The 66,729-nt window shown below is 34.9% G+C and overlaps 2 pseudogenes; both read right to left on the reverse strand.

The window, feature by feature from the left end:
- Nucleotides 1-19,515: 19,515 nt before the first annotated feature.
- On the reverse strand, nucleotides 19,516-20,445 carry LOC138149823 (peroxiredoxin-2 pseudogene; annotated as a pseudogene).
- Nucleotides 20,446-38,158: 17,713 nt separating this feature from the next.
- LOC138149825 (translationally-controlled tumor protein-like) lies at nucleotides 38,159-38,820 on the reverse strand (annotated as a pseudogene).
- Between the last annotated feature and the right edge of the window lie 27,909 nt (nucleotides 38,821-66,729).

Here is a 66,729-nt window from a genome sequence, read left to right on the forward strand (position 1 = left end):
GGGGGGGGGGGAAGGGAATGAATCTGGAATTGAAAGTTTTAAAATCAAATATTCAAATATATGTGTGTATATATATGTGTGTGTGTGTGTGTACATATATATATATGTATATACTATTATTAATACCATCTTACATGTTATTAAAAATTCGGTTCAAAACTTCAAAAAAAAAAGAATCTATTGGTGAGCGTAAGCATGTTGTGGTATATCAGCAATGAAGTATTGAGAATTGACACCTAAAATGCACCAGAAAATATAATGATCACATGACATGATCATCTGTGGGTCATCCATATGTTCCACTGGTATCCATGCAATGTCAAGAATTACAGAGAAAGATACATAACAGTTTTAAAGACCCTCTTAGAGAGTATTTTAGAAAGATCTGAGCAAAAATACACACAGAATTCAAAAGGGTTAATGGATCATGATAAATGTCATTGGAGGGAGTACCTTTTTCAAACAATCCATTGATCTTGCCATGAAAGTATCATCATATTTCTACAACTAAAAATGATCAGAAAGCACACTTGGTTAATCTTGCCAAGATCGGTTACTTTTTAAATTTCTTTCTTTAAGTCCTTATTTGACTGTGTGAAATTATTGCAGAGAGGATATTTTTGATGGCTTTTAATTCTAGAGTCAGAGTTAGGAAACAACTCTTTCACTGTATATCCTCTTTCTGTTGCAATTCACTGCATGCTATGCAATTTCATAGTGAGCTAAGCTTATGAGCAAACAAACAAACAAACCCTTTCATTATCTTCTCTTCATGCTGTCATGACCTATCTTCCTCAGCTACTTAGGTCCCAATTTGATAATTATGTTTAATGCATTTCTCTAATTTGAATGTGCCATTGTGGCAAACTTTATTTGCTTATTTGTGTATTTGCATCCCTAGCACCTCAGCCTGTGCTTTGTACATGTAGACATTAACAAATATTTGTTAAAATTTTGAATACACCATACTGAGAAAATATTAGGAGAAAATAATAATCCTCCAATTTTAATGGAATCTTAAATTATTCTATTAGTCAGTTCCATTAGTCTATAGCACATATTAAGCTTTTAGCTGTAATACTCATCCATGTGACAATATGACTAGATGTGGTAACCAGTCTTCCTGAATCTGACTCTACCAACACCATCAAATATTCTTTCCAAATGAACAACAACAACAACAAAAAAACAACAATCCTCTTGATGATGAGACCAGAATTCATGTATCTGAATGATTTGTTTTACTGCAAAGATGGGAGCTGTGTGAATATGTCTTTCCAAAGACTCATTGCTTTTTTAATATGAATAGTAATAATACACATAAAAAGGAGAAAAAAATAATGAGTGCTTGAGGGAAATTATTGTCTGATCTTACTCCCTTACATTACTAGCACATACCCATGAGAATTAGGAGAGTCTCTGAATAAAGTCATATGCACATTTAATGGGTTATTTGCATGCAGCGCAATATTGTTGTACAGAACAGTGCATCATTGCATTGAACACCTCAAGAGGGGCAATAAATGACAGTGTAGGAATTTCATATCATTCCAAGGTTTGGCACCAGGTACCAAGCAAGGGTCTATAAATAGTTTTTCATAACCCCCAATAGTAAATGACATACTGCAGCCTCAACACATATTCATAAATTTAATCATTTTACCAAGAAATGAGATAACAAATCCTTGACCTAATCAACATCTGTGCCCACTGTCGTTAGTCAGTATCCATCAGATTATCTCATGGGGATTATTTCAACCAGTACTGATATTTGTAAACATAAAGAAGCATATTACTAAACTTCAGTAATGAAACTGCAAATCAAAATAAATTTGAAAGAAAAGTATAGTGTCACATAGTATAGAGTATACAGTACTAAAGAATAAAATCTATATTAAGTGTTAGCATTTTAAATTAAAGTACTCTGTTACTTGCCCATCTGATGGGATAGTAACAGCTTAGCCTTGTGTTGAAGGTAGTTTAGTGCAGTGAAAAGAGAATTAAAATTAAAGTAAAAAACAAAACAAAACCAGGAGTTCAAATTAGAGTTTTGCCATTCTCTATCTGTATGGCCTTGAACAATCACTTAAACTCTTCAAACCTTAGCTTTCCAGATTGCAAAATTAGAAGTCTGAGCTAGCAAAACACTAAAGTTATTTTCTAGTTCTGGATCTTTGAAACTAAGGCTGGCCATAAACTGGTGCCTTTCCATATTTCTGTGTTCATTTCATGTTATTAATTTTAATTTCATGCTATTAATATTCACAACATTAACTTTATGTCAAACTTCATTTTATATTTCAGCTAAATTTGACTATTCACTGTAGATTATACAAATAAATTCATTAGTTGAAGGACATAAAAGAACAAATGGGAAGCAGTTGAGGCTGTGTCTTATTTTCATTAAAGACTTGTGAATGCTCATTATTTGTAAATATTTCCAGTGAATCACAGTGGGCTTGATGAGAGAAGAATTTGAGATTCTCCCAAAACTTCTTCTTTGATCTCAAATGACAATTCCACATGTGATGTTCTATGATCTATGAACAGGTCTCAGAGTTTATGTAGTCAGGGTTTTCACCAACAGGAAGCTCCCCTTTCCCCCACCAACTATGGACATTAACAGAATAGCTTCACCATCTGCTGTGAGAAAAAAATGTGAAGCTAAGGGGTTCACAATATTACAAAGGTGGCCTATCCATTGCTTACATTTTTATTTCTTCATTCACTTGTGAGACAGGTACAGTTGGAGTGACAATTATTCTCGAACTAGAGGGAAGAAAGTTTTCAGTATCACATTTAATCCTTAATTCCCCACCTCAGGACTGGTAAAAACATTTTAAGGGGAATAAATTGACAAGAATAAAGATTAAATACTATATAGCTAAGGAAAGTGGTAGGCAGAAGGAAGGATAAGGTGCTAACTGATAGTAAAGATTAAAGAGAGACAAAGGCAACTTTTTTTTCACTAAGACAACTTTTAATAGAGTCAAATTTTCTTAAGAAAGATCCTAGTCCTGCCACTCAAAGTAAATTTAAATAGTTACTCTTAATTTACATGTATTCCACACATTACCAAACCTTGGTCCAATTATTTCAAATCACCTTATAGTTATTATTTTATTCTCCCCCTTCCTTCTTTCTCAGTATATTTTTATATCTGCCTTTCTGTCTGTCTTGCATGTCTTTCTGTCTGTCTCTATCTCTCTTTGTCTCTGTCTCTCCTTCTGTCTCTCTCTGTGTCTGTCTATCTCTGTCTCTGTTTCTCTCTCTCTTTGTGTCTCTCTCTCCGGTTGCTCAAGATTAGACAGTCAGAACTCAAACAAAGCACTTCTGATTCCAAGCTCCAAATTATATCTTCTTCTGTATAACATGTTAGCTCACTGTCTTTCATTACCATCAAAGACTTTGAATAGATAACCAGTTATTTGACTACCTGAAAATAACATACAGTGCGTTTTACATCCCTTCACTATACGATTTCCGCCAAACAATTATTTCATAGCATACCTCTGAGGGTTGTAAAAATATCCAAAGTAAAACTCACAGCTAATTTTCTTAGGATATAGAAGCGTAACTCCGCAAAGAATGCCTTAGTTATTTGGAAGGACAAAAAAACCAAACCAAAACACAACAATATGATGCTGTTTTCTCCAGTTCTTTTGTCACTCTCTTGTGACTTTATTTTCTGTGTTCTTTTATTGAATGGGGGGAAATGACATGCTTATCTATCATCCCTAATTGGTTGAACTAAGAAGTAGATGTTAGAAAATTAGTTGATATAATAAATCTTCATTCCAGCAAAACCTTGGTGAGTCATTACAGAGAAGTTTATGAACCAAATTAGAATGTTAGTTATAAATACTTAATTAAATATCACTTTGAATGAGAACGGAGAATCAGATAAAATTCAAAATGAACCCCATGTCCTAGAACTAAAGTTTTTGGGTTTATATAGATGAAGTTCAGTTTGGGAGTTTCATTTTAAAAATTTCTTTTATGGCCTTGCTCCTAGACATGTTCCATCTTGGAAATAATAATTCAACCTGAATCTACTTAATCATAATAAAAAGAAAAGACCCTCATATTCTAAAGCTTAGGCTTATGAAAGCATTGAATGTAGGGTAAGTTTTAAACCTATCCTCTTCTCCCAAAAGGGAGGAATTCCCATCAACCTAAATAAAAGAGTAAGGAAAACAGTCTCTTTCTCTAATGGGCTCATACCTCCCTCAAAAAGTTGGATGTTACTCTAGAAGTTTGCCACCGTGGATAGGGAATACTCTGATAAGGGTTGAAAGAAAATTGTTCCACATTCCCAAACTTGTGCAATTTATATAACTCAAATTACCGATGTAGGATAATGTCACAAATTTGATATATCATCCACCACTACTTTTCTGTTCTAGCTCCCATTTGGTCTAGTAAAAAAAAGAAACAACTCTCTGATTGTTCCAGGAGACTTGGTTCATGGATTCTTGTATTACTCCTCAACTGCATTCATTCAGTTGCATTCACATCTTCCCACAGCTCCTGAATTAGCACAGAAATTCCTTGCCATTTGATTGCTCTTTCAATCTATTGCTACATAATTCTATCACTCAAGTTGGGGGAGGGGGATGGTAAATTAGTCATATATTTACATATTTAACTGTCCTTTTTTATTCATTAATCTGAAAATCACTGAATGGTAATATACTTATTACTCCAAATGTTTCCTTTAGATTATTGGTTACAGAAATAGGGAAGACATTTATTTTTCAATTTATTTATTTCCACCACATTCATTTCCACAAGATTTTGAGTTATAAATTTTCTCCCTGTCTTTCCCTTACCTCCCACCCCACCATCCCAAGCCTCCTGAATACTCATTCCTCCAATGTGCTCTCTGTTATATCCTCCCTTATACCCCCCCCCAACTTTCTAGTTGGGCAAGATGGATTTCTATACCCCTGTGGCTGTATATCTTATTTCCTAGTTGCATGTAAAGAACAAATTGTTTTTTTAACCTTTGTTTTCCAGATTCTTTCCCTTCTTCCCTCCTCACTCACCCCCACTGGGAAAACAAGCAATTCAATATAGGTTGTACAAGTGTAATTATGCAAAATGTTTCCATAGTGGTTATATTGTGAAAGACTAACTCTAATTCTCTCCATACTATCCTGCCCCCCCACTTATTCTATTTTCTCCTTTGACCCTGTCCATTTTCAAAAGTATTTGCTTCTAACTACCATCTCCCCCTATCTGCCCTCCCTTCTATCATCTCCCCCTTATCTCCTTCTCCCCTACTTTCCTCTAGAATAAGATACCAAGTAAGTGTTTATGTTATTCCCTCATTAAGCCAAATTCAATTAGAGTAAGGTTGACCCACTCCCTTTTCCCTTCCTGCTCTGCCCCTCCATTGTAAAAATTTTCCCTTGCCTCTTTTATATGAGATAATTTACAATATTCTTTTTCTCCCTTTCTCCTCCCAATATATTCCTCTCTCACCTCTTAAATATATTTTTTAGATATTATCCTTTCATTTTCACCTGATCCTGTGCCCTCTGTGTAAGCATGTACACACATATGCACATACTCACATATGTATTTATATACACATATACCCTCCTATACACACATATGTATGTGTATATATATATGTGTGTGTATACATATATATAAATATATATGTACACACACATTTTCCTTCAGCTGTCCTCATACTAAGAAAAGTCTCATGAGTTACAATGATCATTTTTCCATGTAGGAATGTAAATAATTTAACTTTATTAAGGTCCTTATGATTTCTTTTTCCTGTTTACCTTCTCATGCTTCTCTTGCTTCTTGTATTTTGAAATTAAAATGTTTTTGTTCATCTCTTGTTTTTTCATCAAGAATGCTTGAAATTCTTCAACTTTGTTGAATGACTATATTTTCCCCTGATGCATTATACTCAGTTTTACTGGGTAGATGATTCTTCATTTTAATCCTAGCTCTTTTGACCTCTAGAATAGCATATTCCTTCCATCCCTCGTTATAGAAGGTGCAAGATCTTGTGTTATCCTGATTGTACTTCCACAATAATCAAGTTGCTTTTTTCTGATAGCTTGTAATATTTTCTCCTTGAGCTAGAAATTCTGGAATGTGGCTATAATATTCCTAGGGATTTTTTTCAAGAGGAAATTGGTGAATGTTTTCAATTTTTATTTTACCCTCTGGTTCTAGAATATCAAGGCAATTTTCCTTCAGTATTTCTTGAAGGATGATTTCTAGGCTCTTTTTTTTGATTGTGGCTGTCAGGTAGTCAAATAATTTTTAAATTATCTCCCCTGGATCTATTTTCAAGGTCAGTGGTTTTCCAGTGAGATATTTAAAATTGCTTCTGTTTTCATTTGTTTGGATCTGTTTTATAGTATCTTGATTTCTCATAAAGTCATTGATTTCCATTTGCTCCAATCCAATTTTGAAAGAATTATTCTCTTCAGTGAGCTTTTGAAATTCCTTTTCCATCTGGGCAATTCAGCTGTTTAATGCATTCTTCTCCTCATTGGCTTTTTGAGACTCTTTTGCCATTTGAGTTAGTCTATTTTTGAAGCTGTTATTTTCTTCAATCAGGCTGTTGACTCACTTTTCATGATTTTCTTGCATCATTCTTGTTTCTCTTCCCAATTTTTCCTCCTTTCTCTTACTTGATTTTCAAAATCCTTCTTGAGCTCCTCTATGGCCTGTGACCAGTAATTTTTAAATTATCTCTCCTGGATCTACTTTCCTGGTCAGTGCTTTTTCCAATTAGATATTTCACTTTGCCTCCTATTTTTCATTTGTTTGCATCTGTTTAATAGTATCTTGATTTCTCATAAAGTCACTAGCTTCCATTTGCTCCATTCTAATTCTATAGGAATCATTCTCTTCAGTGATCTTTTGAGATTTTTTTTCCATGTGCCAAATTCTGGTTTTTAAGGCATTCTTCTCCTCATTGCCTTTTTGAGTCTCTTTTGCCATTTGAGTGAGTCTATTTTTTAAGGTGTTATTTTCTTCAGTCAGTATTTTCTTCTCATTTCATAATTTTCTTGCATCATTCTCGTTTCTCTTCCCAATTTTTCTTCCACTTCTCTTATTTGGTTTTCAAAATCCTTTTAATCTCCTATATGGTCTGTAACCAGCTCATTTTCTTCTTGGAAGCTTTTAATGCAGGAGTTCTTGATTTTTGTGCCTTTTGCCACAGTAGAGCTCTGCTACCAGAAAGGGGAGTTTTATCTTGAATGCTGGTGTTTTCACAGCTGCTGGAGCTATTAGTTGGGTCTCCCCTCTGAAGTCTCCATGTACTCTCTGGCAAACTGCATCACACACCCCAGGACCTCAACTCTAGACAGCAATCCAGATCCAAGCAGGTTAAAGGAAGAGCAATTACCCCTCAGACTGGTCTCTTGATCCCCCTACAATCTGTAGACCCAGAGCTCTGAAGCAGCCATGTAGTGGCAGATGTTGCACAGCTCTGAAGCCTCAGCTGCTTCTTGACCTGGGGGGCAAAGGCCGGATCTCACTCCCAAATCCACATGTCCCAAAGTCCACACTACACTGATCTCTCACTTTGGCCTTAGCATCTGTGGGTTGATAATTCTGTAAACTGCCAGAACTGCTGGTGGTCTTAAGTCCCTCCAGCCAGCAGCTGGTCAGGCCACCCTGAGGATAAAACCTCAGACTCACTTGGGAATGGGCTCTGCTCCCAGAGCATTGTGCTGGCTAATTCCTGCTGGCATGCCAGGTTGTCCTCAGCAGGAAGTTAGCTTCTCTGTGTCATTTTGTGGGTTCTGTAGCTCCAAAGTTTTTCTAGAGTCATTTCTTTCTTTCTTTCTTTCTTTCTTTCTTTCTTTCTTTCTTTCTTTCTTTCTTTCTTTCTTTCTTTCTTTCTTTCTTTCTTTCTTTTTAAAGCAATTGGGGTTAAGTAACTTGCTCAAGATTACATGGTCAGTTATTTCTGGGTATGGTGCTAAATGTCAGAGCCAGATTTGATCCCAGGTCATCCTGACTCTGGGGCCAGTGCTCTTACTCACTGTGCTACCTGACTGCCCCTAAAGTCATTTTTTACATTAATTCACTGGGTTTTTTTTTTTCAGATGTTGTCAGAGTTGTTGTCTGTGCTATGAGGAGGGTGCCCTGTCTACAGCCACCACAAGGTCTGGCACAGTGGCATTCCTCACCACAGTACCACTCTCCATGACCGTGGCCCTGATCCAAGCAGGTCAAAAAAAGAGCAATTACCCTCTGAATCATTGTTTGGCCCCCCTACCATCTGCAGGCCAGAAGTTTCAAAGGAAGCTAAGTGACAGCAACTGTAGCCACCACAGCTCCACCTTTGCTGCCCTGGGGGCAAGGGCTGGACCAGGTTCTTCTCTCACCCTTAATCTACAGGATTCCCCATTGACATTCTCTTTGGTGTTTATGAGTTAAGAATTCTGGAAAACACCACAGATGTCAATAATTCACTCACCTGAAGTCTGCTCCAGCCAGTCTGTGCCACTGGTCAGGGTGCCCTGGGTCTGGACCTACTGTAGCTCACTTGGGACTCTACTCACCTTCCAGCCTGGTGTGGTAGATCCTCCCTGTTGGCCTGCCAGGCTGCCTTCAATGGGAGATTTGTTTCTCTCTGTCACTTTGTGGTTTCTTCTACATGTGATTTGTTTAGAGTCATATTTTACAAGTATTGGAGGTGGTTGGTGCAGGAGCTTAAGCAAGTTTCTGCTTTTACTCTGCCTTTTTCGATCCACATCAATATTTTATTTTCTTTTTCTTTCCTTTTTACCCTTTTATGCTTCTCTTGATTCTTGTGTTTGAAGATGAAGTTTTCTGTTAGGTTTGTTTCTATTTCTGTTTCTTCATCAAGAAAGTTAGGAAGTCTCCTATTTCATTGAATTTCCATCTTTCCTCCTGAATGATTATGCAAATTTGGATGGGTAATTGATTCTTGGATTGTAATCTAAGCCCCTTTGCCTCCTGGAATGTGATATTTCAAGTTCTCTGATCCTTTAATATAGAAACTGCTAAGTCATTTAATCATGACTGTGGATCCTTGATATTTTTTTTTTCTTACTGAATACTTGGAGTATTTTATCCTTTAAAAAATTGTGGAATTTGGCTACAAAATTCCTTAAAATTTTTCATTTTGGGATCTTTTTCAGGAGGTGATGGGTGGATTCTCTCAATGACTATTTTACCTTCTTGTTCTAGGAACTCAGGGTAGTTTTCTTAAGGTTTTCTTAAAAGTTTCTGTCCAGGCTCTTTTTTTTTAATTAAAATATTCAGATATTCCAATAATTCTTATATTTTCTCTCCTGGGTCTATTTTGAAGGTCAGTTGATTTTTGCACTGAGACATTATGCATTTTCTTCTTTTTTTTCATACTTTTCATTTTGTTTGACCGCTTCTTAATGTCTCAGAGAGTCATTAGCTTTCATTTGGCCAGTTCAAATTTTTAAGGAATTATTTTCTTCAGTTAGCTTTTGAACCTCATTTTCTGTTTGGCCAATTCTACATTTTAATAAGTTGTTGTTTTCTTCAGTCAATTTTTGTCCTTCCGTTTCCAAGTGGTTGACTGTCTTGTACACCACTCCTCCTCCCATCCAATTTTTGGGGGGCTTTAGACCAATTTATATTCTCCTTTGAGGTTCCTCATGTAGGCATTTTGACATTGTTGCCCTCTTCTGAGTTTATTTGAATTGTTGCCTTAGTAGCTTTTTATGTTCAGGCCTCTTTTCGTTTTGCTCATTTTTAAAATTTGAGCTCTTCTCTTGAGTAACAGAGGTCATTGTCCCAAGCTTCTTGCCTTGGGGCCAGGGCCCTAGTCACTAACTTTCTGCTCTGTGGAGTGAGCTTATGGCAGCTTCTCCACAGCACTGGATTTGCCTGGTCAACTCACCCCTGTTATCCTCTGCATTCTAGGACTGTTAATTTTCCTGCTGCACTGGAGTCATAAACTTTACAACGCGTCTGATGTGTCACTGCTCTGCTGAGCCAGGAGCACAGGGTCTTGGTTACTACTCTATGCTATGACTAAGAACATCTTCCTGGCTTGCTTGAAAACTACCTCTGCTGAGCTCTCCTCCTCTTTTACCCAAGTGAGACAGATCTTTCCTAACTTCTTTCTAAGTTCTATTGGGCAGGAAAATTGTTAGATTGTCTTTTTGTGGATTCTGTCACTCTAGAATTTTTTTTAGAGTCTTGATTGAATGTTCTTTCTAACAGAAACTGGGGAGAGCTCTGGTGAGTTCCTTGATTCTCTCTACTATCTTGGCTTTGCCCCCCTCATAATCTCTTTGAACTTCAGTTTTCTCATTTGTAAAGTGAGATTAATTATAGTTTCTTCCTCACATGGCTACTGTGAAGATTATAGGATATTTTAAAGTGTTTTGTAATCTTTAAAGTTCTACATAAATGTGTTAACTATTACACACACACACACCTACACACACCATGTAGTAAAATTATGGCTAAAATTTATATATCAGATTAACATTTATAAAGCATTTTGCATATATACTAACAATAACACTGTGAACTGGGTGACACTGAATTTGAGCACCTCTTCCTGATTCCAGGTTCAGTACTCTATTTGCCTTGTCATATAGATGTATACTTGAAAATGCAAAACATTTATTAAAACTGGATAAATTAATATATTATAATTGACATTAAATATATGTAATAAAGTTTATTAGTTATTATAATATAAAGTCCTACCATTATGTATTAATTCAGTTTAAAACTAAATTGTGTTTCGTAGCTTTGTTTTAGTATTACCTCACTGACTACACAGTCAACTAAAGCCATCACACCTTTTTCACATAAACTATAGTAATATTTTCCAGTCCCATATTTTTAAAGATTTCAGTAGATAGACATTTGTCTTGTTAATTTCACCTTGTTAGATTTGATTTATTCTTCTAGACTGTTGAGATATTTTTATATTCTGAATTTTGATATCCACCATATTATCTACCTCCTCTTAGGTACATATCCATTATAAATTTTAAGAGAATGATGTCAACATAATCCATTTTGAAAAATTTTTTAATGAATTTTGGAAATTGACAAGATAAGAAACATATTGAAAAGAATGTCTTAAAATGGCAGTCTGATATACAAATAATTTGGAAAGTTTGTGAGAATAAACCAGCATAATTTTGTTCACATACATGATATTCAACTGTAATAGAGAGGAGAAAGAGTAAATTTAGCTTAATTAGAAATAAAATTTAATTTCAAAGTGAGAGAAAGAGCATTGAGTTAAATATTTGCTCCTACTCTATCAGCTTTTGGTCTTATGGGGGATCTTTTCGTGGGAATAATGTACAGGCATGAGAGGATTTACTCTGAATATTAAGGAAGTTATTCTGCAAATCAAATTGAAGTTTATGGTTGATGGAAAAGATGCATAGAGGTTCAGATCATCATATTGTACTTATACCTATGTAACTATTAGTGTAAGGCTTGCTGAACAGGACTCCATTAGGAGGAAAAGTAATTTTTATGAAATATCATGCTTTAAGCTGACATTTATGTAACACTGCATGTTAAGCTAGGGTTATATTCTGTTGTATGTTAAGCCTGTGTTCATAGCTGCATTACATTAAGTCAAGATTTTATGTTCTATTACATTAAAGTAATATGCATGTTTAGTGCTAAATAACTGTGGAAATGTTGAAACACTAGCTTACAAGTGTTCTTATGAAAAAGATCAGTGAAGTATGAAAGGGAATATGAACCTCAATTACATGTTTAATTCTAATTGTTCAGAAAAATCTCTCTTATTTTCTTCCCAAATCTTCATTGCATGAACTTCCAAACATTTGTCCCAATTCTTCATTTTGGAACTGTTAGGAAGAGGTCTAAACCCACTTTTTTATGGCGGTGATATCTATTTGAAAACCACTATCCTTTCTTTCATACATTTATTTTGTATTAGCTAGCAAATCATATGTATTTAAGGATTCCATGTATGATACCATATTAAGGCATTTACTATCTTGGTCACTATCATGGTTCTTGGTGGAGAGTATTTGCAGCTTCATAATAGCTAAATAGGCCATCTCTGAACAAATTGTAACATGATCCCCAACTATCATGGTTTATGGGTTTGAAGATATGGGAGAAGATTAATATTGTGAGAAGAAAAATATGGAATAATGGTGTTTCAATGGGAAGGATAAAGATGTTATAGAAAATGGTAGTTTATAACCTAAGATATTTTTTACTCTCTTTCAGTACTAACCCTCTCTCTGAACTATTAAAAATTTGAAGGAGGGAGAGCCTCAAGGTCTGAGCAAGGCCATCAAAAGGCTCTGTTGTCTGCAAAAATTTTGTCAGGTTTCATTGTTTCTGATTCAGCTGTTACCCTGACCTATTATGTTTGCCCGCTCTGAGTGTTAAAATCTGACCTATGACGCTGGAGTTCTTTCTTTGGATGTGTTCCCATATCTAATCAAATCAGGATACTTTTTTTTTCTTTTGCCTTTCCCTCTTACTATCCCAATTTTTCTAATATTTTCCCCTGGATTCTTGTTTGCTCCTCTATTTCATCCAATGTTTTCACTAAAGTTGGTAAAATGGATTGACCATCATGCAGACTTTTGACTTTCATAGCTCACTCATACCCTTCATTGATTCTGGCAAAATTCATTGACCTTAGCCTATTCTCCTAGTCATAACATTAAATCAGAATTTGAAAGCATATCAGAAATCATTTCCTTTTATTTTTAACCCCTTTATTTTGCTTTTTTTTTTTGGAGGGCAATTGGGTTTAAGTGACTTGCCCAAGTCACATAGATAGATTTTGTGTTGTCTGAGGCTGTATTTGAACTCAGGTCCTCCTGACTCCAGGGCTGGTGCTCTGTTCACTGTGCCACCTAGCCACTCCTAACCTTTTTATTTTCAAGATATGAACTTATTTCCAAAGAGGTAGAGCAACTTTATTTATTTATCTTTGGTTTACAACATTCAGTTCCACAAACCTTTGATTTTCAAATGTTCTCACCTTTCCTCAACTCCCCCCACCCAAAGATGGCATTCAATCTGATATGGGCTCTACATATATGCTCACATTAAACATATTTTTGTATTAGTCATATTGCAAAGAAGAATTATAACCAGTGAGATGAACCATGAGAAAGAAGAAACCAAACAAAAGAGGGAGCAAATAGCATGCTTTGATCTGCATGTGGATAATAACATTTTCCATCATGAGCCTTTTGGAGTTTTCTAAGAATCCTGTCTTACTGAGAAGAGCCAGGTCTATCAAAGTTAGTCAAGCCACAATGTGACTGTAATTGTGTACAATGTTCTCCTGGGTCTGCTTCCCTCACTCAGCATAAGTTCATGTAGGCCTTTCCAGGTTTTTCTGAAGTCAAGGCAGAGCTGTTAGATTTCATGGTGAGCAGATGACAGAGCTGGAATTGAACCTTGCTTTTTAAATTCCAAACATAGAGGGTTCACATTTATTTACATATAACATCTCATCAGTGTTATTGTCCGTTACCTTTCCTAGCTCTGGTGGATCATGCAGGAACTTTTGGGCTTGCTTCCAAGGCATATAGTACCCCCATGCTTTTAGAACTTGAATTTTTTATATCACATGTATGATAATCCCCTGAAAGGGAAAGAATTTGGAATTTCTAGATATTCAAGCAACCCAGACACCCACTCTGGTATCTCCAAAGTTCATGCAATCTCCCATATGTATAGCACATGGGCATCTCTATCTTCAAGACTCCAAAGCAGCTGAGATGACTAGAAACTTCTCAGTCTGACCCATACAAATCATTTAGAATACAAATGTCAGGATGGGTAAAATCTCTCACTGTTTCACCTCACTTCAGAGCTCTGATCCTTGCTCTCCTAAATTCTAATTCTCACTTAGTCTAAGATTATTTCTGCTTGGTTCAGAAACTCCTATGCTGATCTAGAAACTCGGTTGTATAGGAACTCTGCAACTTTTCCACTTTTTTTGGCTTGCACTCCTTTAACTCTTAGTATTTTTCAGGAACTCATCTATTTCAATGTTGGAGGGTCAGTGAAGTCCCCTGATGCACCTGATGTCCTAACATAATCACATGACTCCACTGTCTTATTTAAAAAGCAATGTTTTATAGAAGGCATTCTTTGAAGATCATTATTTTGACTCATGCCTCAACCCAGAGCACCTGACAATATTAATATTCGGCCTTCTAAGTGTTCCTCAACAAATAGAAAAGACCTTTCACCCGTTCCAAGCAAGTGATATGTAAAAATTTTACCAAAGGATATTCCTGACCCACAAACTTTTAGCAAAAAAAAAATATTCTATAGAGATAAAAAAGGAGATAGCTCAATTAATAAACATTTAGCAAGTATTTACTATTTGCCCAGGTACTGTTCTAAAAGGTAAATACATAGATGCAAAAGTGAAAAGTCCCTGTTCCAGGGAGCTTATATTTTACCATGACCATTTAACCACCTTTTGTTAATCATTTTCAAAGTTTAGATCATTTACTTTTGAAATTCCTTGAAAATTATCCCAATTAGTACCTTTAAAATTGTGTTTTTTCCATCAGAGATTCTACCTGTAAGATTCAGTGACTGCCAACAACCATTTCTTACATGCTATTACCACTTCCTTACATAATAAACTGGGTGTTAAAGTCATGACCTTCAATTTGGGGATTTCCTTGTTGGTTCTAAAGAGTAGAGATTATCACAGAAAGAACGGCTGATCCATTACTTTCTTTTCTCCTTTTTTTCTCCTTCCAAATTCATCTACCAATACACTCAGTGTTGTCTAAATCAAGTTTACTTCCTGCAAAATTCACTTCAGGATAACTTTCCCAGTTTTTTTTTTACTGCTTTGTCATTATAGTTTTACAAACAATCTACTAATCTATCTTTCTTATTTAGTCTTTACTGTTATATGTCCCTGGATCACAAAGGAATTGGATGTTTCCCGGATGAGTTAGTCCTAAAACCCTTTTGACTTTAAATAGTAATAACTACTTTGAATTTGTAAAAATTTTCTAAGAAATAGTTAGCCATTGTCTTTACTTTTGTTGTTTTCAATTTTTCATTATTCATAGCTTTTTTTAAAGACATAAGGCTAAACCTTTTCAAATTTCCTAACAAGCCTTCTCAGCTCAGCCTTTAAAAATATTTTTGTCTTTTCCTCTGAATAATACATGATATGAATGTACAGAGAAAGAGGGATTCTGAAATCACTAATGAGTCAGTAAACAATACATTTTGGGGGTGTAAGATACAATCAGGCTTATTATTTTGCAATGTTATTTTTTTCTTGGTATGGCCAATACTTCCTTAGTTTATTCTTTTTTACATTTAATTTTTATTTTTCTCAATTCTTCTCAATGTAAACAAATTTTTAACACTCATTAAAAAAATGAATTCCAAAATCTCTTGCTCTCACCTCTCCTTGCAAGCAATTTGATATGGATCATAATTCTGTAGTCTTATAAAATATTTCAATATTAGCCATGTTACAAAAAATGGAGACCAAAACAAAAGCAAGAAAAATAATAAACTAAAACAAAAATATATTTTGATCTTCATTAAGATTCATTAATTCTTCCTGTAGAGGTGTATAGCATTTTCCATCATAAATCTCTCAGAATTACCTTGGATTATTATATTACTGAGAATTGATGTCATTCAGAGTTGATCATCTTAGAATATTACAGTTACTGAATACAATGCAGTTTATACAGTATTGGGATTAGTTGTTCTTTAAATGTTCTGTATAGTTCACTTATGAATCCATTTGATCCAGGGCAATTTTGGGGGGGGAGACTTTTAGATGACTTGTTCAATTTCTTCTTTTTCTAAATTAGGGCTTCTGTTAATATGCTCAATTTTTATTTTTCACATATTCATCCATTATGCTTAGACTGTCAGATGTATTGGTCTAAAACTGGGTAAATTAGTTCGTAATAATTGCCAAAATTTTCTCTTCATTGTGTGTGAATTTACCTTTACAACTTTTGATCACCATAATTTTGTATTTTTCTAAATTGAAAAAATACTAAATATTTATCCATTTAATTGGTTTTAATAGAATCAGTTTCAAATTTTATTTACCACTGGTTGTTTTCTTACTTTAAATTTTATTTATCACACCTTTGATTTTCAGGATTCTTGTTTCAGTGTCTAAATGGTGATTTTGAATTTGGACTTTCAAAGTTTTTTTTTTCCTTAATTTCATGCTCAATTCATTGATCTGCTCTTTCTCTATTTTATTGAAGTAGGAATGTACAAATATAAAATTTCCCCTAAGTACTGCTTTGCTTGGTTCCCAAAAATTTTGGTATGTTTTCTCATTATTGTCATTCTCTGTAATGAAATTATTGATTGTTTCTATAATTTGTTCTTTGACCTACTCATTCTTTAAGATTAGATTACTTAGTTTCTATTTTATTGTGGATATATCTTTCCATGGCCTTATATTGAATATATTTTTTTGCTGCCTTACAATATGAAAAGAATGATTTAATTTGTCAGCTTTTCTGAATTTGTAGTAAAGTTCAAATGTCATAATGTACATTCACTTTTTGTGTAGGTGCCATGAATCATTGAGAAGAAGGTTTGTTTCATTCTATTCACATGCAGTTTTTTTCCAGAGGTCAGTCATATTTAATTTTTTAAAAAATCTATTCATCTCCTTTACTTTTCATTTTGTTTAAATTTCTCTGGTTCTGAGAGGAGTAACTTGAGGTGCTAATTACTATATTTTTTCTCTCTATTGATTTCTGTAACTCATCTAACTTTTCCTTTAAGAATTTAGATGATATACTGGCAGGTTCATATAAACATTGTATTGCTATTAATTCATTAATTATGGTACCTTTTAGCAAAATATAGTTTCCCTCTTTCTTTCTTGTTTTTTTTTCCTCAAAATTTTATTTTAGACTCAAATGCCAGAATACAAATAGAGAATAGAGAAAAGAAAAAAAAACGAATTGTAAATTAAGTATTGGAACTTAAATATAAAGTTAGAAAGAAAAAAGCATATTGTATGCATGACACAGCATAAGATAAGATTGAAAATATATAACAATAAATTTTCATTGCAAGAAAGCCTTTATGATAAATAATGCTCATTGTGTTGAGAATTGTCCATCTTTGCTCCCTTGTGAGTTTTCTTTTGTTCTCTGCTGTGCACTTTTTGACTTTCTTCTTTTTTCCCTCCCCCTCCCCAACTCCCCCCCCTGAAGGCCACAATAAAGTTTTGATATTTCTCCATAACTACAAATATATTCATGAACATATATATATATATCTCTATATATATATACACACACATACATACATAGACATATACTTTCCCAAATCTATTCTACTCCTGATTTTTGTTCTTACATATGTGCATATCTCTTGTTTCCTATCCCTCCTATCTATTCTACTTTACTTTTACCCAATACCTTGTTCTCCTATGATCTATCCCCCTCCAAGGATCCCTCCCCTATCCTCCCATTTCCATAAATCAAAACACCCTCCTTTTACCCTATTTACCTATTCTCTCATGCTTCCCGCTAAAAATCCCTCCTTTTCCTCTCCCCACTACCTTTTCCAATACCATTATATTTCTTCTGAATCTAGAATACTTTTATTCTCTTTTAAATATATGTGTGTGTATATATGTATGTATGTATGTATGTATGTATTGTTCCCTCTTAAACCCATTCCTGATGAAAGTATCCTACCAAAACTACCAGCCTTCCCCACCCCATCTAAATCCCGTGTATCATTTCTTTCTCTTGCACCTCATTTGTATAAAATAATTATTCTTTTAAGCTATTCCTATATAGTTTTACGTTTTAAATTCATATACCCAGGTTTACCCCCAATCTTTCTTATGAACTACCCATTTAGCAATAAGAATCTCAGACACACATTTTACATACATAAAATGTAAACAGTCTGTCCTTATGGATCTCTTATAACCAGTCTTTCTTATATACCTTACATTTACATTGGTTCTTATATGTCAAATCATCTATTAAGTTCGGGTTTTTTTAAACAAAGTCATAAAAGTCTGAAAGTTTATCAAATGTTCATTGTTAAAAATTCAAGATGCTATTTAATTTTGCAGGGTATGATATTTTTGGTCATACCCAGTGATGTTGGTCTTAGATACCTTCTGTTCCAAGACGTGAAGTTGTTTGATATCTCTGTTGCTTGGTCTTGTGTAATTCTGATTGTGGTACCATCATATTTAAATTGTTTTAATCTCGATGCTTTTAACATTTTTTTCCTTGAGCTGGAGGCTTCAGAATTTGACTATGATTTTCCTATGAATTTTCCTTATATGATCTCTTTAAATAGGCTTTCAATGGATTTCTTCTATTTCTACTCCCCCTCACCCCCTTGTTCTAATGCTTCAAGACAATTTTCCTTAAGTATTTTTTCCATTATTGTATCAAGATTCTTTTTTGATCATAGCTCTCAGTTAGTTCAATTATTTTTAAATTTTCCCTTCTTGTTCTATTTTCCAAATCTGTTCATTTTCTTCTAAGATGTTTTTCTCTCTCTTCTATTTTTTCATTATTCATATTTTGTTTAATAATTTTAATCTCTTATAATTTCACTGAGTTCTCTTTGTCCAATTCTCATTTTCAAGGTGTCATTTTTTTTCCTTAAGTTTCTGGATCTCCTTTTCAATTTGGTTGACTTTTCTTTCATAACCTTCTTGTTTTTCTTGGATTATTCTTATTTTATTTTTTTAGTTGTTTCTCCTTTTCTGCCATTTCATTTTTAAAGACTTTTTAAGATCTCCTTTGATTTTTTTTGAGCATGTGACCATTTGACATTACTTTTGGGGGGTTTATTTATTTCATTATACTCCTCTGAAGATGAATCCTGGTCATCCCTATTCCCATAATATGTTTCTATGGTGTATTCTTTCTCCTTTGCCTGTGCATTTTTTTGTGGAGATAGCTTAATTATCTGTAGTCACCTCTAGCCCTGGTGTATGGGAAATGCTGTTTCTTGCCCCAGATATTCCATTCTTCCCTCTACTCTGAAATCAAAGCCAAACCTCCAACCCACTGTAAGTGCCCAGAGTGAGGAGATTTCTGCCCCACTGTTTCTGTACTCACCAGGCATGTGCTGGTTCCTTCTTGCACCTGTAGCTCTTAGCAGCACAGTTGGGTCTGGCATTCCTGGTCAGCAGAGGTTCCCTAGATCTTCCTGATCTCAAACACCCAACTGCCCTTATTATACCAGGGGTAAAAGTTCTGGTGACTGGCATAGAGGCAGCTTCTCAAACCAGCTAACCCCAGGACTTGCCACTTGTTTAAGAGACTTGTAACTTGTAGTTAAAATGGAACTTCATTTGGAGGTGTTTATTCTTCACAGGGACCAAACCTCACCCTGGGATTCTTTTTCAGATGTTCTCAAATTGTTCAGGGAAGACTGGGGTTATGTCCCTGTTCTTATTTATCTCCACCCACATTAACCCTTTTGTGTGGGGAAATCTTTTTTTTTTTTTTTTGGATTTTCCCATAGGTTTATTAGACATAGGCCCCTTCCTCCTCTCCCATACCTGCCACCACCCCCCCTCCAAGGGGGAAAAGAGATTAAGAGGAAATTTGGGGCAAGGGCCACTACCCAAGAGGGGCAGAAGCCTCCTTCACCATATGGAGGTTTGCCACCGGAGCAAAGAAAGCAGCAACATTGTTTGCCTAGTTGTTCTTCGAGAAATACTCCTAGCTGTCTTCCACATTGGGCTTGATAGCGTCTCCTCCAGGCTTCCAGCCTGCCGGGCATACTTCTCCATGCACATCTGTGTATTGGAATGCTTGCACTAGTCGCAAAGCTTCATCCACTGAGCGCCCTACAGGCAGCTCATTGACAGTGACAAGGCCCTTAGCATCAATGATAAAGAGGCCCCTGTAGGCAATGCCTTCATCCTCCTTCAGCACCCCATAATCTCGAGCTAGGTTTCTGGTTACATCTGCCAGCAGGGGGATCTTCAAAGGTCCCAGGCCACCCTCTTTTCGAGGGGTGTTGATCCAGGCCAGGTGAATGAACTGGGAATCCACAGACACACCGAGGACTTCGCAGCCCAGCTGATGGAAATCAGAGACCCGATCACTGAAGGCGATGATCTCGGTAGGACATACAAAGGTGAAGTCCAGCGGATAGAAAAATAGGACCAGATACTTCCCTTTATAGTCTGACAGCTTCATCTCCTTGAAAGCCCCATCGACCACGGCAGTGGTATGGAAGTCAGGGGCCGGTTTTCCAATGTGAGCATTTCCAGAGGACATGACTGCAAGGAGGGCGGGCTCCAAGCCCACAAAGACAGGCAGCGTGCGCTCCCAGACCGCAACAGTAGCAGTCAGGAAACCAAAAGTATGACCCGATCCCAGAGGCCTCCGCCGGCGCCTTTTATCCGTGGCCTTTACCACCCAGAGCCAGACCGTGGGGGGTGTGGGGAAATCTTGAGAGCTTGGAATTTTCTGACCTTCACTGCCATCTTCCTAGAACCCTCCCTATTTCTTTTAATTATGTTATTTTTGATTTTGCTTTTTTTGAAGTCATGACTGCTACCCCTGTTTTTTTTAATTTACTTCACTTGAACAATAATAGATTCAATTCAAGCACTCTATATGTGTCTCTGTTTCAAGTGTGTTTCTTACAAACAACCTATTTTTGGATCCTGTTTTTTAATGTATCATGCTATCTATTTACATTTTATGGGTGAGTTTATCCTATTCACAATTCACAGTTGTCATAATTACCTGCCTAGTTCCACCTATAATTTGTTTCTGTTTATCTTTTATTCTCTATCTCTATTTCTCTCTGTCTCTATCTTTGTCTCTCCCTTCTTCCTCATCAAATGTCTGTTTTGCTTCTAATTACTATCTCCCTTAATCCATCTCCATTCTCCTTTTTTATTCCCTTCCCCTCCTAGTTCTTTGTGGGATAAAGACAAATTTATATACCCACCTTAATGTGTAGATCACTCCCTCTTTGAGCCAATTTAAATGAAAGTAAGATTCAAGTATTACCCATTACTTCTCCTCATCTTCCCCTTCTTTGTAAAAGCCTCCCTCTTTTACCCCTTCTTTTTCATGCTGTCCACTCATGCTTTCTATCAATACTCATTCTATCTACCCTAATAATGATAAAGCTCTTAAGTGTTTAATTATCATCTTCCCATACAGAATGTAATCATTTTACCCTTATTTATTCCCTTATGATTTCTATTTCTTTTCATCTTTTTCTTTTTCTCTTGCATATTTCATTTGAAAATCAAATTTTCTATTCAGCTCTTATCTTTTCATCAGGAATGTTGGAAAGTTCTTTATTTAATTAAATATCCATTTGCCTGCTAAAGGATTATACTCAGTTTTGCTGCATGGGTGATAATAACTCCTTTGTCTTCTGGGATATTATATTTTAAATGCCCAGATCTTTTAATGTGGAAACTGCTAAATATTGTGTTTTCCTGACTTTGGCTCCATAATATTTGAATTGTTTATTCCTGAATGTTTGCAATATTTTCTCCTTGACCTGAGAGTAGAGGGATTTGTCTATATTCCTGAGAATTTTCATTTTGGGAAAATTTTCAGGTGATTGTTGGATTTCTTTCAATTTGTATTTTATCCTCTGGTCCTCAATCATCAATTTTCCCTCTAAAGATTATATATAGTCTCCTTACTTGATTATGACATTCAGGTCATCCAATAACACTTAAATTATCTCTCCTCAGTCTATTTTCCAAGTCAATTGTTTTTTGTTTTTGTTTTTGTTTTTGGGTTTTTTTTTTTTTAAGCAATTGGGGTTAAGTAACTTGCTCAAGGTTACACAGCCAGTTATTTCTGGGTGTTGTGCTGACTATCTGAGCCCGGGATTCGACCTCCATGTCGTCCCGACACTGGAGCCGGTGCTCTTACTCGCTGAGCCACCTGGCTGCCCCAAGTCAATTGGTTTTTCAATGAGATACTTCACATTTTCTTCATTTTTTAAATTTGCTTGATGTATTTTCATGGATTCTTGGTGTCTCATAGAGTCACTAGCTTCTACTTGCATTTTTCTGACTTTGTTTCTACTTTTTTTAATTTTTGCTTTTTGGAGGGGAATTGAGGTTAAGTGACTTTCCCAAAGTCACATGGCTAGTTTTGGTTAAGTTTCTGAGGCCAGATTTGAATTCAGGTTGTTCTGACTCCAGGGCTGGTTCTCTATTCACTGCACTAGTTAGCTGCCCCAATATTTCTGACTTTTAAAGAGTTATTTTCTTCAGTGAGTTTTTGTACCTCTTTTTCCATTTGGGGAATTTTACTTCTTCAGAAGTTCTTTTCTTCAATGAATTTTTTGTCTTTTTTCATTTTTCTAATTCTGCTTTTCAAGGAATTCTTCACATGAATGGCTTTTTGTGCTTTTTTTTTTGCCATTTGGCAAATTTCATTTTTAAAAGTTATTTTCTTGAGTATTTTTGTACCTTTTAAAAAACAAACTGTTGACTCTTTTTTATAATTGTCATTTATCATTCTCATTTCTTTTCCCAATTTTCTCCTACCTTTCTTGTTTGAGTTTTAGCATTCTTTTGGAACTTTTTTTGGAGGAGGAGGATTCTTTTTGGGACCTTGACCAATTCACAGTTGTCTTCAAAGCTGTGCATGTAGCTATTTGATTTTGCTGTCTTCTTAGTTTGTTGCTTGATGTTCCTTGTCACCATAGTAACTTTATATATGGTCAGGTTCTTCTTTTTGGTTCATTTTCCAGCCTATTTCTTGATGTCATATCCATTGCTCCCACCTTCACATCAATGTCATGTAGTATCAAGGTGCCCTTTGACTTACAATTGGACACTCTTTAATGAGCATTGATTTTTTCATTTCCCATAACAGAAGTTGCCATAAGATCTTCAATTACCTTCATGATGGTGTATTTGCTTACCCTCATTATGAGCATTTCAAGGTTAGAAGGCTAAAGAGTCCATTAAATAATATTTCATATATAGCCTTTGGATACAGACTGATTTCAACTGTTTATTCACCACTTTAAAGAAGACCTCTTCATTGTCTTTCCATTTAGCTGCAACTTAACAGTTTTGTTTGATATATAGCCAGAATATTGATATAAATGTGATTTATTTCTTCCCATCCAATATTATGTGCTGGTCCTTGGACATAGGTTGCACATAAAACATGGAATCAATATTTTTAAGTAGTCTGAGAGCTATGTGATCAGTAGGACCTTTTGCCCTCTTTTCTGGCAATTTATTATTGTCACTGCAAAAGAGAAAGAGGTCTATCTGACTTTGAATTTTCTACATACAACTGTATAAGGGATTACCATTGCCAAAAATAACAACTACGAAAACAATGGCAACAATAACAATCAAATGGTATCCCTTCTCCTTTTAATGAGTTTATATATATTTAGGTAGGATATTAATCAAGTAGCAGATGCAGTACAATGCCACGTGAGTATATGAGGTCTTATAGAGTTAGTAGACACAACTTAATAGTACTAATATTGTTCTGGCATGACCTTTTAAAACCCATGGTTATTGTCATCTCACAAAAACCTAATAAAGCAGGACACACATCACATATTATAAATATAAATACATTTTTTTCCTTTTAATCATTCTTACTTTACTTTTTTTCAGATTTGACAATTAAAAAGATAAGGTCCTCCACTAAAATAATTTCTTAGTTACATTAAGCATTTTTCTTAAATCACCTGTATTGATATAAAAATAGTTTGATTAAATATGATAAATACTTAATTCTACTGTTATGGTGTAATTCTACATGTGTCAATTTTGTGAATAAGGGTTTGTCTAGCAATCTATCTACCCATCCATCCATCCACTCATCAAATTATCTATCTTCCTACCCACATAATACATAACTGCATACATATTTATCTATACAAATAAGGTGAAAAAATACTATGAATATCATATATTTTAATTTTTTCTTCAATATCTAAATCTTAACATAACTTCAGAAATTTATCATCTAAAACATTTTAATTTTTCCTTTAAGAAATCCCTCTAAATAGAAAAAAATAATGATAGAAAGCTGTTGGAAGAGAGTTTTATATCTCTTCATAAGATATTTATCTTCTTCATAAGATATAGAATTGATTTTGTAGGAAAGAAGGGCAAGTTATTTTTAAGAACCCCAAAGAAAGCACTGAACATGCGAAATTCTTAAGTTTGTCAGATTTATAAAACTACACATTGGTCTTAAATGACAATCTGGGCAGCCTTTTCCCTAATTATAACTATGGTTATTACAGTTGTTATTCTTACTATGTCTACTACCATGGTAACAAAAAAAAGTACACACGAAATAAATTAATAAACATTATTTACTATCCTTTTAGGAATACTTTTTTTTCCCCACTAGTATTAACTTTTTGGCAAGAAATACTGGCTGTACTCTTCAAAGGGTTAGTTTATATAACAATATTGTTGACTTGGCTATCTTCCTCCCATTGTCATATGTTGTGTCTATTTGAGCCTCATCAGAGACTCAGACTCTAAGAGCCATTGAATAGAGGGGGTGTCACCAGGAGACAAAACTAAATCCTCTTGGGGGGTGCTTAGTTTTATGCTTTTTCTTATGACAGTTGCTTTTTTTGTCAGTTTTTGTTTTTCCCTAGACACTCAAAAAACATTTTATAATATAACAAATTAATAATAAAAAGTAAATTTAATGATTATGAAAGAAGGCTCGTATATGTTTGAGATGAAACAAATGTTTAATGCTGATTTTAATTACTATCAAATTCTGTAGTTTCATAATATTTTCCATCTGATTCTGGAAATGATATATTAAATTTTCCTGTTTAAACTTTTTTTACTTATATCTATGCTCTTAAAGTAAAGAAGAAAATAAAAATAAAATAATTGCCTGAATGTTAGACATTTTTCTTTCTACCATACACCTCCCTCCTAATTAATAATTTTGTCTGAAATATCCATACAATTTAATAAAATTTAAATATGGAATTATCATAAAACTTGTTTCCTTTCTTCACTGTAAAAGCTAATTTTACAAGTTCCCTTCAATTCAACAACCTTTGATTGAGTGCCTACTATGTGCATGGCATGGCACACAAATCAAATTGTCGATATCAGACTTGGAGATACTAATCATCACATGTCAGATAGTGTGCAAATTGGAAAGCAGTTGGTTTGAAGCAATTACATGCTTTCCTCATTGCTGATATAAGCAAATCACCATAGAATAACTCCTGCTCTATGGGTGAGTTCTCAACAAATTGTTTCTGTTTCTTTGTAGAGTATTAATGAATTGCGATAGGCAGAATGATTCCTTAAAATAAAGTGACATTCAATTAATAAAAGAAAAATTGCTTTAAATTTTCAATTTTGAAATGGAACACCTATCCAAATTCTGCAGCTAGCAATCTCATAAATCTTAGGTGCTTCTGAGGAATAGCCTTGTTAATATATGGTTCCATGATACATTAATTCAGTCTTCATTAGTTAAGGTGAAACTTTCAGAGCCACTAATGATTTTTTCCCCAATGCTCCTATGAACATTTAATGTTAAGTATTCATAAAATATAGTAAAGAAACTCCTTTATACATGATAAGGCCTTATGTAAGACAGTATAAGTCTTTAATTATGAAGATTTGAAATGTTTTTCTTTCTGAAATTCTATCTTTCCCCCAATAATTCTCTCCTTAAGAATATACCTTAAAAGGGGTGGGTAGGTGGCGCAGTGAATAGAGCACTGGCCCTGGAGTCAGGAGGACATGAGTTCAAATTCGGTCTCAGACACTTAACACAAAACGTAGCTGTGTGACTTTGGGCAAGTCATTTAACCCCAATTGCCCCCCCCCCAAAAAAAGGCAAAAAAAAGAATATACCTTAAAAGTATTATCAGAAATAAATAAATAAGAATTATTATTATCATGTTGTTCATAACATTATTTGTGATTGTGAGATCTAAAAATAACCTGAATGTTCAATAGTAGGAGCATGTTTAAATAAATGATTTGCATAGTTAAAACTAATATCATAACAATATCAAGGGAAAGCAGGGGAACAAACACATTTCTATGGCATCTACTACGTGCCAGGCATTGAGTTGAGTTTTTCTTGCTTTATGTATGTTTTCTCATTTCCCTCCCTCTATAACTGTGGGAGTTAAAGACTACTACTATCTCCATTGTACAGTTGGAAAAATAAATGAGGTAAAAAGAGTATAAGTGTTTTGCCCAGGCCCACATAGGCAGTGATTGACTGAGGCCAGATTTGAATTCAAATTTTTCATTTTTTTAATATTTTTAAATTTTTTTTCTCCAATTGCCTGGAAAACCCAATTTCAACATTCTTTTATAAAGTTGTGAATTCCAAATTCTATCATTCCCTCCCTCTTCTCTGCATCTGTAGGATGGTAAGCAAGTAGATATAGGTTATACATGTGTAATCATGTAAAATATATTTCCATATTAGTCATTGTGTGGAAGAAAATTTAAACAACCAATGAAAGAAAGTAAATGAAAAATAGTATGTTTCAGTGTGTATTTAAATACCACCAATTCTTAATCTGGAGGCAGATACCATTTTTCATCATGAGTCCTTTGGGGTTGTCTAGAATCATTGTTTTGCTGAGAATAGCTAAGTTATTTACAGCTTGAACTTAAGTTTTCTGACTCTTGGCCTAGCAATTCTAAGTGCACCACCTCTAAATTATAAGAGAGAGATATGAGGTAAATAGAGAGAATCAGGCATGATCTTAACTAAATAATCAAAAGAAGAAATAAACAGAAACAGAACAATAGAAAACTTGTTGAACAGATTATGTTGAAATGACCATATTAGTTGAAATAAAAATGGGAATGGAAGGACAAAGAATCCTCATTGAGAAAAGCGAAATGCTCAACAGTTATGATATTTTATGTGTTGAACTATTTTAAATATAGTTAATGAGTAAATTAAATAGTTGCGATGATATTAAACATTCAGTTTAAAAAATAACTAGGCTATTTTTTTTTTAAGCAATTGGGGTTAAGTAACTTGCTCAAGGTTACACAGCCAGTGATTTCTGGGTGTGGTGCTGAGTATCTGAGCCCGGGATTCGATCCAGGTCATCCCAACACTGGAGCTGGTGCTCTTACTCGCTGAGCCACCTGGCCGCCCCTTATAACTAGGCTATTTAAAAGCAATATTTACATACTTAACATATAGAAGTTTCAAAATATAAACATTAAAAATGAAAATCTTCCTCCAACTGTGGGAATAAATGTGAGGAAGATATCAGGATAAAACAATAAAAACAAATAAGACTGTGGGTAGATTTTTTGACACAATATATGCTGAAGAAGTAAAAATTTTTAGAGAAGAGGCTTATAATCTTTTCAGGTCAATTGTTTTGATGTATTACTTTTTCAGATAAATTTTTCTTCTATATTTGAAAAATGATACAGAATGATAGTGAGGCTTTCTGTTCTCTGAGAATTCGTAGATCAAGAGGCCAATGGATGAATACTATTTCTTTTTATAACAGTCCCTGCTGTTTTGGGGGAAACCTACAACTTACTTTGTAAATCTATCTTTTGGGTTCCATGAGGGTCCAAAAGGAGGCACTGCATATCTGATATCATTTAGTCAATCAAGTAATTAATCAACAATACATTATGCATTTACTTTTTGCCAAATTGTGTGTTAAGTCTTGTTGAGAAAAGGGGTAACAATAAAGTATCTGCCTTCAAGATGCTTATATTCTACTGGGGGAAATGTCACACAAAGAAGTGATTGCAAGCTACAAAGTCAGATTGATCTCAGTGGATGATATTCCATACCTATATTGTAGGATTTATGCTCAGATTGATCTTGGGGGTGTCCCATAAGTATGAAATATGTATACTCTAGTTCCAGCCATGGAACATTCACTATTCATACCTCATAAAGCAAAACTCCCTGTTTGAGCAAAATCATTATTTCTCTGAACTAGATGTAGTAATTTAATCAAGAAGTTTAACGAATTTAGTTTAATTATCACAAGGAAAGATGAAGAGTACAGAAAGTGCTTTACTCAACAAAGTGACAAGTAAGTCAGTAAATCTCTGACTTACTACAGAGACATGATTGCAAAGTTATCACTTGGTGGTAATATAAACCCATGTGTAAAATCTGAGGAGGAATTATGGAAATTTTGAACAATACTATCTAATAAAGAAGAGAAAAATAATAATGAATAAAATCATTTAAGTTTGGCCAGATGTCCAACTAAGCAAAGTCATCACAAGGACATTCAAGTATGAAAATAGGAGTATAGAGAAAATATATGGAAAATTGCAGAATTAATTTTAACAAACTATTTTCTACAATAAGGAATAGGTTAGGTACACAAGACACAGTAGTCAACGACTATAATAATTTACTGTTTCATAAACCCAAACACTTCAGGATCCGGAATAGGAATTCTCTATTTGACAAAATGTGCTGGGGAAACTGGAATATAGCATGGCAAAAACTAGGCATAGACTAGCAACTTACACCATATCCCAAGATAAGGTCAAAATGGGTACACAATTTAAACATAAAGGGTGATAGTATAAGCAAATTAGAAGAATAAGAAGTAGTTTGCCTGACAGATATATGGAGAAGGGAAAAATTTATGAACAAACAAGAGAAAGAGTGCATTATGAAATGCAAAATGGATAATTTTGATTATATTAAATTTTAAAGGTTTTGCACAAAGTCAATGCAACCTATAATAGAAAGAAAGTATTTTTTTACAGCCAGTATCTCTGATAAAGGCATCATTTCTAAACTATGTAGAGAACGGAGTCAAATTTATAAGAATGCAAGTCATTCCCCAATTGATAAATGGTCAAAGCATATGAACAGATTTTCAGTTGAAATTAACTTTCAGTTAATTTCAATTTCAACTTTCAGATGAAATTAAAACTATCTATAGTCATATAAAAATGCTCTAGATCATTATTGATTAGAGAACCACAAATTAAAACAACTCTGAGGTACCATATCACAACTATCAGATTGGCTAATATGAAAAACAGGAAAATGACAAATGTTGGAGAATATGTGGAAAAATTGTAAAACTAATACATTGTTGGTGGAGGTGTGAACTGATCCAACCATTCTAAAAGCAATTTGGAACTATGCTGAAAGGGCAAACAAACAGTGCATACCCTTTGATCTGATTCAGTAATGCCACTAAGAAATCTGCATCCCAAAGAGAACATATAAAAGGGAAAATGACCCACATATTAATAGCAGATTTTTTTTTGGTGCCAAAGAATTGGAAATTGAGGTGACATCCATCAATTGGGGAATGGCTGAACAAGTTGTGGTATATGAATGTAATGGAATACTATTGTTCCTTAAGAAATGATGAACTGTTGTATTTCAGAAAAGTTTGGAAATATTTATGTGAACTGATGCTGAGTGAAGTTAGAACCAGAATATGTTACACAGTAATAGCCACATTGTGTGATTAATGACTTTAATAGACTTACCTTTTCTAAGCAATACAAGGATCTCAGACAACTTCAAAAGACTCATGATGGAAAATACTATACATATCCAGAAAAAAAAAAAATGGAATCTGCATTCAGATCAAAGTATACTGTTTACTTTTTTTTGTTTTTTTTTTCTTTCTCAAGATTTTTCCACTTTATTTAGATCCTTTTTTTCACAACATGACTAAAGTGGAAATATGTTCCATATGAATATGCATATATAGCCTGTATTAGATTGCATGCTGTCTTGGGGAGGGGGGGAATTTAGAACACAAAATCTTTTAAATGAATGTTGAAAACTAAAAAAGAAAAAAATACTTTTTTAGGGGCAAAGAGGAACTTAACTTTCAAACATGTAAAATCCATATAGTGTCCATTAAAGGTGACCTATTTATACTATTTATTTATAGTCAGTATAAACTTTAAAATTTAAGCATCAGAAATTTTCTAGGCTAGAATATCTTCACCAGAAAAATGTTGTTTTTCTTGTAAAATCTTTCTTAGATGTTGAAGATGGAAGATTGCATGGGCTGGTTGTTAATTACATATGGACTCTTAGAATATATATTATTCACCCAATGTCCCTGAGGTCCCTGTAGCATTTGATCTTCATTGCTCTTCTTGAAACAATACCTACCTTTCAGACTTAAAGAAACTTTCTTCTTGATATAAAAAGGCCTCATTAAATACATAAACACATATACATGTATCCACACACATATACTTACATGTATTTATATGTATATATGTGTGAATGCATGCATGCATGTATATAGATAGTCAATTGCACCCACTATCCCTGTGACTCCCAAGAATAAAACACTGTTCCGTGGACACTGATTTTTGCATATTTTACCTCCCAGTATTGTAATGTAAGTTAGTAAAGGGTAAAGATTGCCACACTATGATGTTTTTATTCTAAGCATTTTGAACAATGCTTGGCACATATGAGGTGTTTAATAAATACTTCTTCACTTATTATATATGTATACACACACATATAATCTTTACTCCAGCTGTCATGATAGCAAAACCCTGTTTTATTTGTTACCAAAATGTCATAAAAATTCTAAAATGTAAAAGAATAATTACCACCAAGTGAGCAAATATAAGAGTACATTTTAAAAAACCAAAATGCATGTATCACAAGGAACTGAGAACCCTACAAAGGTATAGAATCACACATATGCTCCCAGAAGTCAAATTCAATTACTCAGCAGAACATGAATATACTAACTTTTACTATTCCCAAACTCTGATGAATCTGTGATTTCACTACTGGGGGTATTTGCTCCAGTAATAAAGACTGAAACCATCCATTCCTGTCCATCCTATATGATTCATGTCAATGACTTTCTTTAAGTTTGCCACTGAATATATCATAGGAGCTTCCTAATATTTTCTACATATTACTAGGAAATATTGGAGAACTTGGGCTTACTTATATGAGTCTTAGTTGTGTTTGAAGCATACATATAAGTGAAATAAAAAAGAATCAAGATGAGAAAATCGGTTTGATTAGAAGAAATATGTAAAGAGGAGCTTCATGTTGGAGAAAAAAGAATTATGAGGGTCTTCATGAACTTAATAAACATTCATCATTTTATCATTGCAATAGTATTTCCATGTGTAGCAGTGGACCTCCTATTTTTCTATAGAAGGAGAGCCTAACTTATGTATCTTTTATAGAATTTTGACCACAAAGTATCCATATACCTTCTCAATAGAAGGAGCTTTGCTCATTACAATGGCAAGAAAAGAAGGAGGGGCTGGAATAGTATTTGAGTACATCAATCTTTCTTTATTCCTTAGTGTTACATTATATGAACACATCCTCTGCTTCTGTATTGTATCCTGCTTAAGATTGTAAGCTGAATTTACAAGCCACTGAGCTCTGCATAATACTTAACAAAACACTTTCACCATAAATCCTCATTTTGAAATGGGAAATTGTAACTGCAAGCACACTAGCATACCCACGATTGGCTGTTAGTACAGGTTCTTTGACTTGCTTTTCAAAAGGAAAACACCTAAAGAAGGGTTAATAATCTTAGTTTAATCAAACATATATCATTTACCTAGTTCAGGGGGAAAGAATATGAACAGAATTTGCAAGTTTACAAAAAATACAGACAGAGAAAATAACAAAATTCAACAAACTAACACACAGGGTTTCTTGCTGTCTGACTATTACATACATTTAATTAATTACCAGAGAGATAAACACCAACATCTGGGTTTTCAAACCTAGGGAGCTCAACAGCTACCCAGAATCTCAGCTGGCTAAATCACATGACTCTTCCCATAAGTGAGCCCCAAAGCAAAACCTCAACTCAGAGTTATATGTAGCCTTCTCCAGGGTCAGAGTACATCACAATGCTTGTGACCCACTGACTAATTGTAAAGTAACAAAAGAAGTGTATTCCTGCAAAACAAGCCTCCCCTAAGCAAAGGTCTCCTATTGGGCTCTGCTCCACCCTTCAGCAAACTCCTCCCATCATAGGCTCCATGTGACCACATTCAGCCTATTAGGGGAGAGAATATATTTTCAAATCAGTAAATGTCTTCAAATTCCCTTACCATTACAAAAATATTGTCATATCCCTTACTGGACAGAGCTTATAGGCTATCTAAAAATAAAATTAGAAAGTAAGTTTATTTCACAGTAAAGAAATTCCCAATAGCAATAATGTAATCTATGAAAAAAATAATTTATATCCTCATAAACTTTTAAAAAAAATATCTATCTATCTACCTACCTATGTACCTTTCTATTTATCTATCTATCTGTCTGTCTGTCTATCTATCTATCTATCACTACACCTAGCATGAGGAGAAACTGGCTCACTCCCTGCATAGCCCTAATCTTCTTAACCACACGCTAGAAACTTCATTGATTGTAAATTGGCCAGGTCATTAGGTGTGTTTACAAAGAGAATAAATAGGAAGTCTTGTGGAAAAAGCCTAGGGCCAGGAGGATTCATCTCAGAATTTTATTTCCCCCTTCCAGGTAAAATACTTGAACTACTTTTCCAAATGTTAAATAGAGATTATCTTCCAGAGAGATTGTGAATAACTTTTTAAGATTCTTAAAGGTTAGAGGTGGTTATAATTCCATTGGCTTTATAACAATTTTGCTAATAATTTTATAAAATTTAACAATGAGAATTTTCTCTACTTTGCTATATTTTGATTATGTAGCTTTTACTCTATGAAAGCTCTTAAAAAATGTAGTCAAAGATGTTTGATATAACTTATACCAATTCAAGAAAATATGCTATGATTATAATTTCTTTTGCTACTATTTGTCTGGACTGTGTAACACAATTTTTGTTAAAACCCACAATGCTGCTGGCTAACCTAATGAAGAGAATTCAAATGAAGCTTAATAAGGTAATGAGTTTCTTCTTAATATTCACCTCCAATATTTGAGGAGAGTGGAAAACTTGAATGTAGAGCTCTCACTCTATTAGGGGTACTTAGGTATTTTATTGTGTTGAGGGTACCTGACATCTATGAGGTGGTCATAGTTATTATTCAGTCGTCCAATCAATCACCTTTTGTGCCTTGAAATTCTTTGCCCGGCCTATGTGTTTGAGATCACTTCTTCTTTTGTCTGTCCCAAGGTGAGTAATTCTGCAGTTGTATCCCTATCAAGGCCAGCCTTCCATCTCATCATAAACATATGTGCTGCCTACTCCTCACTCCCATGTCTTTTATAAGAGATTAGAGGGTCAGAGTTTAGAGTTAGTTAGCTTCATCAATGCAATGTAATTCAACAAGCACTCTTTAAATGCTTGCACTGTGTCACTATGACAGGTTCTGGGGATAGAAAGCCAAACCAAAACAATTTCTGACTTCAAGCAGCTTGTGTTCTCTTGGAAGGGAATATCATATTTAACACAAAGAAATGCACGAAAGTATTTGGAGTAAATTTAGGGGAGCATCACACATATAAGAATGACAGTTGGTTCACAATAAAAAAAAAATAGTTCCAGAGGGCATAATGGAAAATATGAAAGATTAGGGTAAAGATATTAGAAAGATAAAGCTGATACGAATGGAAATAAGGGAACAGAGGTTGATGGACAAGGTACCTCTCAAGTTTGAATCAAATTCTGTACATATTCAGAGATCTATGTATTAACATAACTCTTAAGAGAATAAGGTGATATTGTCTCACAGGGTCTTGGGCTGTATTCTTGGGAGCATTCTTACCTCACACAAGATGGTGTGACTTGAAAGGGCAAAAAGTTGTATACGGCATCACACACACAGACGTGTGTATCTGTATGTGTGTATATGGATAGAGAGATAAATATAGATATATTCACATATATGTATATACATGTACATATGTACATACATACATATGCATACATCATACACATGTGTGGAGAGAGATAAAGAGAGAGATAAAATAAATACTTTTGAAAATTAGTCAATACTAGACATGGTAAAGATTGATGAATATGTTCCTCCGTTTGTAAGATGATATTGGCAAGATTCTGGAAAGTGAAGAGGAGAGGGCGGGGCTAGAAACAACTTGATTGGTCAATCTGAATAGGGAGCATTGTGTTCAGCTGGGGTGTAATGCTTTCAGACAAATTTAGAAAAGCAGAAACACATCCAGGGAATAAGAACTAGGGCGACGAAAGGAATGGAAACCAACCATGTAAGAATGAATAGTCAGAATCGTCAATGTTTAACCAAGATCAGAGAAGAATTATGGGGACCACGACAATTGCCTTCTACATAAGCAGATTTTAAACTTTTTTGCTTGACAGAAATGGGCAAAACTCTGAGCAATGTATTGGAGTATTGGTACAATAGCTTTATATAGAAAAAATTCTGAATAATTAACGTTGTCTAAAACCATGATGTATTCTATTGGGAGAACATGACTTAACTTGAAGATCTTTGTGTAGACAATAATCACGGATGCTCTAGGGACTGTTTGTGCTTGTGTTGGACTGGATTAATTCTGTGGTACCTTTTAAGTTTAGATTCTCCTATTCTTCTGATCCTAGGAGAGTAAGGAATTTGCAATCCTTGGAAAGGATGCTGGATTTAGATGCAAAGTCCTTGAGTTTGAATCTTATCTCTGGTACTTAGTACTTAGGACATATGGAATTTTGTGCAAGTTACAACCTCTTCGGACCTCATCATATTATGTGAAAGATGAAGAAATCATAATAGATGTCCTTCAAGGTCCATTTAAGGTCTAAATCTAATGTTTTGTGATCCAATGTTTTAATTCAATTTGAATCATTGTTATGTAATTCAACAAGCATCATATAAAAATCTTCTTTGAACATGACATTGAGCTAGGTGTTGGGTGGGAAGTTGGAAAGGAAAAAAAATGAAGTCATGGTTCTTAGGGAACATTTAGGTTAAAGGAGATGAGAGAAGTAAAAATGATGCATTGGCACATATAACAAGGAATAAGAAAGTGACAAGAAAGCCTCTAGACAATATTTTACAAGTAATATGAAGATTTTTTTATTGTTGTTTGGAATTTGTGAGGAGTGAATGGAAAAAAGTAGACCCTGAACTGGCCCCGAAAAAAAAGTAGAATGTAGTTTTGGTTTGTGCAACAGTTTGTTTGAGTTGTGGAATTGAGAAAAGACCAGATGAGATCAAATAAGAGTTAATATTGTAGTTTGTTTTGAGTGTTGGGTGTATGAAAAGGGATATAATGAAGAAGAGGAAGAAAGATGGGTTGAAGCCTTATTTATGAATTTCAAAAATTATTTATAATGCTACAGGGCAGGCAGTTATGAGCCATTTAATAATTTAAAGTTTATGAATCCCATGATTAGATCTGTGACTTAGGAAAATTATTTTGACTACTTTATAGTCAATGCATTGAAGATGTATTGAGTCATGGATATTAGTTAGTTGTTGTAATGGGAATGGGAATTTGAAGATCTTCCCTGCTTTGAAAGTAAACTCTGCCCCTTAATATGCTGAATGTAGTCACATGGAACCTGTGGGGGAGGAATGTGCTGAAGGGAAGCAGAGCCCACAGGAAGCTAGGAGCAATAGCCAGAGAGACAGTGGGAGAGAGAGGTGCTCAGGCAAGGAGATAATGGGGTTTGTGAGTAAATATTGATCTTGTTTTGTTTGTGGAAAGGCTAAAAGGTGCTGTGGCTCTCAGTGTTTTTATGGCTTCTTAACATCTTTTGTACTATAATGGAGTTGGCTTAGTGGTTTGGGTGGTTTTTCTGGTGTCTAAATAAATAAGGCAGTTCTGTCCTCTACCTGTAGAGTTTGGTATATTTTGTGATCCAACATCATGCGACATGTATGGTCATGGTCTAAATCGTGATCATGGATACTGTAAATATTGCATTTCTGCTATAGTTGGTCTTTGTAATAGTTTAGTTAAGAGGTAATGAAAACTTGAAATATGTAATAACTGGGAGTACATTTTGGAGGAAGAATCTAGATAATTTGACAACAGAATTTACATGGCAGATGGATGTAAATCAAAACCTAGTCTTCTAGACCAGGTGAATAAGAAGATACTATGTTAGCTAACAAAAAAAATATAAATGGGAGAGTCAGGGTTTATGAGACTAATGGATTAATTTTTTCATGTATTGAGTGTGAGACATGAATTTGGAAATGTCTAACAAGTCAAATGGGATTGTGGAATTCACAAGGGAAAGATTGAGGCTGGACTTACAGATCTGGAATTCATCTCCATGAATATTTAAAGTGAAACCATGGGAGCAGATATACTTGTAATAGGTAGAAATGGATATAAGACAAAGTATTGGGAATTATAGGAATTTTGAGATCAGGAGGCAGAAGATGAACCAGCAAAGAGAATGAGAAGAAGGAATGTTCAGTCAGGCATCAGGAGATACAAGAGGAAGCATTATCACAGAAATTAAGAGAGAAGGTTGAGAAGGAGGGAGGGTAAAAAAAAAAAAGTGAAAAACTCCCAAAAGGTCATGGAGAATGAATGTTAAAGGGGGGGGGTTGTGAAAAAGAGAAGAGGAAACAAAAAATAAATTTCATCTCATTTCAAACTTTCTGACATATTTTAGTTCTTGAATTTACTAATAGATTAATACTTCAAAACTGCTTTTATGTATGTATATGTGTGTATACACATTTCATTACAAATGCTTAGAACTATGAATAGCTTGTATCTCACACAGATAATTGCTTTCTATTTTTTATTTTTTCACTAAGCTTGTTAACTTCCTCTGCTTTATTTCCTAAAATTTATTTCTCTTTAAAAGTATCCAGTAATCCCATTCCTTATTAGTGGCTGTCTGTTTCCTCTGTAATGGCCATACCATTTTATTAGAATTAATGCACTTAAAAATACAACCAAATAACCCAGTTATTTTTTGAGAAGGAAGGATGGAAATATTCAATTTTCAGAGAATACAAAATCTTAATCTATAAGCAATGATTTCTCTAATTACTTCTATCATAGTGGCAATTTGCACACACACACACACAGTGTGTATGAGAGATTTCTGACAGTTACACACTATACAGTGTGTATCCATTCTGTGTGTTTAACTAATGACAAATATCCAGATGGCTTAAAATTCTCTCTCTTTACCAGATATCTCACCTGCACACCTTGGGGAAAATTAATGATCCATGAAATGATCAGAAATGTGCACCAGAAGGCAGAAGAAGAAGCAATCAATATGGTTAATTCAAAAACTGCTTTCAGATAATAGGATAATGGAAAGGTGGTGCTTGCCATATGGTTAGGCTAATCTAGCATGTATTTTTATTTCAATACTTTTTTAAATTCACAGATATTTTATTTGCCCAGAATTGTAATGAAAAAAAATTATTTTTATGCCTAGTGGAGAATATAGAGATCAGGAATTTGGCAGTATATTAGAAAAATAAAATGAATTTACTTATTTTTAAATTATACTACTTGAAAATATAGAGAAATGATCTATTTTTCTCTTTATTCAAATAAATGAGCAAATAGGAACAAAGATTAAGTTTTTTTCTTTTAATTTTGGTTACAGGCCTTTATGTAATTTTGGTGACACCATGGATCTTTTCTCAAAATAATAATTAAAAACATAAAGGAAATGCTAAATTTCAGTTAGAGATTAGTGAAAATAAAAATATAAATTTATTCCTATAAAAATTCATGATCTCCCTGAAATATGTCAATGGGTCCCTCAGATTGAATCCTAGATTCAGATTGAGAATCCCTGCCAGAAAAGATATTTATAAGCATAGAACATGTTCTTTTGTTGTCTCTGTCTCTTGCTCTGTCTTTGTCTGTCTGTCTTTATCCCTTTATCTCTTTCTTTATCCCTCTACTTGTCACTTTTCTGGGCTGTCTATAAAACATAAACCTAATATTCTATTTCAGTTTGGACAGATATATAATTTCTTTTTTTGGGGGGGGGTTAAATGCGTTTTATTTTATTTTATTTTTAAGCAATTGGGGTTAAGTAACTTGCTCAAGGTTACACGGTCAGTTATTATTTCTGGGTGTGGTGCTGAGTATCTGAGCCCGGATTTGATCCAGGTCATCCCGACACTGGAGCCAGTGCTCTTACTCGCTGTGCTACCTGGCCGCCCCCAAATGCGTTTTATTTTAGACAACCTACATGACATGTTTTTAAAACTGCCTCCGCTCCAAATAAATCAAGGTCAAAAATAAATGAATAAAGCTCAAGATGACATCAGTCCAAGTTTGTCCAAGTCCTGGTGTTGTGTAGATGACAAAAAGCAGCAGCCAGTTATGATGACAGGTGATTCAAAGTAATCAGCTGAATTTGTTAACATTTCTCCATTTCTAAACCATCCTTAAAGAAATCATATATGGAGTCACACCATCCTCTCGGAAGTCCAAGAGAGCCACCATGCCATCTGGATTCATGTTTTTGCCTATGAAGAACTGATAGTTTTTAAAATTAGCAAGGATGTGTTTGATCTGATCTGCAGCTCCTGTCATAAAAGGTGTTACTCTATCTGGCTTGTGTTCTTTAAGTCTGCCTTTGATTGATTTCATATAGTCTTTGATGTACTTTTTGTAGAATTCTTTTGTGAAACTAGTTTCTTGAAGATGATGGTTTATTACTATGTCAACTCCAGTGATTACAGTGGCATCTGTTCCTTCCCCCTCAGGACCTTCAGCAGAGGCATTCCCACCGATGAGTGAATCATCAATGGTACCCTCTGTCCTACTGACCATCTTCCCCTCCACCTCCAGGCACAGCCCGTTTGCAATCTCCCGGATCTTGTAAATGTCGGAGAACATCTCATCATGGCTGATGAGGTCCCGGTGGATGATCATGACGGCGGAAGGAGAGAGGCGGAGGCGGCGGCGCTAGCGCTGCGTGGGGCAGAGCTCGGTGTGAGGGCGATGCAGCCAGAGCAGCGCTTGGGAGGGGGAGGGGTTTGGGGGGGGGGGGGGAGCAGGCAAAAAAGCCAGATATATAATCTCATATGAATATAAAGTGAGTTTCCTCTCTAAGGACTTACTCCTGACACGAATTAAATAACAGTTTGGCAAAATAAAATAAAATGACCCTTGCTTACAATGACCATTCCTGGGTAGACAGTATGATATGGTGGAGAAAAAGACAAAAATGATGAACTAGGAAATCTGGTTTGAAAAATCTCCTATAGGTCTTGGGCAAATCACTTAACTAAAGTGTACTTAACTTATACTTAACTAGACAGCTCAGGATACATTTGATATTTTGAAGTAAAAAGATACAATTCAAAGAATCATATTTTAAATATGTTTGTTCTTAATATTTGAAAGTTGGGCTTTACATTACAATTACTTCCACACATGCAACTTCTATGACTGTAATATCTGTGTTAAGAAGCAATTGTTGATTTCCCTAAAGATCACTATATTTTGAGCATTTAGAAAATTCTACAATTATATTTGGTTTATGATATTACAATTATATTTCAATTTGGGGGGGTTCATACTTAAAACATTGATTGTGAGTGCTCAAAGAGGCAGTAGAAATTTTATTATATAATTTTCCTGTGAGGAAAATGAGTCTCAAAAAGGTGAAGCAACAGTGTTTATTTTAATTAAGAAAAAAATAAATTTCTTTCTCACACCTCTCACCCGATTGAGGGAAAAAAATAAAAACAAGTGTAAAATTCTTCTAACAGAAATGAGCAAACAACAATTAACAACAATGACAATAAAGTCCCTCATTGGTGGTGTCCTCTATCAATTTGTCTCTCTACATCTCATTCTATACTGAGACTATATCTCTATGTAGAGAGGTGAATAGCATCTTTTATTATTAATCCTCTGGGATCATGAATTTTCATTGCAGTTCTTACTGATTTCATATTTTTTTTAAAATTAATGTTGTGGTTGTTATCATATATATTGTTTTCCTGGTACTTCTCATCTGATTCTTCATTAGTTCATAAATGTCTTCCAAATTTTTCATTTTTATTATATCATTGTTATAGTACAAATTATAAATTTCCCTGTATCACACATCAAGCACCAAGGTCTTATCATTCTAAGTTCAAAGCTTTTTTCTTATACCATACTGGTCCTCTTAATTTATGAGACCTTCTGCGAGGTTCTATGGGAGTTTATCAGTTGAAAAGAAGTGAGCTCTTCAATCAGCAATGTTATATTCCAGGAGAGATGACAGGAAAAATTCAAGTATTTCTCCGAGACAAGGCCATGATTTAAGTGCCATTAGAACAAGATGATAGTAAAATGCTTTCAGGTTTCAGATGAGGAAAAGATCATATCACATTGGGAAGTCATGGAAGACTTTTTGAGCTATGCAAATTTTCCACTGGCCCAAATACAATTAGGCTAGTGCTAAAAATGAATCAGGTTGGGGAAAAGCGAGTTTCAGTATAAATTGGTAATATAGTATAAATTGGAAATATAATTTTAAAAACTCGCTTTTAACACTTTTTAGGCAGCTTCATTGGTTAGTATGTGTGAAAGAAAAAAAATTAGGCATAAAGCTTTTTGGGTTTGATATATGTTTTGAAAATTCCATGGTACCTCTGGAGTTGATCTAAGGACCTATGCTTGGTCTGGGGCTGGGTTCATTCAATGTGACTAGAAGTAGGTAATAGGAGGGTTCCCAAGTGTTAGACTCCAGAAAAATAGTTAACTTCCTTAAAGACCCAATTCCTGTACCATGTCCTAAGGTAAAGTAGAAAAACTATCCACAGCCACAGATGTTAGAACTATCTCCCAAAATGTCATATAATATTTAGCTGTTTAGATAAATACATTGCAAAGTACATTAAAATAATACAACGCCCTAGGGCAGGAACAATTGTTTTCCTTTGTTTTTCTTTTGTTTCTGTTACAATCCCCAACTCCTTTTCTATTATTTAGTACATTGAAATTGTTGTTCAGTCTTATTCTGTCCTGTCCTCATATGGGGTTTCCTTGGGAAAGATATCAGAGTGGTGTGTCATTTCTTTCTTCAGCTCATTCTGTAGATAAAGAAACTGAGGCAAACAGGGTTAAGTGACTTGCCCAGGGTCACATAGCTAGTAAATGTCTGAGGCCATATTTGAACTCAGGAAGATGAGTCTGAGTAGAGGTGTTATATGGATAATATATTCTATCCTGGTATATGGTTAATGATTTTGATGAGGATTTTTGAAAACAGTGTCAGCAGACAATGATGAAGCTGCAGTCAGAAAGGATCTGTCTATCAAAGTGGTGACCAGGAGGAAATTTGTTATGATAAAATAGTTATGATAAATTATTTGGAGGTAATTGACAGGCAACTTTGAATTCAACAAATTATGTGCAGAAAAATTAGGATTGCTTTTTAGAAGATACAAATGTAGATAAGATAAAGTCCTTGCCCCAGGGGCTTAACATTGAGTAGAATTCACTCGTTAGGTCATTGACATTTTATCACATAAACATTTAAAAATTATTTAAAGGGGATAAGAACAAATCCATTGTTATCCCAATTCAACAGATTTAATTAAAATTTTAATAATGTCTTTAAAAAATATTCTAATACTGAAATGCATCTTGGTTCATATTGATCTGTAGTTCCCCTCAATGATAAAGATTACATGTCATCCATTCCTGTCATTCCTGTATAATACCCAAATCTTCCCAGAAATTTGCCAGAGGGGGTCCACCAATATTATGCAGGCCTGTCTGCTCAGTCTGGCCACTTATCATCCCTCACCTTTACCAAGTGACCGACCCATCTTCTCTTCCTAGCATGTAATTCCTTGGTGATATCTGTTACTCATGTTCTTTAGACTTCTTTATTTGTCATATGCAATAGGCTACTCATAGTCACATAGTGTGATATTCTTTTTTACTTTCTCAAAGATTGTTATATTTCACATTTCGTTGCATTGCAGCAATACAGGTACAAATGATTTTAAAAGAGGGTATTTGTTTTTGTGGGATTCTTTAGGTCATTAAAGGAACTTTACAATTTTTCAAAGATAATTCAGGCCATTCTCTATCTCCTGGTTAACTCTAAGCCCAGTACATGATACAGGTATATTTTCTGTCCCAGATACATACACACACACACACACACACACACATCCCTAAGAAGAAAATACACTTTGCCAAATAATTAAATAATATCTTTGTATGCATGCATACTCATATCTTATACACTTAATAACAATTATATAAACAAAATATGTAATAAATACATAAAAATCATAAAATGTGAACTTTTAAAGGTTAAAGTTAAAAGTAAAGAATGCTTATTGCTTAAATGACATTCTTTTGGATTGAAGAAATATAGAGTTTATTCATAAGAATATATAACATGAATATATGCATATATGTACATAATACATATGTATATATTCACATGTATAATATAAATACACATATATTTATGTATAGACAGGATAATTACTTTAAGTACATATTCATATCTAGATACATGCATCTTTATGTATTTATATATAGATTTAATAAAATGTATTTTCTTGTCAGAGGCTGTCAGATGCTGAAACATTTTTATAATGTGCATATATTTAAATCCAATTAAATTCTTATACTATTCGATTTTTATCTCAATGAGTTGTTTTAGCTGATATCTTAATATTTATACACACAGATATGAAAAAATGATATACAGTGTGGAAATAGATAGGTGAGAAAAGGAAAAGTGATTTTCTAAATTACATGTAGAAAAATCATCGAGGGTTTTTTGGGTGATTTTATCTAAATTTGTTACCAATCCTGTTTCCCAGCCAACCAATATACTTAAGGGCCTTGATAAGGAAGGTTTCCCTAAAGCAAGATTTGTAAATTCATTGAATCACGAAACCTCTAAGTCTGAAGGCACCTGAGAGGTGACCTAGGCCAATACCTACAGAAGAAGAATCTATTCTATAATTAATGTAAGTGAAAAGTAAACTTGGAACTTATGCTTGAATTTCAGGAAAGGAGATCCTACTACCTTTTAAGGCAGTCCATTTCACTTTGAATTAGCTCTAATTGTTGGAGAATTTTTCATTGCAGCAAGCCTAAGTTGTTGTTTTTCGATTTCTACCTTAATGCTTTTCATCAAATAAAAGCCCTTGAAATATTTAAAGATACAATTTATTCTATCCCCTACCATAGGTCTTTTCTTCCTCTGGCTTAAAAACCAAAATAACCCAGTTCCTTTAGTATATCATCATCATGCATGGTCTTGCTATCCTATTTGTCTTGCTTTGAAATTTCCTTGCTTATCATGATACTTCCTTCAATGTGGCACCCATAACTCTATACAATAGTTGAAATGTAGGAGAGAGTAGCATGAGGCTATCAGAAGCCTGGAACTGGAAATCAGTTTTATTTCAATGTAGTCACAAACTTTTAGCTGCCATTTTGAACTTCTTATAGAAGCTGAATATTTAAAAACCCAAAATATTTCATTCATGTAATGATTTCCACATCTTTTATTTGAGAAGTTTATTGTTTTTAACATAAATATAAAGATTTAAAAATTTCCCCTGTTAAATTTCATATTATCACTGTTGGCTCAAAATTTTTGGCTTCAAAGACCTTTTGCATCCTAACTTTATCATCCAAGGGGTTATAATGCTATTCCTCTTAGGTTTGTGTCCACAGTACATTTGATAAGTATGGCAGAATGTGAGCAAATACTTCTTGACCAAGTCGACATCAGACCATTAATGATAAATTTGAGAATCTGATCATGCAACAAATTCCAATCACTTATTTTTTTCATATCACTTATATTTTTAAGATTATTTCTCTCCATATTGTCCAAACAAATAACTTTACAAATTTTTCAAAAGCTATGAATTATTGGATATATATGTACATGTATGCTTTTTTCCCTGTAATTCTAGCACTAGGCACATTTCCTGGAACATAGTAAGCACATCATAACTTCTTGGAGATTGATTGACTGAATTTATTCTTCATTCTACTATAATGGCAAGCAAAGGAGTACTTAGCTGCTTGATTTCGTATTTAATTCCTTGTTCTAACTATTCAAGCATCTCTGAGCCTGTCCTGTGATTTGGAGGTGGGAAGAACTTGCTGATGCAAAATGGAACAAAAAGGAGCTGATGATATAAAAGCTTGAGCAGAGCTGGGACTGTGCAGAACTGAGAGGCAGAACACTTGTAGAATCTGCCACTCTGTCTGTTCTGTCTGTGTTGATTTGTGTTTGTGTTACTTTGTCCGACAGAAACATTCTGTCTCTTGACTGTGTTACTTTGTCAGATAGAAGGACTCTATCTGTTGATTGTGTTACTTTGTGAGACAGAAGCACCCTGTCTATTGACTTGTGTTGATTTCACGGGCAGAAAGTGAATTGAGATGATAGTGCTGGTAAGGTGTATGAAAATTGTTGTAACTCTGCTAAACTTGATGTGTAGAGCTGGACCAGGGGCAGGGAGTACCTGCCTGTGAATCCAAGTGACAATTGGGTGAATTCAGACAACAGCTGGGAGCATGGAAGAGGAGCCACAGAGTTTGGATGTCAACCTCCAGTTAAGATGAAAAACCTCTGCTTGGGTACTTAGTGCTGACTGACAAGATTAACACAATGTGACCCAGGGTTGACAGACCTTTGTACTTTGCACTTTGTGCCTCTTAAGGATGATTGCTCCTTAAGGATGATTGAGTTAAAGATGATTGGAAGCCAGTCTCCAATCAAGAAGAAAGAAGACTTTAGAAGGGTACTTTATATTGATTAATTCAGATTGTGTCTTATTGAATGATATCTTTTGTTTAACACTATGTGACCACTTTAGTAATAAGTTGCTATGTTACATTCTTGTGAATGTTGAATTTTAGTTTTTGTGAATGTTTTGCTTTAGTTTGCTGTTGAATGAATAGAGAGTTCACTATGCGATGTGATCAGAATCTTAAAGTTATTCACAGCAGCAGTTCTCAGGAGGACCATTTGTGCTTGGCTTTACATCTACCTGCTTTAAAAATTTGCTCCTTTTATACTCCATTTGTTTCTTTTTGTTCCTGTAAAATTTCATTCTTCGTATCTTCTTTCCCTCCTGTGTAATAGACTATTAGACCATGGATGCTTCTTATCCTTTTTCTGAACCCTTTGAAATCTATCCTTCTAAATTTTAAGCTGCATGTCTCACTGTGTCTTTTCCCCTTCTCCATTAAAAAATTCTAAGGTGTAGTAACTATTTTCTTACTAGTTTCCTCTTATTTTATCTAATTATTCACCTTCAGAATCATATCCATGATAGAATTTTCCCATGTTGGTTCCTCTAAATGTTGAATAAATGATAATGCTTTAAATTAAATAAGCCATGCTTATATTAACTGCTCTGCTTTGAGAACAAGACCTCTAACAGATGCCCATAAAATTATTATCATATGGTACTAATATATATATATATATATATCTATTTGTAGGCTTATGATCATTTATCTATTTTCCTCATTATGTCTTCCTTTTTGTCAGCTAGTCAGTAAGAATTTATTAAGTGCGTAATATGTGTCAAATCCTAGAGTAACAAGGAAAGGCAAAATACAGTCTCTGCCCTGGAGAAGCTCATAAGCTAATTGGAATGTGTGTATAGAGTTTATATCTATCTATAGCTGTATCTACATCTGTCTGTAGATCTATCTGTATTTGTCCAAATATGTATATACACACATCTATACATACACACACAAACATATAGTTGTGTATGTGTGTACATACACATACTCATTTTATCCTGACAACAACCCTGGAAGATTAAGTGTTATTACAATATTCCTTTTACAGAGGAAGAAACTGAGGCAGACATAGGCTAAATGACTTGCCCAAAGTCACATAGCTAGTAAGTATTGGAGGGAATATTTGAATCCAGGTCTTTGTGACAACAGGTCTAGCACCCTATCCAATATATATATGTGTGTGTATGTGTGTGTGTGTGTGTGTGTGTGTGTGTGTGTGTATGATCTGCTGGCAATATTGCTTCTATTTCTGCCAAATGTTCTCCATGTCATGGAGCTCTTACACCTCAATTCTTACTGATATCAAGGAAGTCAAAATTGTCTCCTTTCCTCAGAATCTCTAGTTAATCTTGCTTATTATTGCTTCTTTGTGCATTTGCATGTCAAATTCTTAGATAATACATTTCTTTCCTTATTGCTTTTCTTAGATTTTTTCAACATATTTAACATTTTTCTTACTACAATTTAATTACAGCCTAGTTGTTAGACAGATATTGGCATTTTTCTCTCACTTTTACTTTTCAGTTTAAATAATTTCTGTTGTAAGATTGTAACATTCTCGCCAAATTATGAGATTCTGGACAAAAAATTTAATTATTTATGGTCATCCCTTTTTAAGTTACTCATTCTTGATCAGAAACAAGTAATTCCTGGTGAAAAAAAAAATATGAATCCTCACTATAAGACAAAGACTGCTGGATATTTTTAGCAGATCATACCCTGGGCTTCTGATGAAGGAGTCTATATATTAAACAACTGCGTTGAATTATAACTCATACTTTGTACACTAGGTCCAGTCTGCATGCAAATTATGTATTTTCCTCCCAAACATTCTGTCACCAGGGCTTTTTCCCCCACTGTGGTACTTCTTTCAATTCTGAGCTTTATGGGTAGTTCATTCCCTAGTGTGTAACTGTATGGTTTTTTTTTTATTTTCCTTTTTCCTGTATCTTTGTGTAACTGGTTTTAAATGTTAATTCAATGATGATGGTTCCTTAAAATTTCTTAGCATTCTTCTTCAGTGTTATTCCTGTCAATGAAGATCAGAAACAATCTAGTATCTCCATGCTTATGCGTATCTGTGTGCATAAAGTCATACATATAAGATGTGCCATTATATTATGAATCTATGGAATTGTAATACATTTAAAGAAGTGTAATTATTGTATATTTGATCAAAAAAGGTCATTTTAATTTTAAAAAAGCTAAAGGAAGCAAAATTTAACTGAATCTTTTATGAAGTGTATGTATGCCTTCATCTTTGTGTGTATAGTTACACATACAGACACAAACACAGATACACACACGCGGGCACACATCTCCCAAGTACTCAATTAACCTCATTTGCCTAAATTCATGTGTAGGCATAGAAAAGACACTGAGGTAATTTATATGGAGGTGACATTACATTCTGTCCACCAAGATCTCATTTGATTTTTGGATGCTTTCATTTGCAACTGTATCTGCTCCAAGTTTTACAAGCTACAAAAGGATCAATCATAGCCTAATAAGACCAAAGTCTAAAAGATAATCTGCCTCACACTCTTATATCCACATTATGAAACTCATTGTTTACTATGTGATAAATCCACACTTCATAATTTAAAAAGCATACCATGTTACTATAGCAAAATACAAAGACAGTTTGAAAAAACACACATTGAATTGTGACTGGGCCCATCACACACCCTGCATCCATGCCCTTGTCTTCTACACTGATACAGTAATGGGGCCATACCTGGAGTTAATTCTGATCACAAAAGCTATTTCCCTAGAAATTTCTGTTAACAACTCCTTCCTGACTAAATGATTTCCAATATTGAGTTGCTCGAGGCTTAGTAATATTCTTTTCCTCTTTGACATTTTCATGATGCCATTTAATGAAATTAGGAAATGTCAGGTGTTTCCAAGTTACCTATATATGTATGGTACCCAAAAATAGATCTCTTAGGCCTCATGCATTAGAAGACGAGCCCTAATTCTTTTTTTTAGTACTGGAAGTTTGTCAGTGAGAGGCTGTAATAATTAATTAGAATAAGACATTCACACACTTGAGGGAGACAGGACAGTAAACTTTGTTCTGGAGACAGGACAGTAAACTTCATTCTATTCCATAGTTACAACCACTCTCTGGGTTATCTTTTTGCAATTTATACAATTTGTAACGAAAGAGATTTTTAATCTCCAGGCTTTTAGATGTTCAGAATCAGAAAACTAACAAACACTCAAATTATATTGTAGTACAAGAGCATTAATAAGGAAACAAACAAAATGAAATTATTGTCACAGTACTGTTAATGTTTGAAAACCACATAAAAGCTGTGTAACTTTGATATGTCACAATTTCCCTGCTTACATATAAAAGATTATCTCTGAGTCACGCATCTCTATCATTCTTATTCTCGTCAGTCAATTATGTTATCTTTTCCATGAAGGAAAGAATATTTGTTTTGTATTACTGTATTCTTGCCACTTTGTTGCATCTACAAGAAATTATAGGTTTCCTGCTAAGCACTGTTTCTATAACCTATTTATTTGATCTCATGTATGGCGAGTTGTTCACAATCAATCCAAATGCCACAATAAAATCACATCTTCTTAATTTACAGATTTCAAATTTGCACAGCAAACCAACCAAGAAATTGAAAGAAATTAAATTATTGCTTCACTTTAATAAGTTAAGATGTCTTAAATGTTCAAAATGTATCTTATATTAAGATACATTATATTAATATTATAGAAAATTAATCATAATCTATTATGTGTAATTATAATATATTAGTGTTATATATTAAGAAGTAACCTCTACACCTTTTATATATTTTATGCAGCTTTTCTAAAATTCAAAAACATTGACAATCCTTGGAGATTGCATGGTGGCTATGAAGGAATGTTCTGAGGTTACTTCCAACTATTTTGTGAGAATGTTACATAGCTATTGTGAGCATTTATACTTCAAAATTAACAAAGGCTACAAATTAGGTCTTGGTGTATTTTTGTTGATTGTCTAGACTTCAGAAGGTATTGGGGGAAATTTAATAATGATTAAACATAAAAGGCTGCTGTGTATTTAGGGGGGAAGAAATGAATGGGAAAGTAATTATTAGCACAGTGCTGTTAAAAGACTAAGGTGATAATATCTGTTTGTGGCTTGAACATAGAGAAATCATTTTACTATGTGGTCAGTTTATAATTTTCCTCTGCATATTTCAGAGAGCCTCTTGAGTGTTTTTAGTATGAAATCAGTACTATCAATGACAAAGATAAACCTAAACATGTCCTCATCTGATACTAAAAATGTTCACATTCTATGAAAGAAGTTGCTCAGTATTGTTTGTTGATGATATTGTTGCTTTCCTACAAAAAAAAAAGCTTAAAAATTTTATCTGATTTCAAGTATTTGAAGGATGTTTGTATGGAAGAGGGAATAAAATGATATTTGTTTGGTTTCAGATAGTAAAACTAAGAGAAATGGGTGAAAGAAATCCAGACTTGGTGTCAGCAACAACTTTATAACAAGTACAGCTTTTTAAAAGTAGAAGTGATACTTAGGAGTAGGGAGAGGAACAGTAGTGACAGGTTCTCTATCTCTTAAGTTATCGTGTAGAGGGGTGGCCAGGTAGCACAGCGAGTAAGAGCACCGGCTCCAGTGTCGGGATGACTTGGAGATCAAATCCTGGGCTCAGACACTTAGCAACCACCCAGAAACACCTGGCCGTGTAACCTTGAGCAAGTTACTTAACCCCAATTGCTTAGGGGCGGCTAGGTGGCTCAGCGAGTAAGAGCACCGGTTCCAGTGTCGGGATGACCTGGATCAAATCCGGGCTCAGATACTCAGCACCACACCCAGAAATAACTGGCCGTGTAACCTTGAGCAAGTTACATAACCCCGATTGCTTTAAAAAAAAAAAAGTTATGTAGAAGAAAGAAAAACTGTAAGGTGTGTTGTGGAATTTCTCTGGAGATGTAGCTTACAATATAGGATCGATTAGGTCTTATTACACTGTAGAAAAATTATGATTTCATAACTCCAAAAACAAACAAATCTTCATGAAATTTTTAAAAATGGAAGGAAATAACTTTCCAGAATGGAAAATGAATCATAGGAACAAAACTATATGATATCTTAATGAAGATAACATTATGAAAATGCTATCCATAAAAATATTTGTTAGCCATTTTACATCTTATGAAAATTTCTGTATCAGTTGCTACATAAAAACTGTAGAAAAAAAAAAAGAGTAGATAGGATCCTTGCCAGGCAGTGTCATGCTCATTTACATGAAGAATAATGTGTGTTTGTGGTGCTTTAAAGGTTTGAAATCTAATGTGAATTAGATTTGAATTCTATTGTGATGGCTCAGCTCTTATAATTTTAGAAGTTCAGTCTATTTTTTTTTATTTGAATGGGTATATGGGAGAGCTATTCTTCATTGGGGCAGAATTCAGGCTAAGACAATGTTTACAAAATTGAGTACTTGCCTGATCAATAATGTACAGATATTGGTGTCCTAGTGCAATTATAATTTGAAATGATGAAATGACAAATGGAAAAGACAAGACATCGCAAGCCAAACGAGCTCAGTTTACAGCCAAGGATCACATACCCAGGAAAACTGAGCATAATCTTCAAGGAAAGGAGATGGTCATTCAATGATATAATGGACTTCCAGACCATCCTGATGAAAAAGCCAGAGCTCAATGGAAAATTTAACCTCCAATCACAAGACTCAAGAGAGACATTGAAAGATAAGTAGAAAACACACACACACACACACACACAACCTGTTATTTAATAGAGCAAACTGTTTACATCCCTATCTGGGAAGCCAATACATGTTAATATCCAGAATTCTATACTTGGGGAAATATCTAAAAGGGATATAGATAAATAGAGTGTGTAAGGATGAATGACCCAAAATGATAATAAAAAAACCTTATTAAAAGCTGCAAAGGGACTGCAATGTAAGAAGAGGGAAGAATGAAGCAGCAAAGGGTAGATTATATCACACAAAGAGGAATAAAAACATTACAGTAGAAGGAAAGAAGGGAGGGAGATGAGCATAATATGAGCTTAACCTCATTGATTCTGGGGCAAGGAGGGAATAACATAATCAGTTAAGTATAGGACTCTATCAAGAATAGATATAAAACTTATCATAATAGAGGGAAAGAAGGGAGGGAGAGGAGCATTGCATGAGATCTATTATCATCAATCCTGGTTTGAGGTAGAAATAACATACTACATTAAGTGTAAATATCTATCATACCCTACAGACAGTAGGAGGGGTTAGAGGGGCATGAGAAGAGAGGGTTAGAATGGAGGGAAGAAGTAGTAAGGGAGAAGTGCAGGAAGAGGGAGGGGGCTGATAAGGGAATACCAAGGGAGGCAATGCTCAAAAGGTTAACTTTTAAGGAGGGAAAGTGAGAAAGGGGGAAAATAAAAGCATAAACAGGGGAGGGAATTGGATGGAGGGAAAGATCCAAATAGTAATCATAACTGTGAATATGAATGGGATGAACTCTCCCATAAAATGGAGGCAGAAAGCAGAATGGATTAACATCCACAATCCTACAATATGCTGTTTAAAAGAAACACATCTGAAATAGGGGGATACACACAGGGTAAAAGTAGACATCTGTAGTCGAATATATAATGCCTCAGCTAAAGTTAAAAAAGCAGAAGTAACAATCCCTATTTCAGACAAAGCAAAAGCAAAAATAGATCTAATTAAAAGAGATAAGGAAGGAAACTATATCCTGCTAAAAGGCACCATTGAAAATGAAGCAATAGGGGGCAGAGTCAAGATGGCGGAGGAGAAACAAGGCTTCTGCAGGGCTCCGGATTCCACCTTCCCCAATTGATGTAAAAGGTGATTCTGAAGAAATTTTGGAGCTACAGACCCACAAACTGACACAGAGAAGCTAACCTCCTGCTGAGGTTCAACTGCTGCCATGTGGCAGCTTCAGCTCCTGGCATGCAGATTGTAGGGGAATAAAGAAATCAGTCTGAGGGGTAACTGCTCTCACTTTAACCTGCTTGGATATGGATTGCGGTCTAGGGTGAAGGTCAGGGGGTGTGTGACCGGCTTGCCAGAGGAGCATGTGGAAGCTTCAGAGAGGGAACCCAACTAATACCTTTGGCAGGTGAGAAAACCCCAGCATATTGTACAAAGCTCCCCTGCTGGTAGCAGAGTCCTACTGTGGCAAAAAGCCCAAAAGTCAAGTAATTGAGTGGCAACATGAGTAAATGAGGGAAGCAAAGCAAACAGAGGAATCCAATATTAGACTCCTACTTTGGGGGACAAAAAGGATCAAAGCATAGAACAGGAGGAAGACAGTGAAGTCAGAACTCCTGCACCAAAAGCTTCAAAGAAAAATGCAAGCTGATAACAGGCCACTGAGGACATTAAGAAGGATTTTGGATCTGATTGGGGTGAAGTCAAGATGGCAGGGTAGAAACAGTACTTCCATGGGGCTCCTGCTTCCACCTACCCCAATTCATGTAAAAGGGGATTCTGAACTAATTTTGGAGAGCTACAGCACCCACAAAGTGACACAGAGAAGCTTAATTCCAGCTGAGGACAGCTTGGCAGGCCAGCAGGAATTGGCCAGCCCAGCGCTCTGGGAGCTGATACCAGCCCAATGGGAGCCAGAGGTTTTAGCCCCAGGGTGGGCCTCACCAACCAATGGCAAGAGGAACTCCAGATCACAAGTAGCTGTGGCGGTCCAGAATTATCAACACATAGATGCTAAGGATAAAGTGAGAGGTCAGTGCAGTGTGGACATTGGGATCCAGTAGTTGGGGATGTGTCATCCTCTTTCCCCCAGGGAAAGAAGCCACTGAGAAGCTGCATGCAGCCACTACCACATGGAAGCTCCTGGCCTGCAGACTGTAGGGGGACCAATCGAGCAGTCTGAGGGGTAATCGCTCTTGCTTTCACCAGCTTGGATCTGGATTGTGGTCTAAGCTGGAGGTCAGGGGGTGTGTGACCAGCTTCCCAGAGCATGTGGAGGCTTAAGAGAGGGTACCCAACTAAGATGTCCAGCAGCTGAGAAAACCCCAGTATTTGGAATGAAGCTCCCCTACTGTGGCAAAAAGCCCAGGTGTCAAGTGACTGAATGGTGACATGACCAGGCAAAGGAAGCAAATCCAACAGAAGAATCCAACATTTGACTCCTATTTTGGGGACAAAAAGGATCAAAGAATGGAACAGGAGGAAGACAGTGAAGTCACAACACCTGCACCAAAAGCTTCTAAAAAAAATACGAGCTGGTCATAGGTCACAGAGGACCTTAAGAAGCAGATAAGAGAAGTGGAGGAAAAATTGGGAAGAGAAATAAGAACTATGCCAGAAAATTATGAAGTGAGAGTCAACAGCCTGACTGAGGAAAACAACACCTTAAAAAATAGACTAACTCAAATGCAAAAGAGACTCAAAAAGGCAATGAGGAAAAATGCCTTAAAAAGCCAAATTTGCCAGATGGAAAAAGAATATAAAAACTCACTGAGGAGAATCATTTCTTCAGAATTAGATTGGAGAAAATGGAAACTAGTGACTTTATGAGAAATCAAGACACTGTTAAACAAATCCAAACAAATGAAAGGAAAGAAGGCAATGTGAAATATCTCATTGGAAAAACCACTGACCTGGACTATAGATCCAGGAGAGATAATTTAAAAACTATTGGACTACCTGAAACCATGGTCAAAGAAAGAACCTGGAACTCATCCTCCAAGAAATTCTCAAGGATAATTTCCCTGATGTTTTAGAACCAGAGGGCAAATTGGAGGTTGAAAAAATCCACTGATCACCTCCTGATAAAGATGCCTAAAAGAAAATTCCTAGGAATATTATAGCCAGATTCTTAAATTCCCAGCTCAAGGGGAGAATATTACAAGCAGCCAGGAAGAAACAATTTGCATATTGTGGAAGCACAATCAGGATAACACAGGACCTGGCAGCTTCTACACTGAGGGATCGAAGGACTTGCAATATAATATTCTGGAGGGCAAAGGAGCTGAAATTAAAACTAAGAATCACCTACCCAGCAAAACTGAGTATCATGTTTCAGGGGAAAATATGGTCATTCAGTGGAAAAAAGACCTTCAAGCATTCTATATGAAAAAAAAACAGAGTTGAATAGAAAATTTGACATTCAGATACAAGAAGCAAGAGAATAATGAGTAGGTAAACAGGGAAAAGAAATCATAAGGAACTTATCATAGTTAAAATATTTACATTCCCACAAGGAAAAAAAATAATTGTAACAGATAAAACTTTTCCCAGCATGAAAATAGTTGAAGGGAATATATATATATATATATATATATATATATATATATATATATATATATATATATATATATCTTCTTTATAGGAGGGTGTGTGAGTGTATAAATATACATGAGAATGTGTGTATATATTTTTACAGGTATACATAGATAGAGGGGCACAGGACCAAATTAATAGGAAGGGTTGATACTTAAAAGGTGAAATTAAGAGGTAAGAGAGGAATATAATGAGAGGAGATGAGGAGAGACAGAATAGGGTAAACTATCTCATATAGATAAGGCAAGGGAAAATGGTTCAATCGAGGAGAAGAATAGGAAGGCAAATGGGAATGGGTCAACTTATTCTCATTGAATGTGGCTTGAGGAGGGAATGAAAGACACACTAAATAGGGTATCTAACCTGACAGGAGAGTAGGGGGGAAAGAGATGAGAGGGGGGATGATGGAAAGGAGGGTAGGCTGGGAGGAAGCGAAGTTGGAAGCACCCACTTTTGAAAAGGGACGGGATCAAAGTGGAGAATAGTTCAAGTGGGAGTTGGGAAAGGAGGGAGGGAAAAAAGTCTTTTACAATATATCTACTATGTTATGGTTTTGCATTAGCCACACATGTACAACCTATACTGAATTGCTTATCTTCCCAGTAAGGGTGGATGATAAGGGAAGAAAGGGGTGAATCTGGAATTAAAAGTTTTAAAATCAAATTTTAAATATATATTTATATAATATTATATATAACATTATATATACATGTGTGTATGTGTATATATGTGTATATATGTATATATATATATAATATATATACTATTATTAATACTATTTTGCATGTAATTGATAAATAAGATATACAGGCACTGGGGCATAGAGATCCACCATTCCCTACTGAAAAGTCAAAGGGGGTATGGGAGAAGATATGGGAGAGTGTAGATGGGAGGAGGGGATATCCAGTGGGATTGCTATTTTGGGATGGTGGATAGTGGAAAAATAGGGAAAAAATCTGGAACTCAAAATCTGGCAGAAATGAATGATGTAAACCAGAATTTATTAAAGCAAAAAAAAAAAAATAAGAAAATGAAGCAATATCATTACTAAACATTTATGCACCAAGCTGTATAGCTTGCAAATTCCTAAAGAAGAAGTTAAGGATGTTAGAGGAAGATATAGATAACAAAACTATATTAGTGGGGTCTCCAATCTCCCCATCTCTGAGCTTGATAAATCTAACATCAAAATAAAAAAGAAAGAAGTTAAGGAAGTAAATAGAATCTTAAAGGACATAGATATGGTAGACCTCTGCAGAAAACTGAATGGGGATATAAAGGAATATACCTTTTTCTCAGATCTACATGGGACATATACTAAAATTGACCATGTTCTAGGTCATAAAATCCTCACAATTCAGTGCAGAAAGGCAGAAATATTAAATGCATCCTTTTAAGATCATCATGCAATAAAAATTACATGCAATAAAAGGCCATCAAAGGATAGACAAAAAATAATTTGAAACTAAATTACTTAATCCTAAAAAATGAGTGGGTCAAACAAGAAATTATAGAAACAATAAGTAACTTCATTCAAGAGAATGACAATCATGAGACAACATACCAAACTTGTGGGATACAGCAGAAGTAGTCCTTAAAGAAAGTTTTATATCCCTGAATGCATACATAAATAAATAGAGAAAATGGAGATCAATAATTTAGGCATGCAACTAAAAAAGCTTGAAAAAGAACAAATTGAAAATCCCCAATTAAATCCTAAATTAGAAATCATGAAAACCAAAGGAGAGATTAATAAAATTAAATTTAAGAAAACTATTTAATTAATAAGTAAAACTAAGAGGTGGTGTTATGAAAAAAACTAACAAAACAGATAGATCTTTAGTCAATGTGATAAAAAAAATCAGATTATGAGTATCAAAAATGAAAAGGGTGAATATACCTCCAAAAAGAGGAAATTCAAAGAATAATTAGGAATTATTTTGCCCAATTGTATGCACATAAATTTCATAATCTTAGTGAAATGGATGGATATTTACAAAAATATAAGTTGCCCAGACTAACTGAAGAGGAAGTCGACTATTTAAAAAACCCCATCTCAGAAAAAGAAATTGAACAAGCTATCAATGAACTCACTAGGAAAAAGTCTCCAGGGGCAGATGGCTTTACTAGTTAATTCTACCAAACATTTAAAGAACAATTGACTCCAATACTTCACATAATATTTGGGAAAATTGGAGAAGAAGGAGTCCTACCAAATTCTTTTTATGACACAAATATGGTACTAATACCTAAATCAGGAAGAGACAAAACAGAGAAAGAAAATTACAGCCCAGTTTCGCTTATGAATATAGATGCAAAAATACTAAATAAAATATTAGCAAAAAAGATTATGACAACTCACCATGAGAATAAAACACTTTGATCAGGTAGGATTTGTTCCATGAATGCAAGGGTGGTTCAATATCAGGAAAACTATCAGTATAATTGACCACATCAACAAAAATAACCAGTAGAAGCCATGTGAGTATCTCAATAGATGCAGAAAAAGCTTTTGACAAAATACCACACCCATTCCAATTAAAAACAGTATATAGGAATAAATGGATACTTCCTTAAAATAATAAGTAGCATCTATGTAAAACCATCAGCAAGTATTATATGTAATAGGGATAAGCTAGAAGCATTTCCAATAAGATCAGTGGTGAAACAAGGATTTCCACTATCACCCCTCATTTAATTTGGTACTAGAAATGTTAGCAGTAGAAATAAGAGAAGAAAAAGAAATTGAAGGAATCAAATTAAGCAAAGAGACTAAGCTATCACTCTTTGCAGATGATATGATGATATACTTAGAGAATCCTAGAGAATCAAGTAAAAAAAAACTACTTGAGATAATAAACAAATTTGGCAAAGTTGCAGGATATAAAATAAACCCACATAAATCCTTGGCATTCCAATATAACTCTAAAAAATCCAATAGCAAGATATAGAAAGAGAAATCCCATTTAAAGTTACTGTAGACATTATAAAATATTTGGGAATCTACCTGCCAAAACAAACCCAGGACTTATATGAACACAATTGCAAAACACTTTTCACAGAAATAAAGTCAGATCTAACTAATTGGAAAAACATCAAATGCTTATGGCTGGGTCAAGCTAAGGTAATAAAAATGACAATTTTACCTAAATCAAATTTCATATTTATTTCCATACCAATCAATCTGCCAAAATATTACTTTGTAAAGATAGAAAAAATAGTAGCAAAATTCATTTTGAAGAAAAAAAGTTTCAGAAGAGCAAGACAATGAAAAAATGCTAGGGAAGGTGGCCTAGCCATACCAGATTTTAATCTGTATTATAAGGCAGCAGCCAGAAAAACTACTGGGTACTTGAGACTCAGAAGCCAATGACTATAGTAATTTACTGTTTGATAAACCCAAAGACCCCAGTCTTTGGTATAAGAATACACTATTTGACAAAAAAAAACTGCTGGGAAAACTGGAACATAGTATGGCAGAAATTGGGCATAAATATCTAACACCAAACACAAAAATAAAGTCAAAATAAGTTCATGATCTAGGTATAAAGACTGACACTGTAAGCAATCTGGGAGAGCAAGGGATAGTTTATCTGTCAGATCTATGGAGGGGGGAAAACTTTATGATTAAACAATAGTTAGAGAGCATTATAAAGTACAAAATGGATAATTTTGATTACATTAAATTGAAAACCTTCTATACAAATAAAGCCAATGTTACCAAAATAAAGAGGGAAGTGGTAAAGTGGGAAAGAATTTTTTCAACCAGTGTCTCTGATAAAGGCCTTGTTTCTAAAATATATAAAGAATTGAGTCAAATTTATAAGAATACAAGCCACTCCCCAACTGATAAATTGTCAAAGGATATGAAGGGGTAGCTCTCAGAGGATGAAATTAAAGATGTCTATAAGCATATGAAAAAATGGTCTTAATCACTAGTGATTAGAGAAATGCAAATCAAAACAACTCTGAGGTACCACGTCTCACTGGCCAGATTGGCTAAGGTGACAAAACAGGAAAATGATAAATGCTGGAGACAATGTAGAAAAATTGGAACACTAATGCATTGTTGGTGGAGTTGTGAACTGATTCAACCACTATGGAGAGCAATCTGGAACTATGCCCAAAGGGCTATAAATAAGTGCTTACCCTTTGACGTAGCAATACCACATCTAGGGTAATATCCCAAAGAGATCAGAGAAGTGGGAAGAGGACTTGTATGTACAAAAATATTTATAGCAGCTCATTTTGTGGTGGCAAAGAATTGGAAATCAAGGGGATGCCCATCGATTGGGGAATGGCTGAACAAGTTCTGGTATATGAATATAATGGAATAGTGCTGTGCCATAAGAAATGAGGAACAGACTGACTTCATAACAACCTGGAGAGACTTATATAAACTGATGCTAAGTGAGAAGAGCAGAACCAGAGAAATTTAGTCAAACACAAGGTGTGTGTGATGACTAACTTCAATAGAGTTGGCTCCTCTCAACAATGTAAGGTTATAAGAGAACTCCAAAAGACTCATGATTGAAAGAGATATCCACATCCAGAGAGAGATATCGAGTCTGAATGCAAACTGAAACAAATTACTTGCTGTGTTTCTTTTTCTTGTTCTGTTTTATTTCCTCTTTGCCACTGATCATTCCATCAGTTATAATCCATCTTTACCACTTGACTAATGATTAATGTGAAGATATTTGTAGATTCTATATTTGGGTGCATGCTGCCATGATGTGGGAGGAGAAGAAGGAGGGGAAGAGAATTTGAAATTCAAAGGACTGTGGAACTAAATGTTGTGGACTAAAAGTAAATAAACAAACCAATTTAATTTAAAAGAACTAAAAATTAAAAAAGACAACACACACACACACACAAAAACAAGAGAAATCATGCATTCCTGGGCAGCGGAGTCAAAAAATTGAGGGACCTTGATAGTGGTAAAAATTAGAAGCTACAATCATTGTTTGGTGCATTAGAAGGAAATAATGATTTCTCCTTTAATTCAATTGAGATTCCTCTGCTTAAAAGTTGCTCATTTTTGCAGTTAAAGGCTGAGCTTCTTTCATAATTCATATATAACTACAACATGTTCAATATTCTGGGAAAGAAACATCTACAGAGGATCATTTCTCTACTTGCAGTATAAATACAGATATAAAAATTCACAGGGGATGTTATATGGTGACCTAAGTGAGCCAATGAGCTCAGCTGACAGCGTTAGGATTTATCAACAGCATCTTTACCTGGAGAATCTTGGCTGTATATTTTTTTCTCCTGTAGAAAGTTATGTAGTTTTATATTACCTTTAAAACAACCTTTATTACTTGCTATCAGTGAGCCTATACATTTGTATCCCTGTAATGTTCTAGTATAGGAAGGAAGCTTAGCTTAGCAGATAGTTAATTGGGCCTGTAATAAGTATGAACTGAGCTCAAATTCTGATTCCAAAACTTGCTAGTTTTTAATGTGTGAAGAAAATTGACTTATTTTGTTATTTGCAAAATAGGTATAATGATACTTAAATACTTTCCTCAAAGGATTTTTATGAGACACAAGTGTAATAATGCACTTAAAGGACCACCTATGTTTCACTTATTATTAATGTAAAAAAGAATAATTATTTTAAATTTTAATTTTTTAATGATTCCAGAGTTCCTTAGTTACTCTGATAATTATTTAAAATCTACTTATTTAATTAGAGCTAGGGTTGATATAGAGATTTAATGTTTACAAAGTGATTCTCAAATACCATCTTCTTTTTATCTTCACAATAGCCTGGAAAAGTAGGTGTTATTATTATCTCCACTTTACAAAAGAGGAAACTGAGGCAAACAGCAGTTAAATGACTTACCCACAATCACATAGCTAGTAAGTGTTTGAAGCTGTATTTGATCCTTGGTCATCCTGACTCTAGGTCCTGTGTTCTATCCATTGAGCTATCTGTTAACAAGATAGACTGTTAGAAGGGAACATGCAGTAAAAGGATACATGCAATAAAGGAAGTTGGAAAGAGTACTACTTTGGGAACTCAATACCTAGTGTAGAATCAATGCTCTGTCATGTAAGCCTTGGATGTGGCCCCAGTCTTTTAGTCCCTTTGACCTTTACCCCTGTAGCAGCAAGCACCCCAAGCGTCCTCAGGGTTTGCAGCTGGATCTGCTGGATCTTGGATCTGCTTTGATAAAGGAAAGCAACTCAAAATGGGTTAACAAGCTTACTTTAATCAGTCAGACATATATCGTTTACCTTGTTCAGGAGGAAAGGTCAGCACCCCGAACTTCAGAATATACAGACAGTATTATCAAGACATTAACAGATCAAGTAGACAGCTTTCCAAACTGTCCAACCACTACATCCATACCCAGTCAACATCTGGGTTTCCAAATCTGGGTTTTTCAAAGCCGGGGGACTCTCAACAACGGCTTCCCAGAATTCAGATCAAATCACAGAACACTTCTCAAAGTGAGTCCCAAAACAAAGCTACACATCAGGGCTTATATAGCCTTCTCCTGGCCAATCAAGAAGTATCTACTGAAAAACAAGCCTTCCCCACCCCAGGCTTCAGGTGCACATTAGCCTAGGGGCAGGGAAGATCTTTAAAATTTACATTCTTATTACAACCCCTAAAATGAGATAAGTGAAATTCATAGTATCTATCTCACAGGGTTATTTTAAAGAAAACTCAAAACGTACCAAGAGTTTTATAAAAGTAAACTATTATTGCTAGTAATATCCCTTAAACCAGTCTCTCGCCCATGAATTCTCTTATATACCTCTACTAGACTCAATATTTCAAGGATCCATAATTTTTATCACTGAGAGTGATAATATTCACTTATGCAGATTGCAAGCTATTTCTTAAGAGACAGACTTCCAGAGTCTAGGTGACTAGAAAATTTGTTACCTTACAGAAATTAACTAGTTCTTAGGTGACAGACATATACTATTGACATTGAGATCATATCCATAGCCTTTCTAGATTGATAACACCTATCAGAATTTATGATCTACTGACTTGGCCTTCAAGAATCCTAGATGACCTTCCCACCATAATGAGGCATGCGAAAAGAATTCTAGTGGAGGTCTTTCAGATGAATCTGCTTAAAATTTAAATTTTATCATCATAATAATCTACTTAAAATATTCAGCAATTCCTATTTCCCTCTGCACTAAGCCTAAATATTTTGCCTGACCTACATATTCAATTTAAGTCAAACTATTACTCTAACTGTATCCATAGTTTTATTCTGACAAGTACTGTAACCATCCCATTAAAACATCCTACGCACATCTGCTTCTCTTCCTTTGTCCAAATTGTTAATCTCAAAAAAATTCCCCTTCCTTGTTTCTTCTTCTGATTAAAATTCAAGTCTCAAATCAATTTCAACTTCATTCATAATGTCTTCCCTAATTACTCTATTTGCTGTTCCCTGTTTTTTTCACATCTATGCAATCCTACAACCTTTGTAGTTTTTTAAACCTAATTTAATGTTTACTGCCTTTAATGTTTTATATACTGCATTGTGTAATTCACCAGTTTTCTATATTTCCCCAACTTTTCTCCTCAACTGAAGTTTAAGTTTTTTGAAGGCAGAATACATGCATCTTCTCTTCTTCCATACTCTCCAAAATGATTAATAGAGATCTCAACAGATATTTATAGGCATTCATTAAATAGTTGATGATACCTAAAGATTGATGACTAAAAAGCCAACTGTCTAAAGGATATAACTTACTTCTCTTACACAAATAAATATGACTAGCTATCTGCTTTCAAAGATATCAGTTTCCATGCTATTTGAGATGCAGTATTCAATATAATGGCAATGAAAAAAAAGTGGGTTGAGGAAAGGTGGAAAAAGATTATGTAGCTTCAAGCAAGTCTTACATCCCAAGGAGAATATTGAGAAAGGTTAGTAAGTATAAAGTAAGCTTATGGGATTAAGGAAACTATTTCTCAAGCTGGGTAAATTTGAGCTTTACATCCATATATATGTGAATGAACTATTTATTTTCTGCATTTGGCTGGTGCACATTTTCTGACACTATATCTATAACTCCCTCCTACATAGAGTTCTTACATACATATTTTAAATTGTTTGCTTTCATAGTTCCAAACATGGAATCAACTCCAATTAGTACATTAACAAATAATTTTGGATAATTAATCATCAATTTCAACTGCTTCTAGTCAACACTATTGTTAATATTTAGTGGCCCCTTCCCCGAGATACAAGCAAATGGTCAGACTGGGTTCAGTTTGGGGGGAACCTGACCAACAAGCAGAAGGTTAAGTACCTTTTCTCATGAGGAAATGTGAAAAAAGACGACAGACCTTCAAGCATGTCATTAGTACTAATGAGAATACCTGCTTAGATTATGGTAGTCATAGCATTAAGGAAACTGCTTCTAAGGCTGGTTGAGTTCAGGTATTATAATCATGTGGGTTCAGTCTTGAGGAGAAATCTGACTCTTAAGAAGGGGATTAGGCACCTTTCTCATACTCTTTGGCTAATTACACCCTTACTTGATGCCCTGAAGAAATATTACTTCAATCTTAAGTTTGGCTCATATCTAAGATCTCCACAGAGAGTAAAGTAGAACGACAATGAATAATATGAATCAGTTATGGGATAGCCATTTATTTGTTATATATGAAAGGAATTACTAACACAAGACTCAAAAGTATACAATAAGTGAAAACTTAAAAAAATAATAGTAAGATAACTCTCCATAACTTCTCCCAGGAGGTTGATACTTAAATCATCAAGACAAGAAAGACTTGATGGGATTGCTAAATAAGCATTTTATTAAAAATTACCTTGACTGTATACTGTACAAACAATTTCTACAAGGTCCCCATCTTCTATTAAGCTACGTCAGGGATTATACTCTTTCCCCTGTTGGTGGTGTCTTATTTGAGGCAGAAATCCCACCTGCTTCCTGATAGCCTTTACAAATGAACCCAGGATCTCCAGACCTCTTGAACTCACAAGATTGCTTCCAAAAATGGAAATGTCAATATTGAGACTGATGTTCAATGATCCACAAAATGAAGACAGTGTTCCAGGCTCAAACTTAAGCTCTCCACATAAGTACTTCTGCTCTAGTTGCCATGTATAAGTAGCTACCAACTTACTTCAGAAGGGTAAAATATTAGCACAAGAGAGCTAATTGCCTAACCAGAAATTAAAAGTAAGCATGACTGGTATAGAGTCACTTCCTTTTGAAGGTCCCCTAGGTCTTTGGTTCTTCTTGTTCATTGACCAATAATGGATTGTTTCCCGATCCTCAAAGTGCTGATATTCTTCAGAGCTGAATCATATATAGGCTAGCTGGAAACAATCAGAAGCTTCATCATAACCCAAGGGCCCAACAGTTGAGCTACTGACTGCATGAATTCTAGTTCAGTTCAATCATTTTTCATTTGTGTCTGACTTTTTGTAACCCTATTTGGAATTTTCTTGGTAAAGATACTAGAGCTGCATGCCATTTCCTTCTCCAACTCATTTTGCAGGTGAGAAAACTGAGGCAAACAGATTAAGTGACTTACCCAGGGTCGCACAGCTAGTAAGTGTCTTAAATTGGACTTGAACTCAGAAAATGAGATCTTCCTAACTCCAGACCTGGCACTCTAACTACTATGCCACATAGCTGCAACAGTGCATGAGTTCAGCTGGAAGCAAATATAGCAGCTCTTCACATACCTTATTACACAAGTGAAAAGAACATAAATACTGAAAATATATTTTATTTCTTAAATAACTCAGTGAATTCTCCAGTTTTGTTCTAACCATATCAAATCCATTTCAATGTCTGAATAATCTAGATATTGTATTAGGATGCTTCAGGAAGTTGAAATGGAAGATGTTGTTTTGTCAGTTCCCAGTAAATATTGATTAAGCACACAAGGTTATATGACTTTCAATAAGACATACTTGCAGATGAAAAAAAGGAATTTTCTGCATGTTTTAAGTCAGCTTTCCATTATGATTCAGAAATAACTGCAATAAAGGCTAAGATAAACTAGACTTGTGTGAATGGACAACTGGAGGAAAAGATTTCAGTCTGACTTTTCAACTTATATGTACCCCAGGTGGTCAGCGGAATTATGTCCAGAGATTACACAGTGCCAGAGGAAGCCAGAGTAGTCAGCAAAAGGTAAATCAGGAGTGTGAGAATTTTTTGCCAAATTTTTTTTGTCTTGCTAGGAGGATGCTAAAACTTGTTTTCTGCTGAATGGTACTTCATTGAAAGACATGAATAAAGTTTGGTTTATTAGCTTATTAAAATGAACTGCCTTTGTTGTTATTTTATCAAAATGTCAGATTTTATGGGAAGCTAAAAGAGTCTGCAATATGCACTGCAGGAGACCAACATTTTTTCAGTGGATGATATGAACATCATTTTTACTCTAGTGTTTAAAGAAACTTTACTACCAATCTTCTACATATAGTGGGAAAAAAAAAGCCAGGCATTTTAATTTACCTAGTTTTGTTTTTGTTGAGTTTTTTATTTTTTTTTACTTTGCTTTAGCAGGGTGCCATTGTGGTCCCAAAGAACATTTCCCATTAAAGATTCTTACATACATGACAAGTTAAAAAAATAAAACTAAACAAAGTTTGGTTGTTTTCATGAAAATATTATTAACACCTTTCAGGGGAACAGGGGTTCAGACATAATTTTTTCATTATATGGAAGTTCTACTGTATCAACTTTTTCTAATCAGTCAATTAGCAGGTGTCAAGCACCTGCTATGTCCCAGGCTCTGTGCTAATTTTTGAGGATCTAAAAAAAGAAGCTAAAACTGTGCCTGTTCATCTAACGAGGGAGACAACAATCAAATATGTATAAACAAGCTATATACAGTATAAGTAGTTAATAATTAAGAGAAAAAATGCTAGAATTAAAAGAGATTGTGAAAGGCTTCATGGAGATTTTTTCTTTCAGACTAGAAGTCAGAGAGGTCAAAAGCATAGAAGTGGTAATTAACGGGGCGGCTAGGTGGTATAGTGAATAGAGCACTGGCCCTGGAGTCAGGAGGACCTGAGTTCAAATCTGACCTCAGACACTTGACACAATTCCTAGCCATGTGACTTTGGGCAAGTTACTTAACCCCAATTGCCCTCCAAAAAGCAAAAAAAAAAGTGGTAATTAAATCCATGGGAGCCATGGACATCACTAAGCAACATCCTACAGAGGTAGAAGAGAAAAGGGCCCAGGACAGAATGGTGTGCTAACCTTATGGTTAAAGACATTACATAGATGAGGATCCAGCAAAAGAAACTGAGAAGTAGGAGACAATGGTGTCCCAGAAATCTGGAGAAAAGAGACTATCAAGGAGATGAGGTGATTAATGATACCAAAGGCTACAGAGAGCTTCACAAGAATTAGGACTGAGAAAGATGATTAGATTTGTTAATTAAGACATCATTACTACCTTTGGAGGGAGCAATTTCATTGGAATGAAGAAATAAGAAGACTAGATTGTAGGTAAGAACAAGAGTTTGAATTTTGTGGATTTGAATTTGCTTCTAGGGTCTCTAAATGCCTAGAAAATAGTATGCTATTATAACAAGGTTCTACCACTGTCTCTTGCAGGGGTCGATAACAAGCCTTGACTAAGATTCAAGAGATTTTGATCCTGCTCTCAGCTCCCTGCTTCTTTACTCCATCTTTTTTTTTTCTGACAGGTTTGGGCAACATCATGTCATAGGTCCCTCCCAGCATCAGACCTCAACCACTTTAATTAGATGCATTTGACCAATGAGGAAACTGAATCGTTAAGGCTGCTGTTTTTAATGTGCCAAAATAAAAGGATTTGATCTGAGATTCCATTGGTATTAGAAATTCCTGCATAGGAAACCTCTCTTTAGCAATATAGGTAAATACTTTTTCCCTGACTTACAGTCTTAGAGAGTTGTTTGGGTCCTAGGAGGTCAATGACCTTACCTAAATTTTTTTCTAAAGAAATCAGGGTTAAGTAACTTGCTCAAGGTTACATAGCCAGTTATTTCTGGGTGTGGTGCTAAGTATCTGAGCCCGGATTTGATCCCCAGGTCATCCCAACACTGGAGCCGGTGCTCTTACTCGTTGAGCCACCTGGCCACCCCAACCTTACTTAAATTTACCCAGTCAGTATGTGTTGAAGGCTGCGGTGTTTGTCCTTTATTTTTTGAAGAGGACCATGGCATCAGGGAGATAATGACATGACTTGCAGTTGACTTTGATTTGAGTGTGGGGGAGGGGGGGGAGTTGTGTAAGGTCACCAGCCTCACTTTCTCCTCCAGAATTATCTGGATCCAGTGACCAGATATTCACCAGGATGACTAGAGATGACCCAGGATGCAGTGGGAGACCCTGGCCCTATTAGGCTAAGGCCTTTTCATGTACTAACTTAGAGTGAGGTAATGCCCATTTAGTGAATAGGTGTCTTTAAGAAGTGAGTCAAGAGATGGCCCCTTTAATTAGAAAAAAAATCAAGCTGGGAGGGTAAGACCCTCAGGGTTGCTGTTCCAAATAATAGACCAAGCTGCCTGCAATGGGGACCCAGCTTGTTCACTAATTCAACCTCTCCCTCTCCCTCTTCTCCTTCTCCTCTCCAAAGGAAGGTAAACTTTGATGGCCAGAAGCTGCCCACTTAATCTGGAGTTTACTGGCTAGACTTTTCTCTTCTCTTCTCTTCTCTTCTCTTCTCTTCTCTTCTCTTCTCTTCT

The sequence above is a fragment of the Petaurus breviceps genome, unplaced genomic scaffold (assembly GCF_028583685.1).
Source record: "Petaurus breviceps papuanus isolate PSGF00001 unplaced genomic scaffold, PetGlider_PUasm1.0 90849, whole genome shotgun sequence".
In the NCBI taxonomy this organism is placed as follows: domain Eukaryota; kingdom Metazoa; phylum Chordata; class Mammalia; order Diprotodontia; family Petauridae; genus Petaurus; species Petaurus breviceps.